Consider the following 72,089-nt stretch of genomic DNA (forward strand, 5'->3'; position numbering starts at 1 on the left):
AGAGATAGTTTTCAAAATCTATGGAGTCATGCTCTAGAGGCGAGTAGTAAATGTTTTATCGAAATTTCAAAAGTGGATTTTGTAGAGAAAAATATATAAGTCAAATGCCTGATAATTATGTTATCAGCTTCTTCAGATTTCGAAGTAGTAATCATAAGCTGGAAATAGAAACAGGGAGACACAAAGGCATACCACGAGAGTTACGGCTTTGTAAGCTTTGTAACATGTCTGTGATTGGTGATGAGTTTCATTTTATAATGGAATGTCCCAGTTATGATCAGTTACGAAATAGATATGTTCCAAAATCGGTTTTTAATTTTTGTAATATGCTCAAAGGAGGCAAAAAAGTCATTTTAGCTGTAAGATTATTAGATTTGCAAATGTTGGCTAGTTATACTTTTGGAGTTAAAAGACATTTGTGTTTTCTCAACTTTTAAGTGACATTGTTGTATATGTGGAAATGTTTGTTCTGGGCACAAAAAGATTATTTTGCAGTAATCCTCCATACTCCAATAGGAGTGAAAGGACAATTAGTAAAACTTGAAACGTGTGTGTGTGTGTGTGTGTGTGTGTGTGTGTGCTCGTATGTGTGTGTGTGTGTGTGTGTGTGTGTGTGTGTGTGTGAAGGTATATGAACAGATAGTTTTAATCAGTCTTCACGAACTGTGCCAAAGACTTGCATTCACTGAAAACAGCTTGCATTTGCTCAGTGAAACAGTATGAAGAAAAGGAAGAATAGTGGTGAAAACGACAGACTGAAAGAGAGTGAGGGTTGGAGAGACAAATCAGAGGAAGAAGAAGAAGAAAACGAGAAAGGAAGATGTGGAGAAGGATCGAAAGGAAAGAATGAGAGACACATCTCGACGGCAGTAGACTGGAACATCTGCTCCATTGAAGGCAAACAAAACCGTGCCGGGTAGTAGTAGGTTTCTTGAGGATTGAGGAACTTAATAGCTCAGACAACCACTGAGGAACCGGCATACAAGTCATCAAAAAATTTGTCCGTCCAGTACTGGAATTCTCACCCTCAGTCTGGAACCCATACCATATCACAATATAGCTGCCAGATGCTAATATTTAACCGTGCTGATCCCACCCCCTTTTTGGTTTTCATTTTTCTTCAGTAACACACCAGTTGCTGGAACTGACCATCTGAGAGGGGTTAAGTATATATAACATATAATTATTCAATAATGCCGTCTTCAGTACATTATGAGTAATAAATCAGTGCGTGATGGGCTGGAGCTACTGCGCAGATGGGGGTTTACCCACGGGAAACGTTTCATATCAGTCGTTATGATCCCGGCGGAATCGTCCAGTCTAGACAGCCGTGGCGGCGAAAAAAAGCCGGATTATGTGCGTGTATGCGTGCGCGAGTGTGTCACTAAGTGTACACATGTGTCCGGAGAGCTCCGACTGTGCACGTGCGTGTATATGTATCGGTGTGTGTGTGTGTGTGTGTGTGTGTGTGTGTGTGTGTAGACCGGGATGAGGTATGTGTGTGTATGCATGTCTGTACTGTGAGAGCAAGGGAATACTCGCATAATTTGCGTCCGAACTCTTTAGATATTTTGCAGACTTGTTGATGATATCCTAAGGTTACTCAGTGTGTGAAATTTTTTAATGAATTCGGTTTCTCTATCACTGAGAAAATTCTTATCAAAAAGCGGTTCACGTTTTTTGGACACCCGATACATGACTGGATATATATATTTGTATATGTGTCACAATGTGTGAGGGGGCCTGGGGGGTAGGGGGGGGGGGGGGTGTGTGGACGTATGTGTGTGTGCTTGTATTATAACTGAGTAAGTGTGCGTGCGTGCGTGCGTGTGTGTGTGTGTGTGTGTGTGTGTGTGTGTGTGACGTGTGTCCCGGTGTGTGCGGCGGCCGTGGAAGCTCACTGCAGTGCGACTACGCGCCATTAGCATACTGGAATGAGACTGTGGAGGAGTGACCGGGAGGGGGAGGAGGGGGGGGGGGGGTGCAGGGTAATGTGTGTGTGTGTGTGTGTGTGTGTGTGTGTGTGTGTGTGTCGGGGCTCGTGTACGTTTATGCCGGTGTATTTGCGCTTTCCGATCTGTGAAACTGCATGTTTGTTGCCCGGCGATATCCGTGTTATGCATGTGTGTATGTATGTATGTATATATGTGTGTGTCTGTATGTTTTACATTTATTTGCTTATTTGCATAGTTATCATCATTATTGTCTTTTTAGTATATTTTATTATTTTTTATTTTATTTTTTTATTACTATTATTGTTATTACTTCTTTCGGCTTCTTCACTGAGTCTTCTTCTCAACCGAGTTCTTCTTTTTCCCTCCCCTTCTTTTTTTCTCAAGACCTAACTTAGCGCGTTGGGTTATGCTGCTGGTCAGGCATCTCAGTGCCGGCTTGGCAGATGTGGTGTAGCGTATATGGATTTGGCCGAACACAGCCTGACGCCTCCTTGAGCTCAGTACCGGCTACATGATACTGTCCGGCCGACGGAGCGCAGTGACCGTTACGGTCGGCCTCCGTCCTTGAAAACTGAACTGATTAAAACTGAATCCCCCCCCCCCCCCCCCCCACACACACACACACACCGACGGCCACCAGTACACGCACGGCGCGCACCTGAGATCAAAACTAAGTCCGGGGACTAGTACTAGTTTGTGCCGCGCGGCCGGCCGGGTGCTTGCCTGTGTTTGATCCACCTTGCTGTTGGTCTCGCGCCAATTATTATTATTATTATTATTATTATTATTATTATTATTAATTATTATTATTATTATTATTATTATTATCTTCTTCTTCTTCTTCTTCTTCTTCTTCTCTTTTTTTCTTTTCTTTTAAGCTCTGTGCTTTCAATTGCCCAAGAGACGAACCCGGCCACACTGTCAAATAAAACCTCAATAGTAAATTTACAGATAGGCTACCGAGTCTCTCTCTCTCTCTCTAAATATATATGTATATATCTTTTTCTCTCTCCTTCTCTCTCTTAATTATACATCTATCTAATTTATTCATTTATTTGTCATCCTGAGAAGAGATTCGAGTAACTGCATATACTAAAAGCTTGCGCGTGTACTGAAGTATTAAGAGATAAAGGTCAGGGTCAACATACGACGAGCCCATTGGTTAGATTCGAAGTGGCGTCAAAAGCACAGGAGCATCCGATTTTCAAACTGTTCGTGTTTCACAGTCAAGTAAAGTTGTTTCCGAAGTGTCGGACGTTTCTTTGTCAGTTTGTCAAGATGTCAGGGGGACCACTGAAGGTACAGTTTACATTGCGTGATTACTCATCTCTTTGTTATTAACTGTACAGGTCTGTGCTGTTTTGCTAAAAAAAACCAGGAATGTGACTTGTGACCACAGGCTCCAATGAAGGACTCAGCTCTTGGAACGGGAGAAACTCAAAACCACCGTAACATGCAGACAGAAAGCCAGACAGATATAAAATCACACACACACACGCGCGCGCGCACACACACACACACACATACACGCACATGTACACGCACACATAGACTTGTCAAAGTTATATCACTCTCATTCAGTCAGATTTCGACTAAAAAAAATTATTAAAATCAAACACAGAATTGTCGATCAACAAATCTGCAAACGCCCATCCTGTGTGATGCGTGAGTTGTACTTTTCGTTAATGATATAGTGATAGTCATGCAAGTGGTTGAGGTATTAGTGTGTGGACCAGTATTGTATGAATTCAGTTTAAACTTTCATATGTATGAACTGAGTAAGGCCCAAAATTCAACATCATTCAGATGGGGAAAAATTATTCTACGATCAGTAGGATTCTAGGAAGGATTACTACTTCCAGTCATAAAAAAAGCAACTGATAAAAGTATTAAAACTATGCTCATGTAAGTAATTGAGGAATTCACTTGTTTACCAAATCAGGGTTTCATGATACAGCTGGTGGGAAACATGCATGTTAATTTTTTTAAATTCATAGTTCTTCTGGAATGATTACAACTTGTAACTCCAACCAGTCCATGAAATATTTTTCATTTGGAATCAGGACACAAGAAATGCACACAAAATAAGTTCTAAGCAACTTAACTTTCAAATTTATAATGAATTGTATTTATAACAAGAACAGTACAAGCTATTTCTTTGATATAAAAATTATATTACAGTACATATCCTATCGGTTTGACATGATTTGGAATTTTCCTTTTGTGATGATAATTTATGGGTAATAAATAATCATATTCCTTTTTAGTGAGGGCAGGATGAAATAAGCTTGTATATATATTTTTAAAGTTAATACTTTTCATTATTCTCTCAAATGAAATTCATGATTGATACTGATACTAGTAAAAAGATACACATGTAAATTGTAATGATTTTGATGTATCAATTCATACAACTTCACAGCAATTGGAAGTCAAGTGTTGTTGGGTGAAAAGATATTAGAAAACATACCAAAATGTGAAAAGCTTTGATTAGTTTGAACAGCATGGACATTTTGCATTGTGGTCAGAGCATCTGACTTGCAATCTGAGGGGCTTGGATTTGATCACACAATTCACAGTATGGAAGTCTAGTGGTTAGAGTGGAGTCTGTTTTTTCCACTCTTCCATGTCAAATTCATATCATATGTGCTGACATGCTACTGGTGGCAGTAGCATGTACTCTTGAATTTGAATGCTTTTGTCCACATTATATAATAACCATGCAGAAGTTGAAATGCACACATTTCTAGCTCCTAAAATCCATGTTAGTACATATTACAACACTATTACAAGTATCAGGTGGATTATGGAAACAAAAACATACCCAACTTGCACAAGTTTGAAACTTGCACAAGTGTGACAGTAAATGAGTAATGGAAGAAAATCTACACTGAAACAAGAAAATGAGGGCATGAGGTGTATGCTTTCTTTTGACAAATTTTAGTATTTCACTTTGACTGAATTTAAAATCAGTCCATGCCCTCCCTACTCTATCCATCATTACCCCTTTTTTTCTCTGTGTTTTTAGGTCACTGATGTGATTAATGCATTATAACATAAGGGTATTTTCCTCTAGACACAAAATTTATTATTTACTTAATATCCAAAATACCAGGACATAATTTTGTGTGTCCTTTTTGCACTGCAGGCATGTGAGAAATGACATTCTCATGTTGTGTGGAATCCACCCTTCACATTTGACAGACTTTGTTTTTTTCTTTAAATATCAAAATCACCCACATGACATTATGGAACACAAACCAGTGCTTTTTCAAGTCATTGGTGAAACCTGTCTCTTTTTTTGTTCTTTTTGTTTTTATATAAAATAAAGAAAATAATGTTAAAAATTTGCTTGGTATTCAACAGAACAAGAGGACTGCTTCACACAGCTTGAGCGTGCAGTCAGTTGAAACGAGATGTCTGCCACACATCTGGTCTGAATGTGATTCAGATATGTGAATTTTTGACCAAATCTTTAAGTATGAACTTGGAAGTCTAATCCTGAGTTTGGTTTTAAGTTGTAACTTTTTTTTTTAATCTGTTCTTACGCGAGTTTGTTTTTAAGTTGATGACAGCCTGATATGATCTCACCAGTCGGCTGGGTTATATACTTATAACTACATCTGTGTGACTAAGCATTATAATTTGACTTGATCTGACATCACAAAATAGCTGCACAAGAATGTCAACTAAATACTAAAACAGATAAAATAACCCAAAGAATTGTGTCAAAAATCACCAAAAGTGGGTCACAGCATCTAGCCATTATCTTCAGAATAAGATCATTTCAACAATGCACAAAATACACACACACACACACACACACACACACACACACACACACACACACACACACACACACAAAAAAAAACAACAACAAAAAACAAAAGAAAACAAGAATGTCAACTAAATACTAAAACAGATAAAATAACCCAAAGAATTGTCAAAAATGACCAAAAGTGGGTCACAGCATCTAGCCATTATCTTCAGAATAAGATCACTTCAACAATGCACAAAATACACACACACACACACACACACACACACACACACACACACACACACACACACACACACACAAACACAAACAAAAAACAACAAAAAAACAAAACAAAACATAAGAAAACATAAACACACAAACAAAAAAACAACCAAACAAACCTATTAAGATATGTCCAGAAATTTGGGAGAGCAAAATTATAGTAAACTTATGTCGCAAAAAGTTCAGTAACACTAATAGCCTGTCAGTTTATTTGTGTCTTGTGATCATTCAGTTTGAATCTGTCACCATTGTCATTGAAACCTATTTGTATTTGAGGGGTTAACTCCCCCATGTTCACTTGTTTCGTTTACAGGCTAACTTACTAGTATAAATGGGCTTTTTCATGTGCATCATCAGTTTTATTAACTAGATGTTTTACTACAATACTAGCCACATATAGGTTGTGCTCAATCAGAAAATGTTGCTCAGTTAAACACCCAGCTTCATGGTTCACCTTTGAACTGGGCTTAAAATTTCACTTAGAGTTACACCTTTAAAAAAAAAAAAAAAAAAAAAAAAAAAAAAATTTCACATGGTATTCAGTGATTCATTAATTCACATAGGCAGGTGTTGGGTGCATTACACATTAACTCTGCTGGATATGTTTGTGTTTCTGTAACAAATGCCAAGTGGTATGAATCATGGAATCTTTAACATCTATGCTACTGTTTAAACTATAAAAGTATAAAGTGTATTATATGTATCATTTATACACACGAAAAGATTTGAGACTTGTCAAGACATTAACAGTAGTAAAATGTTTTGCACATTGACCGTTGATCTCAGAGACTGGAAACTGACAAATTTACACCCTAACTCTTAACAGGTGCTGCTGAAAATGAGTCAAAACCACAGACTCACAGGACAGTGCAATACTGCTTTTAAATAAGATTAAAAAGTTAATTTTTGTGCATACTGCAAGATTAAAAAGTTTTTGAAAATCATATTGACAAGATTAGATGGGTGGAAAAGATGCTTGGTTGTCTGTTGGTATTGACATGGTGTGAGAGCATTCAGTTAAACTGAGTCCATCATCCACACAAATTCAAGATTACCATCATTCACATGATAAAGGCCTGTCATACAATGAATGGTATACGACTGTCACTACTAGTTTAAAAAAAATATGCTTTCGCTTTGCAGACGTTGTTTGAAAACAACCGACCTCAGGAAGATGGACCACTTCCAGCAAAGAAATCCAAAACTGCAGTTTCTGCAGCTCCATTGCAAGCTTTCCCGGGATTTGATATGGATGGTGGGGATGCCACGCAGAAGAAGCCTGCAAACAAGCGTCTCTCTGTGGAGCGAATTTACCAGAAGAAATCGCAGTTGGAACACATATTGCTCAGACCTGACACGTACATTGGGTCTGTTGAGAGTGTAACCCAGGTAAAAGAAGAAAGGAAGAAAAGTTTTCGAAGAAAAAAAAAAGTTCAGTCTGTTGTATTCTTAAAGAAAAACAGAATCTGACAAGTCACATGATATTTACATCATAAAAGATTCATATTTTGCATTGGTTAATGCTCATTTGTAGTCAAAACCAGGCTTTTTTGTGAACAGTTGAGCAAAACTGCTGCTGAGCATGCACTTCGATTTGATGAATTAATATATTTGACAAACATTTTCATTACACTGATGCTTAATGTTCTTGCTTTGGATTGAATTTTTTTGGGGGGAAACACAGTTACTTGACATCAGTCTCTAAATCAGCATGGAACGTGAAACATTGTTTTTGCTAATATGTGAAACTGTATGCATGTTTATTTACCTTTTCTATTTCTTTTGCAGCAAATGTGGTTGATGGATGAAGAAGCTGGCAAGATGGAGATGCGTGAAATCACCTTTGTTCCAGGACTGTACAAAATCTTTGATGAAATAATTGGTAATCTTTTTTTTTGTTTTAATTGCTGGTTTGGTTGTTTTTTTTACATTTGTATGGTAGCTGTGAAAAGGTTTATGTTTATCTTTGGTGCCACAACTATTTTGTTTACCATGGCTTGATTTAGGTGAAAAAGAATATCTTTGTGAAAGTTTGTGCAAACAGTAATCTTTCCAGCCATTTTTGTGTCAACATTGAATAAAACAATAACAGTTCAGCATGTGTACTTTGTATGCAGAAAATTGCCAGAACAATTACTGAATAAGAGAGCTGACAAGGAATGGGAGATGTCAGAAAATAAAGTGGAGTGATGACCTAGTGGTAACGTATCCGCCTTGGAAGTGAGAGAATCTGAGCACACTGGTTCGAATCCTTTAGTCACCAGTATTTTTTCCCCCTCCACTAGACCTTGAGTGGTGGTCTGGACTCTAATCATGTGGAGGAGATGATAAACTGAGGTCCTGTATGCAGCATGCTTTTTGCACACATAAAATAACCCATGGCAACAAAAGGGTTGTCCCTGGCAAAATACTGTAAAAATATCCACTTTGATAGGAAAATAGATAAAATTACAGCTACATGCCATTGGGAAGAAGACAGATTTAAAAATATGATAAAAAAGAATATAAAAAGAAAAAGAAAAGACAACAGAAAGGAGAAAAATGATGGAAGGAACAAAATAAAAAAAAATTAAATAAATAAAAGGGGAAAAAAATAGAAAGAAAGAAGAAAAAAGAGAGAAAGCACCTTCCAGGGATGCTAAAACTATCCTGTTCATTTGCAGAACTTTTACGCATCCACTGATTTCTCCTTAAGAAAAATTAAAATAGATAAAATTACAGGCAGGGGAAAAAAAGGTTGCACTCTTAGTGTATCAGTGTGCTTTCCCTGGGGAAAGCAGCCCGGATTTCACATAGAGACATCTGTTCTGACAACAACAAAAAAAAGAGTAATACAATGATACAATAAATTTCATATCATATTCTTGAGATTCAATCACAGAAAAATATTTTTGTATTCACAAGTAATTACCTGTTACCAGGTTTTAGTGTTTGAATATTGATTTTGAAAATTATTTTCTTTTCTTTAATTTAAAAGGACATCTTTGAAAGCTTTCAAAAATTTTTTTGTACCCTCCATACTAACTGAAAACATACTTTGTATAGTTTTGTTATTTTGAAAGGGATAGATATCAGAAATGAGTTAGCAATACCATTACTTTTCAGCCTTAAATTTGGTTAAAATCTTGGTTTTATTTATTGATATTGATTTACATTAGATTTAAACTACATAACTACTTAAGTTAGGTAACTTGTGATTTCTTACATCCATTTGTGGATTTTTATTTTAAAAGTTGTTTTTTTTTCATAGTGAATGCTGCTGACAATAAAGTCAGAGACCCAACCATGGACACCATGAAGATTGATATTGATCCGTAAGTGTGTTCTTTATTTTTGTACAACCTTTTTCAATTTGCTTTTGCTTTTGAAAGCATAGAAATTGGAATAGAAGACAGTGGCTTATGGTTTTTGTTTATCATCTGCTGTATGCACACCTGTGTTGGAGTAAGCACCAGTGCATTAGTTTACGAAAATGATTTGAAAGAAAGAAAAAAGAGAAATTCAGGCGAAAGAAGAAGAAGATTACTTGTTGAAATGATCAGGGGAGGTGATGGGATCTTGCTACACAAATTTTCATTTCATATATCATAGACCAGCAGTCACCCTTGTTCATGATGTGTGCACACCATCGTGTGTATAACGTGTATATGTATCTATTACAGACTTAAAACTTTTGCATTTTATGAGCCACTACAACAGTGCAGGTCCACGCTTGGCAGATGATATAACAAAATTTAAACATAAGCTTTCTTGGGACTCCAGTCAGCTGCCAAAATATAATTGCAATGTATTACATGAATAGAAATGAAAGGTATGTCTCTAGTTTTTACACTGAGAACGAAAATGAATGGTATGTCTCTTTAATGTTTACATTGAAAATGACAGTTGACTTCTGTTTGTTACAGAAAGTGTATTTTAACAGAACGTTTTCGTTAGGCAAATGTAAAACTGTTTAATATATATAGTCTTGTATGGGTTGTAGGGAGAATGGCAAGATCCGGGTTTGGAACAATGGCCGAGGCATTCCTGTGGTGGAGCACAAGACAGAGAAGATGTATGTGCCCACCATGATTTTTGGGCATCTCCTGACCTCCAGTAACTATGATGACAGCGAAAAGAAAGTCACAGGTCTGTGTACTGCTGCTGGCGTTTTGGCGTGATTTTCTGTTGATCGTGTTATACTTGAAGTGTGTTGTTCTGTAAATAATGGTCGTTGTAAAAATGCATTTCCTAAAAGGAAAACACTGGATGCAGAATTGTACAATTTTAATGATTCACATATTGAGTCCATGCGTGTGTGAATGCTAATCAGTAATATGTTTGCTGTGCTCTCATTGTTTTTATTTCAGCCATCAAAATTGCATTATATGTTGCTTATATAATCCTGTGAGTATTTTTTTTCCTTTATCTTTATGTGTATTTGTTTTTGCCCTTCCTTTCCTTTTTACCTTCTGTTTTGTGATATTCAATTTTTGTGTGTGATCTAAACTGTTGCAGGTGGTCGCAATGGCTTTGGAGCAAAGCTGTGTAATATTTTCAGCACAAAGTTCATTGTGGAGACTTCTTCAAACGAGTACAGTAAATCTTTTAAACAGGTATATCTTTTCATTGGTCCATTATAGATTGAACATTATACTTTTTCACTTATTTACTCTATGTAGGTGTGTGATTGCATATTTGTTAATAGTAAAATTATATCTGCACTTGCAAATGAATCATTTCATGAAAATTGTTCTTACCCTTTTTAAAATTTGTTACTCATGTTAACTACAGCCAACTGTGATGATTATATTCAGTGTGGCTAACTACATGAACAGTTATAGCTATCAGTAGTAAAGATTATATTTAGAACTGATGATTAAACTGAAAATTGATTTAGTTTTAACATCAACAACTGGCTCAGAACAATGCTCCAGTTCTGCTGGCAGGAAATGGTCAGCAATGTTAACCTCTACCAGCCAAAAAAGAAATAAAGAATATATGAGAGTTGGAGACGCCTAACAGAAACATGCATCTGATACAACCTGATAACCTTTGACGTGGAATACCCAAGGAAAGCAGAAAGATGGCCAGCTTTTCAGCTAAATAAACAATGGAGAAACAAAATATGGCCGACCAAAGAACACCTTGCATCATGACCCAGAGAATGACAACAGATGGACAAACCTGGGGACAGCTTGAGGACTATTGCTAATGTCCTGTACCCCAGGAAGGGTGACAACATTGGTGATGATAATGCTGATGCATGGTTTCAGAGAGAAGAAAAGGTCATGTTTACTGACTGCCAAACACAAGAAGAGAAATGAACTCATCTCGTACAGAATTCATTGGTGATAATTACAGGAACAGACTGTGTGTACCGGTACATTATTTAGGCTATTCTCTCATTTTCACTAGCACCGTACATATTTGTTATTACAGTCAAAGATAATTTTTTTTGTTTAACTTTCAGACCTGGACGGACAACATGACCAAGACCAAGGACCCAACAATTTCCCATGCTAAGGATAGAGATTTCACCTGTATCTCCTTCACCCCGGACCTGAGCAAGTTTGGCATGACTTCTCTGGACAAGGACATTGTGGCCTTGTTCACACGCCGTGCATATGATGTGGCTGCCTCTTCCCCGGGTGTCAAAGTTTTTCTGAATGGCAAGAAACTGCCTGTGAGTGACAGATGACATTGATATCTTTTGCTTTTGCAGTAAAAAAGAATTCTTATTTATATCTAAAAGACAAGTAAGAACTATAAAGGAAAAGGTTTTTACCTCGATATCTACTTAATAGAGTGATAAAAGGAGAAAAGTACTAGGGTCCTTCACTTTTTGCTATGCCCTCACCAAACAGTACAAAGGCATTTGCCATCAAATGAAGACAATTACAGTACTTCACAATGATGGTGGAGTATGTGAAAGCTTCTGGCAAGTGCTTGCTGTTGCATTTGTCGTAGGTGTGGTACCTAAAAGTTATCCCACTGCACAGAAAAATTACTTATCAGAACTGGGATTCTGCATTCCCATTCATATAGATATTAGTTGTAATTGTGTGGGGTTGATTCGGGACAAAATTAGGCAGTGAATTACATTTCCGTTATTTGAGGGAGTTGGTAGATGATTTGGAAGGGGCCAGTATTGACTGTTTTCATGAGCTAAGTTAAGCAACACATCAATCAGTGAACTGTTTTAAGTCACCCTTCTGTTGTCTGTCTTGGCGTATGTTACAGTAGAAATGCAGTGCCCTGAAGAATGGAATTTGGCTGAAGGAGGTTGTGATACATGGTGCTGGTAAACTACAGATGGTGTGGTGTTTGTTGTTTGCAGGTGAAGAACTTCCGTGACTACATGGACCTGTATCTGAAGGACAAGATGGATGAGGCTGGTCAGCCTGTCAAGGTGGTCTTTGAGAAGATCAACCCTCGCTGGGAGGTGGGCATCACTCTAAGTGACCGTGGCTTCCAGCAAGTCAGCTTTGTCAACAGTATCGCCACCACAAAGGTGAGATACATATCTATCCATCCTGTTAGTCCTTGTCAGCACTTGTTGATATTCCCTGTTGGATATTCATTTGCACATTAAAAAAAGGTTCATTCACTCATGCCCTTGGTAAAAACAAACAAAAAAACAACCAAAAAAACTCACTACCTCCATTAAGATATAAAGTGATATCTACTTTCATTATACCTTTACAGATTTGTGATACTGAAGCATTCATCATCTGGAGAGGATATTAATCGTGTTAATTTGAATGATTTAGAGGCTAACATGTTATTCACTACTCATTTTGCACGTTCGTGTTGCAGGGTGGTCGACATGTAGATTATGTGGCTGACCAGTGTATCACCAAACTCATTGAGATCATCAAAAGAAAAAACAAAGATGGCATCAAAATTATGCCCTTCCAAGTAAGTTAAGATTTCTGCTCAATCTGGTGTTGTTTTTTTACATTTCATATTTGTTTTAGTAAAGTCACACCATACTGTGTGTAGCCAGTGCAACTGTGGCATGGATATGCTGACTTTGACATATCCTGTGTGAAATAGATACTCGGCAGTGTAAGACATGTCCTGTGTGAAATAGATACTCAGCAGTGAAAAATGTCAGAGGCCAAGAAGGTGAAGTGATAGTATCTTACGTATCTACATAAGTTTTCTTTCAAGAAGCCACAGTCCCAGTTTGTCCTGTTTAGACATTTTCTTGAACCTTCAACCATGTTCACTGTCAGGCCAAGCCTTCACATCACATTGCTTTTAGTTCCAGTGCTGCAGAGTTCTTGTCTAATTCTTGGGTTTCAATGTCCAAGGTCAGTTTATATTTGTGTTGCAACCCCAGCATTAGAGGTAGTCATGAACACACATATACTCTGAAACATTGAGAAGTGAGTGGATGAGGGTGGGAAGGGATGGAGGTAGAAAATTGCTAAGAAATTAACATGTTCATAATTGCTTTAGTGTTAAGTGATTATCCTTATTTTGTTGCAGTACATGACCTGTCTCACTTTGGGGCAGTTTTGATGATTGAAAATGTGTTACTCAAATTGTTTGCCTGTGTGCAGGTGAAAAACCATTTGTGGGTGTTCGTCAACTGCCTGGTGGAGAACCCCACCTTTGATTCTCAGACCAAGGAGAACATGACTAAGCAGGCCAAGTCCTTTGGGTCCAAGTGTCAGCTTAGTGAAAACTTTGTCAAACAGGTTAGTTTCAGAGACTCAAGAGCATGACAAAATTTGTTGGTTTCTGAGTGTTATGCTTCTCAGAGCACTTTAAAAAAAAATGTTATACGCTTTAACGAGATGCTTTGTGACATTTTCCTGAATAGTGACTTTTCGATATATGTAGATACTATCATTTTGAACACAGATATGAGATCTTAGACATGCTTATTATGTTTTATGTATTTCTATGCATGTGAAGGGTGAATAGTCAATTTCATTCATATACTTCAGGTTTAACTGAATGAACTGAAAACCTGTATATGCTGGAATAGCAGTTGAAACATACACTGAGCACACATACATGCATAAATTAACTGACCATGAGTTAAAGGTTTTGAAAATAGTGTATTTACTCATTTTACTGTAGTCCTCAGTTTCTAATATCTTGACAGCAAAAGGGGAAAAAATCAAAATCTGATGCTAAAGATCTAGAGAACTCTTACTCACACTGTCAGTGTCAAACATGGTGAGAGAGGTTATGGGGGAGTTTTGCTGAGTCATCTGCTCACTTGGGTAAATAAATGTTGCACCATAGAAATGGCATAAATTCTTATGACCGACTATGTACTTTCAGGTGAACAAATGTGGCATCGTGGAGAGTGTGCTGAGCTGGATGAAGTTCAAGGCCCAGACCCAGCTGAACAAAAAGTGCCACTCCTCCAAGCACTCCAAGCTGAAAGGCATCCCCAAGCTGGATGATGCCAATGATGCTGGCACCAAGAACTCGGACAAGTGCACGCTGATCCTGACTGAGGGAGATTCAGCCAAGACCTTGGCTGTGGCAGGACTGGGCGTCATTGGGCGTGACAAGTATGGCGTCTTCCCACTGAGGGGCAAGCTGCTCAACGTTCGGGAGGCGACTCATAAACAGGTTGGTGGTAGGATCACAAGCATTGAGAATCTGGAAAGTTGCATGAGCCCAGGAAATAAAAGCAAAAGAAAAAAGAAAAAAAAGAGCAACAAAACAGTGAGTGTATGTTAGAAATAGAATAAATTTATCTGAGGTAGACAACTGGTAACTTTCACAGAAATTTCATAAATTCAGTTAGCTAATGTCACATGCATTTGTGAATTTATGATTCTGAACACTTAAAGTACATGAGAGTCATATGACCTACATGTTTCAACAAACATTTTCTTTTTCAATGAATAAACAGTGAAACTTAAGAAAGATATTAGTCATGCATTGAGACATTGATGAGTGCTGGCAGTAAGAATAGTATTTTGGATGATATATTGAGTGAAAAGTCAAACACAAGCATTTGTCATATTGTTACACTATATTTGATAGCAAATAAAAACTAACTTTTGCTTTATCGCTTGCTAAATTGCCAGGCAAATGAAGCGTAACAGTGCATTACATTTTCTGATGACAGATCATGGACAATGCAGAGATCAACAATGTGATCAAAATCATGGGCCTGCACTTCAAAGAGAAGTATGAGTCAGCAGAGCAGCTGCGCACTTTGCGCTATGGCAAGCTGATGATCATGACAGATCAGGACCAGGACGGGTCCCACATCAAGGGACTGCTGCTCAACTTCATCCACCACTTCTGGCCCAACTTGCTGCGCCACAACTTTGTGGAGGAGTTCATCACCCCTATTGTCAAGGTAAGATGAGGACTACTTCCCAACCAGTAGTCTGTTTCCCATCACTGGAAATTTGACCTGTACGTAAGTTGGCGTGCCACTCTAGGCTTTGACCATCACTCTAAAAAGGTGATCCAGTACTACCTTGTTTGCAAACCAGCTTGTGTATCAGTGCAGAAATACTAAATTAAATGTGTTTTTGTTGTTGTTGGGTTGTTGTTTTTTTAGTAGTTTTACCTATATTTTGTTTGATACATTGAAATTTTCTTTGAGCTTAAAAGCTTATCATTATTTTTTATATGACAGGCAATCAGTCAGAGATAATAAACATTAAATTCAAGTAATGAGAAAGGATACTGACATTTGAGAAATTACACAACTAATGTTGGCAGTCTGATGGTGACAACACTCACTAGTGTTAGACTTAGCATGAACTGTTCACTTTTCATTGGAGGTGCTGAAGTCCTTGTACATAAGTTTTAATGTGCAGTAACTGTGTACAGGTAACCAAAGGGAAGTCGGAGGAATCCTTCTTCAGTTTGCCAGAGTTTGAAGAGTGGAAGTGCAGCACTGACAACTGGCATACATGGAAAATCAAGTACTACAAAGGTGTCACTTTTGTGCATAATTACTTTATACTGTTTTCATTATGTTAGAATTTTTTTTTTAACTCTCTTTAATTGTTAGTAAATAGTGAAGACATATGTTCTTTAGTCATCTGTATTGTGACTAGCTAAAAAAAGAAACAGTGACTGTCAAGTTTTATCAGGCAGGTGTGTAGGGTATTGAACTGGTGGTTATAGTTTGTGTGATGAATACAGTAGCAAGATAGCTTCTACCAGCAGATCAACACCTTTTATGCTACTGAGCACACGTCTGTTTCCCCAACGTGTTTTGGCCAGCTGTTCAACATTTGATGCTGCCAAACCACCTCACTTCCATCCCTTTGTGCTTAATTATTGTTTTGCTGAAACCTTGATTGCTTTATTACCAGTGCTACACCTTTTCTGTGACCAAAAAGTAACACAAGTTAACCCCTAGGCTGCCTATATGACCAGATAACTCGTCATGGCATGCATGTATGCTTCGCCTCCACAATGACGAGATAACTCGTAATCGAAATATTCTGACTTTTCCCTGGTTTGCATTCACTTCGTTGACAAAAATAGTGGTAGCTTTAGCCTGGGGAATCTTTCTAGATTCTATTCATAGCTAGAAACCCCATCTACGTCATGAAGCAGTCCTTTATTTGAACGTTTTGGTTGGATCATTGTCCAGTGTTTGCCTGACTTCTCTCCTCGCTCGCTCAACAAAATGTCGGACTGATGCCATGCTCAAGACATGCGATCGTGACGAACTAAATCAACCAAGATTTCTTTCTTTAGCTGATGCTCAGAAAGAATTGAAGTGTAAATTCGAAGGAGAAGACAGTGATGAACATTTATGGGACAATTTGATAGAAAATAAAGGGAGCAATCAAGAGAGTGGCCAAGATGCGACTATCAGTGAGTGATGCTGGCTGTATAGATGTTAGCAGATGACAGAACATGACCAAATTATTAGCAGGACACAGCGTGAGCGATATTCTTGGCACTCAGCCAGTGCGGTCTGATGAGAACTGGATAAAGTGACAGTGTGAGAGGGGTGAAGAGGAGGGGGGTGGAGACTGAGGGGGCGTGTGGCCTCACATCCATATTATCACTTGGAGAAGTCACAATGCATTGTATCTATCTCTTTAAAAAAAAAAAACAAAAAAACCAAACATATATATATATATTGTGGTGGTTCTAGTATGATTTTGTGTTTGCAGATATCCATTTGTCCAGAAAATATGATATTTTTGTGCAAATTACCTGACTAATGTTTGTAATGAACAAGTTGAAAATGTGACAAAAAACAAAACACTGATTTCAAAACAACAGCATGTCACTAAAAATATATAAAACGGGAAAACAGCATGTGTTTTGTATTCTTTATTCATTTACCTTTCAGAAAACATATGCTTTTATGGGTCTTTCTCCAATAACAAAGAGCACAGAATTTTTTGAAAATTTATACCTGTTTTTTGTGAGAAAAAAAAACCCTGGCAAATAGATTTCACTTGAATTTTATTTTCCTGGCAGCGAAAGGGTTAAAGAATAGACAGAGTGAGATCATCCAGGCTACTCGGCCAGTTGGCTAACTGCAGGTTATGGGTGTAGTTCTACTTGTGTTTTAAATCTTTCAATTTTATATCTTCATATTTTTTGTCTCCAACTTTTTTTTTTTTTTTTTTTTCTTTTTTTTTCTTTTTTTTTTTAAAGTGCTAAAACATCAGCTGTATAGATATGGATTCATCTGCCCACCTCACCTCTCTCAGAAAGCATTTTTATTGTCAGAATCTTCTTCTCCTTCGTTCATTAGCTGCAACTCCCACGTTCACTTGTATGTGCATGAGTGGGCTTTTACATGTGTGACCGTTTTAACCCTGCCATGTAGGCAGCCATGCTCTGTTTTTGGGGGTGTGCATGCTGGGTATGTTCTTGTTTCCATGATATATAGGTAACAACTGGTTGCATGTTTTCAGTGTTTTAAACTAGATTAAAGGAATTGTGATTTAATTTATCTCCTGTAAAAATGCTGTCCTGACATTGTTTTAAATGGGGAAAAATACACTCTTTGTAGGTTTGGGTACCTCAACATCAAAAGAGGCCAAGGAATACTTCTCTGACATGCCCCGTCACCGTATTCCATTCCGCTATGGGGGCCCTGGAGATGATGCCTCCATCAACCTGGCCTTCAGCAAGAAGAAGATTGAGGAACGGAAGGAGTGGCTGTCCAACTACATGGAAGACCGCAAACGTCGCACTGAAATAGGCCTGCCTGAGGTTAGTGCAGTTTATTGTATATGTCTGGTGAGAAATAGCTTTCATGGAATCAGAAGCATGTGATCTCAATGATTAAAATTGAGGCAGGAAAAAATGTGGCATTTTTATACATATCATATGGGATGAAAAGGTTGACAGCTTGCTTTTTATGGATGTGGAGTATTTCCAAACTTCCCAAGCTAAAATGTGCAAATACATCAAATAATTCATCCTGATGGTTGTTGGAGCAGACATGCTGTCATAAGCTAAAGTAATGCATATTCTCAACCAGTTGCTGCAGTTCATAAACAAATCCTGGGTCATGAGTTGTATGATGTCAGATATTCTTTCTATTTGCATGATTCTATATATTTTACTTTAATTATAATGTACACTTGTAAGGTGCCTTGACCATTATTGTCTTGGTGATGGTGCAATATAAATAAACTATTACTGAACATGGTGGATATCTGGGGCTATTGCTGGAGGCACATGCTGATTGTGTCCATTCTGCAGGGGCAGTTCCATCTAGTTCTGTAACTTTGCCACAATATGGCAGGATGATTACATTAACAAGCAGTGATCTGGTTGAGTTTTAACAAAAGAGGAATAGTTGGAGATTACCGAGAGAGAAAATTGTGTAACAGTACAGCCAGTGTGAATTTTATTACTTTCCTTTCACTGTAGACAATTCATTCAAGTATCAGGGATATTTGGGAATGTATGTTGATTGTTATGTCAAGAAATGAGGCAGGTTTTTTTCTTTCTCCCAATTCTTCTGTCATCAGTCAGTGTTTTTCTTGTCTGTCCAATCCAGCTGTACCTGTACACAAAGGACACAAAGCACATCACATATGATGAGTTCATCAACCGAGAGCTGATCCTGTTCAGCAACGCAGATAACGTTCGGTCCATCCCCTCTCTGATGGATGGTCTGAAGCCCGGCCAGCGTAAGGTGCTCTTCACCTGCATTAAGCGCAACCTGACTCAGAAGGAACTCAAGGTGGCCCAGTTGGCTGGTTCTGTGGCTGAGCAGTCTGCGTACCACCACGGAGAGGTGTGTCACCATCAGTTAACTCTTTGCTCTGTTCACTGGAAAATGTAGGATGTGCTGAACTTTTTGAAGAAGAGCATAGTTTTAGATGGTGGGGTTTTGTTCTTTTAGGGGGTGGTAGGGCAGTTCTTTTTTTGTTTGCTTGCTTTTTTGTTCTGTTGTTTTCCATCGGAATTGGCTTGATAAATTTTGGTTGCTTTGACAGCTAAGTGGGATCATATTTCTAGGTGTATCATTTGCTTTGGCTTTTTGTGTGTGTGCCATATGCCTGAAGCTGCAATGCAGCATCCTTTGCACTGGGTGGGACCAGAGCTGAGAGAGGTGTGATTTGTGCAGGGTTCCCTGATGAGCACCATCATCAACCTGGCTCAGAACTTTGTGGGCTCCAACAACCTGAACCTGCTGCAGCCCATCGGCCAGTTTGGCACACGTCTGCATGGCGGCAAGGATGCTGCCAGCCCTCGATACATCTTCACCATGCTCAGGTTGGCCAACACACTGGGTCTGTATTGTCTCAACTGGAGGGAGGTTGGGGGAGAGGGTATGGGGGGTCTGCAATTAGGTGACTGTCACTGCCATATAGGGTCAGGTGACTGCCACAGTCATAATTTTAGGGTAGTTTTGTATTTGGTTTATTATTTATTGTCAGCATACATATGTCTGTTCATTTGAACACGGATTCCACCCTTTTCTGTTTTTTCTCTTTTTGTTCATTTTTTTTTCTCTTCTAAGGCTCAGTGACATTGTTTTCATTGTTTTACACTGTTTAAGGATTGTGACTGCTTCATATCCCCTTTCCCCAGCCTCTTTGTTTGGTTTCCCTTTCCCTTCACTTTTTCTCATTTCTCTTCTCCTTCCCCCGCCCCCCCTTTTTTTTTCTTCCACAGCCTCTCTCTTTTGCCCCCCTTTTACCTCTTATTCATTCTTCCTTTCTCTTTGTCTGTATCCCTTCCAGTTTTTTCGGACACATTGTTGATTCAGTCCTCTGTGTCTGGTGGTTCCAGTCCTCTGGCCCGACATGTGATCAACGTGAAGGACGACGCTTTGTTGAGGCACCTGTTTGATGACAACCAGCGCATAGAGCCAGAGTGGTACTGTCCCATTTTACCCATGGTACTGATCAACGGAGCGGACGGCATTGGCACAGGGTGGAGCACCAAGGTTCCCAACTACGACATCCGGGAGGTGGTGGCGAACCTGAAGCGACTGTTGGAGGGCCAGGAGCCCCTGCCCATGGTACCCTGGCTTTGTCATGTTCTGCTCCCCATTTCATCATAATAGTAATAAGTATTTATAATGCCCTCTACTTCCTTATCACAGGAGCCAAGAGCGCTGTCAATTAACATCAATATGAGGTGGGTGGTTAACAAATTAACAACAAAGATCACTATGATGAAGACTTACAGTCAACACAAATTTAGCAACAGCTTGTCTGGGGATTTTTTTGTGGAGTTGTCATTCTTGACAGTTGTATCATAGTTCTCATTGATTTAGAGTAGACTGTTTACTGATGAGTCAGCAAAGTCAAATTGCATTGCTGGTAGAACCATCCAGTGATAAACTGTTTTACCAATCAACAATGAAGGAAAACAGTGTAGCCGTGGGGGTTTCATATATAAGTTGGCAAAACACTCATTAAATCAGTATCTGTTCCTATGTGTGTCCCAGTTCTGAACTAATCCTTAATCATTAATGTACATACTTGTCAGTGTGGTGTTGACTGATTTGTTCCAGGTCCCTGCCTTCAAGAACTTCCGAGGCACCATTGAGGAGCTGGCTGAGAGCCGTTTCATCTGCAGCGGTGAGATCTCAGTGATCGATGACACCACGGTGGAGATCACTGAGCTGCCTGTGCGCACATGGACCCAGACCTACAAGGAGGAGGTGTTGGAGGCCATGCTTCAGGGCACCGATAAAGCACCAGCTGTGATCACGTCAGTACCTCTCCCTCCATCTCTGTTGGGGCTTGGAGGGGTCAACTACTTTTTGTTTTTCAAGGCCATGGTGCAAGGCATCAATGAAATCCCCCCTCCCACCCCCACCCCCCAAGCCCCCACCCCTTTTCTGTGTTTATGTCAGTTGCTTTGTGTCTTATTTCTGTTTTGCTGCAAGGCACTGATAAAACTCCTCCTGTGATCATGGAAAGTTTTTATTCTCACAAAATGTATGTAAAATAACATCTCAAAGATTACCATTTCAGTTCTTGATATGATGAATTTTTTTATAAAGCCAAAAGAAAATAAGCAAAAGAGAAGAAAAACAAAAACTCAACAACCTCCTGGACAGATACAAACATATAGATGTATAAAAGGTCAAAAGCCTCTGAAGGGATAGAACAGTAAACAGTTGATTGTACAACTTTTTCTCTTGGGTTTTTGTATAGGGTGGGATCAGTTGTGTTTATTTTGCTTGGAATCTTACACCAATATACTGATAGTGGAGTGTTGACCTAGAGGTAACACATCCACCTAGGAAGCGAGAGAATCTGAGCACACTGGTTCGAATCACACCGGCAGTCGCCAGTATTTTCTCCCCCTCCACTTGACCTGGAGTGGTGGTCTGGACGCAAGACATTCGGACAAGACAATAAACCAAGGTCCCGTGTGCAACATGCATTTAGTGTGTGTAGAACAACCCACTGCAACAAAAGGGTTGTCCCTGGCAAAAGTCTTTTGAAAAATCCATTTCGATAGGAAAACAAATAAAATTGCAGGCAGAAAACAAACACCAAAAATGGGTGGCGCTGTAATGTAGTGACGCGCTGTCCCTGGGGAGAGCAGCCCGAATTTCACAGAGAAATCTGTTGTGACAAAAAGATTAAAACAAATACAAATAACACTTCCTTGCAATCAAATTAGTGTCAGTTTGTTCTGGGAAACAAGGTTAACTATTTTATTTAGGCTGCTGTGCAGAGCATTGATGGAATGCATCCTTGATCACATTGCTCCTTGCCTCTCCCTTTTTCCTTACACTGAGGGGAACTAGTCTGAAAAAAAGTTCAAGGTCTCTTTCTTTCTTTCTTTCTTTTTATATTTTTATTTTTTTAATAATTTTCAGCTCAGTTTGCATCATATTAATCCCTTAGGGAAAGCAGAAATATAAAAATAAAAAAGGGAGAAAGAGAACTCAGTGGAAAGAGAAAAGTTGTAGAGAGGAATAGCTTATGAACAGTTCTGTAAGTTACAAGTTTAAGCTGATAGAACATCTCATTAGTAGGCCCTGCTGTCTGGACTTAAGTGAACAGTATTTTTGTCTGCAGTTTAACATCTGCCTTTATTCTCAGTATGGAAAGGAGTTGCCAGATATCGTTATTCTAAGATTTCTTGGTTATGGTTCATTTTGGGGTGGGTGTTCAAGATGAATATTTCTATGTGACACACTTGACAGAACAGAGCACCATAGAACTGCCAGCTTGGTGACCATATATATGCATTTGAAACCAGCTTCCTTTTTTCTGTTTATACTCTGTATTACTGTCAGTCTTTTAAAACAGTTTGTTATAGCTGTATTTTTTTCACTACCAGCTTCCTTTTTTCTGTTTATACTCTGTATTACTGTCAGTCTTTTAAAAATTTGTTACAGCTGTATTTTTTTCACTGACTCAACATATCTGTCATGAAGATTCTTTTTTTTTCTTCTTCTTTCAATGATTTGCATCCTTTCCAATTTTATCCCATCTCATTCGTGTGTATCCTTGTGGTTTGTTGTGAAACACTTAGGGCTTCAATAAGCCATGGCTCAAGTTGTGGTTTATTGAAAATACTTAGGGCTTGAATAGATTAACGTCAAGAAATAAACATAAATTGTTAAAAAAAAAAGTGTGTGTGTGACTGTGTTGTGTTCAGGGACTACAAGGAATACAACACAGATACGACAGTGAAGTTTGTGGTGAAGATATCCCCAGATAAACTGGCACAGGCGGAACAGACAGGACTGCACAAGTTCTTCAAACTGCAGAGCAACATGTCCGCTAACATGGTCAGTGGTCAGTCTGCGTTGTTTGTGCCACATTCAGAGTGTGCTGTGGTATGGTGTTCGTGTCCTCATGATTGCAGCACTAGAAATAAGTGTGATTGGACTGGAAGTGTTGCTATGAAAATCATACCATTTTTTTCTGTTCACATTATAAAGTCACAGCCTTTGTTTCCAGACACTGGTTGAAGTTTCATTTAAGAATATGAAGGAAACTTGGTTGAAAGATTTGACTTGAATCTTCCTTGTATGTTTCTGTCTGCAAGTTTACTGGAATTCTGACACTGTAACAGCTTTGACGACAGTGATAAAGTGGTAGTGTACAGCAAAGATTATGCATTAATAAAAATGACAAAAATGGTGAAAGTGGTGTGGTATGAATATATGTAACATTTGTATGCCTGCATGCATGTGTGTGTATGTGTATGTATGGTTTGTCAGGTGCATTTTGTTGAGTATTTGTTTGAAAATAATGTGCTATGTAGACTAATATGTTTTGTAAAGCAGCTAGAGCAGTTTTCTGGATGGAGTGTTATCTTAGTATTCTCTATTATTATGAAGTGACCCAATGTCTTTACAGGTGTTGTTTGACAGCAATGGATGTATCAAGAAGTACAACCGTGTGGAGGAGATCCTGCAGGAGTTTTTTGAGGTGCGGCTGGACTTCTACCAGCGTCGCAAACTGTACCTGGAAGGCATGCTGACTGCAGAGTCCCTCAAACTGGACAACATTGCTCGCTTCATCCTGGAGAAGATTGAGGGCACTATTGTCATTGGTAAGTCCTTGGCTCAACCGATGACTAAAACCTGAAATGATGTAGATTCAATAGCTACATTGATGCAGTTAGATATATTTTTGTACTCAGTATTGCTGATGAAAATTAGCTTTATCTCTTTCACTGCCACATTGAGAGGTCAACATTGAGAGGTCTTTTTAAGTGGACCATTTTTCACATTATAACAAAGCTTGACAGCTGCAGCAAACTTTCCCACCCAATAGGAAATTGATTAACATTCCCCCCTTGACCAAGTTTGAAGAGAACAAGTCCACTGTGTTGTTACGAAATAAACCAGATTGTGCGACTGAGAGCATCAAGTCAAAAATATTTGGCGCTGGGTAGTATTTTACACACAGAAACTTGGCAGTGAATGATTTTTGAGAAAAAAAATTTTTTTAATCATGAGGAGAAAACCATTCCTCCCATTTCGTACCTCCACCACCTTATTCCTTCTTGTTTCTTTAAAAAGAAAAGAACACTTTTTGTTTTTGATTTAAAGCACATTTCTAAATTTTGTTTTCTAATCATGTGTACTTTCATATATTTTATTTTGGCCACTTCATGAAGTTGAAAAGAATTCCTGGATTAACTCTCACTGCCACTTACACTTATTCAGATTTTGATGTGTCGCATCTTAGTCAAAACTTCTTTTTTTTCTTTAAGACGAATCAGAGATTTTTGTTTGTTTGTTTGTTTTTTTGTTTTACAGGGGTTGGGGAGTGGTGCATTTTCAAATGATTTTCAGATTTAACCCTCTAGCCACTTGAACAAACTTACAGACCTCATACAGTTTCTACCCCATGAGAGGACACAACCTCTTGCAGTCCGCTGGCAATTTGTTTTTCATGGGGACGAAGGATTGTTACAGTTATGATGCAGTGTTTACCTGTTGCACAGTGAAGAGTGAAGTTGCAGATAGTGTTTTGGAGGATATGTAGGTTGAACAACCGCCGTGTTTGCTTGCAGAGAACAAACCCAAGCGTGAAATCATTCAGATGCTGGTGAGGCGTGGCTATGACTCTGACCCCGTCAAGGCCTGGAAGGAAGCCCAGAAGAATGACAAGGTAGAACATGGCTGATGAAAAAATTATATGTGCATGTGATGTAATATTAAATGTTTGAAAAACAATGACATTCCGCTTTTGTGTGAGAATGATGAAGCTGTAGAGTGGAACTTTTTTTTTTCAATGCATTTTCAATCACAGAACAGTGAAAGTCTGTGATGTTTAGCTTGTGGTGGAAGCAGTTATTTGAGACAAACTTGGAATTGTCCTTAGCATTTTCTAAGCTGCCATAAAACTAAATAATATGCCATTAGATTTACCTGACATACAGTTTTTGCCATTTAAGAGTGCACAGCAGCAGTTGCCTGGGGTCAGTAGCTACACAGCAGTGCTAACAGCTGTGCTGACAGTCGAGTGTTGTGCAGGAGGGTTTCGTGGAGGAGGAGGAAGGCGGGGAGGAGAATGGTGAGAGCAACAAGACAGCGGAGGACAAAGGGGCGCCAGACTTCAACTACATCCTCAACCTACCCCTCTGGAGCCTCACCAAGGAGCGCAAGGATGAACTCCTCAAGCAGGGAGAGTCCAAGGTCTGTGCTCGTGAAGGGATCTGAGTGTGAGGAGGAGGTGTGAGTAGGGTGGGGTGGGATTGAGGAATTTGAAAAAAAGAAAAGTAAGAGCTTTCATTTCTGAGAGTGAGAAAGGTGTAGGTGGGTGTATCTCATTTGTTCAATTGGTGTATAAGCATATATTGATAATCATCATTGAAACAATAAATCAGTAACAGTTGAAAGAAGTTAAGGAGTGATTTCCAATATTTAAAAGATTTTTATTTAAGAAACAAAAGGCATGTAACATGCAGTTCAGCTTATTTTTCTGTAATTTATGTCATTTACAGTGTACAGTGAGGTTGTGTTTGTCATGTTTTCTTCTTTTCTTCTTTAAGTATAACAGCTTATGTTTAAATATAAAAATTAATAAAATGAAGATCAATTTTGAAGCTGATGATATGCAAAGAAAGGTGGCACATGTGCAAATGCATTGATGCAAAAAATGTTAAGTTGACAACTACATTGTAGGTGTGTGGGTTTGTTCCATGACAGAGAGAAGAACTGCTAGAGCTGAAGAAGAAATCCCCGAATGACATGTGGACTGACGACCTCGACCAGTTCCTGATCATGTTGGATGTAAGAATTAGAAGATAGATTAAGAATAGATAAAAGACATTGGTTATTTTCTGTTCGGGTACAAACAAAGGAAAGTAAAAACTGGAAATATTGTGTTCTGTTTTTGTATAAGCTTCACTTATGTCTGTATTTGGTAATGATTGATACTGTGAAAGAGTATTAGACTTGAAAGATGTGATTTCTTAGTCATTCTTCCAATAGCAAAAAAAAACACACCCTTATATTTGTGGATCTTTTTAACTGTTGCATTGTTTGAAACTAAAATTCAAGTATCTGTTCATTCAGGATGCACTTACATTCTTCTGGTGAATGGAAAATGCAGAACAAAATAATGAAATAGTAAATGTACAAAGTCAGTTAGAAATGTTTTCTAAATATTAATAGTAATATGAGCAATTTTTCCTTTCTTTAATGTTTGATGAATATTTACACATCTTTTTTATTACCATTTTTACTCTAGTGTGTGTGGCTTGTGAGCATTGTGTCTCTTTCACTCTGTACATATGTGTGTCGTTTGTATTTTCTTGGCCCCCTGTATTTTTTTTATAGCACCATCTGATTGCTAGACATATGTATACATTTGGATATCGATGATGTGCACTCCCTTGGTTATACTACCATGTTGTGGGGTGATGTTGAAGACAAGGGGTGACAAATGCACTGATCACGCCTTTGCTGACACTGGTGTGAACAGGAGGTGGAGCTACAGGAGCGTGAGGACATGAAGGTGGAGGGCAAGGCGGGCAAGCTGGGCAAGGCTGGAAAGCTCAAGTCCAAAAAGGCCATCATGGAGACACACCCCTCGCCTGTGGGGCGCAGGATCCAGCCACGCATTGACAGCGCCACCAAGCTGAAAGCAGAGAAGGCTGGTGCCCCGAAGACCAAAGGACCTAGGGTGAGTCCTCCTCGGCCTTTAGGATTTATATGTGTGTTTGTGTGACTCTTGTTGTTTGAAGTTCTTTCCTCTGGATGTTGTTTCATTCTTTTAAAAAAAGAGAGAGAGAGAGAGAAAGAAAGAAAGAAAACTTGTCTGACAATATTTGATTCAGTTATGTTGCTTTTTTTTCTTCCCACCTCGATCCTTTCATCTGCACCTTGACTTCACTGTTCTACCATCTCCCATGCTCAGTACAACTCCATTTCCTCTGAAGAAAAATAATGTACCGGTAGTTTTGCAAGTGGCATCAAATGCTTGTTCACAGTCCATCAAGGTGTTTACTGAATTTGGAAAGTGCCAGTTGTGTCACATTCACAGTGGCCAGGTCATTGTGTTGACAGGGCAGGAAACGAAAACTGCAGTTGGAGGAAGGTGGAGCTGAAAACACAAATGAAGAGGTGTCAGGCATCAAAGAGGAGGCAGCAAGTGTCACAGACAAAGACACGCCTGTTGGTGAACCTGAGCCTCTGTCTCTGGCGCAGCGCCTGAAGCTGGGGTCAAAAACCACAGCCAAGCCATCAAAACCCAGCAGCCTCAGCCTCACCACAGAGGCTGAAGCCAAGGTGAAGAAGCCCTGCAAACCTGCAGGCACTGGGAGAGGCCGAGGGCGGCCAAAAGGTGAGGCTGTGTGTGATGAGTTAGACAGGTAATATACATGAATTGTCAAGGTATTTCTCTCATATCTAGCTGAAGCAGTGATGACTTGCAAAATGCTACAAACTGAGGATAACCCTTTCTTTTACACTTCATTTGAAATGATTCCTGTAGTTTCCTTCTCCTGTGAGCCTACTTTTCATTTGACATGACGCTGGATAAAAAGAAAGAAAAACAAAATGGATTGTCAGTTTTTCTATAAATTTATGTCAGTCACTTTGTGTGTTAATGAAATGGATTTTATTTTTTTAAATCAAGAAGTAAGCCATATAACCCAAAACACCTTGCAGCCTGGAAAGCACAGTGATAAGGAAGCGTACCGGTTATAAACAGAAATAGTGGCTAAACTGCAATGGACTTTGGCTGTTATCCTCTCTTTTCAACAGCCATCCTTCTTGGAAGATGACTTTGAGACCCCGTGGTATTGTTTGTCAGACATGTCAATCAGCAGTTATATCAGCAGTGAATGCCAGTGTTTTTGAACTAAAATTTCTCAAATCTTCAGAATTCAGAAATGAGCCATGTGGGTCATTTACATCATACTGCTTTTTTCCCCACTAGGCAGAATGCTGGAGTGGTATCTTGCACCAGGGTCAGTTCATAGAAATGATGCGGTGATTGCAGGGGGGTCTTCTACCGCCAAGGGCAAGAAGGGCAAGAAGCACAGTCCCTGGTCTGATTCAGAGGACGACACAGGGTCCAGCGACCTGTCAGATGACGACATGGTAGTCACCAATGCTCCCCAGAACCGAGGGCCACGAAGAACAGCTGGTTAGTCCTGTCATGTTGAATATAACAGCTAGATCTTTTTTTTCCGGGATCCTTTTTCCTCTTTATGAACCTTTTTTCTTTTCTTTTCAAGGAAACTTAGCAAGGTAATGTTTCATAATTAAGTCTTTTTTCAAAGAATAAGATTAATGTGTATTACACTAAACAAATTTGACTATAAATTATTAATCAAGATGGCAAGATAAGCTGTAGACAAGACATATTTACTAACTGCGACATCTTGCTGACTACCAGTTGATTGGCACATTTGCTCTTCACTAAGATGTGCCTGTTGGATGCTGGTCTGCACTTTTTGGAGTTTTCACAATGATCTCGGTGAAATAAACACTATGTGCTTAGAAAGATGACACTTGCACATTGAAATATGTTACATCCTCTTGAAAGTTGGTATTAGTGTTTGTTGTCCATGAATATTATGAGTACATTTTTTCAAGTCATAGTTTATTACTATTTGCATGTTTTCTTTTCATCAACACAACATGTTGTTTATTACTGCTTACAGAACTATAATGAGTACTTTTTTTTATGAAAATGTCTTCATTCTTATTTTTTCTGATATAGCATGCAAGTCATAAAGATTGTGTCATTTTTTTCTCTTTGTATATTTAAGTATTTAATGTATGAATGTTGCAGCTTCCAAGGCCAAGTTCACCTTTGACGATTCAGAAGATGAAATTGATCAGAGTGATAGTGATGCAGAATTCGACCCAGAAAGTTGGAAACCATCTGTCAGCAAACCACTAGCAGCACTGGATGAGGAGGAAGAGGACAGTCCCATTAAGGCAGCTCCCAAGAAGAAGTTTGTAGGCTTCTTGGATGACGATGATGGTGACAGTCCTGTCCAACCAGTGAAGGCTGCAACGAAGAAACCACCAGCAATTTCAGACAGTGATGATTCTATCAGGATAGAGACTGAGAAAGTGCCAGCTCCTGCAAAAGCCAAAGCAAAACCTGCTGCCAAAAAGTAAGTTATTTGGATTTGTCTGTGAGCACTTTGGTCATGTAGTGTCTGTCTTCTTCAGTCTTGAGTAAGGAATATATTTGTTCTTTATGAAGTAAGTTATTAATGATACTTAACAGACCAAAGTAAGATTGATCAGCTCAAATGTACTGAAAATGCTGGAGCAAACAAAACTAGTTCAGGGGAATGAGTCCAGAGTGTAGTTCTTCCTGAGTAAGAATGGTGCACTCATAGACCTTGGCTGAGTTGCATGAGGCTATCTTTGCAGTAATAAGTTTGCTTAGAGTGAGAAATGTTTCCTGTTATATGGAATTTACCTTGGAGTTAGAAACATTCCTAGCAATAAGCAAACTTTGTGCTGCAAAGTTCGCTTTTGCAACCCACCCCTGTTCTGTTTTCTTACCTTTTTCTGCATGAAACAAGTAGAGACAAAATGATCAGGTATGTTAAACAGAAGAGTGTTTGCAAGAAGTGTTGGCTACTCTCAGGACCCTGCCAGAGAGTTGCAGGATGCCTCCAGAGATTTGAATAATGTTATTGACATGCTTTTCATAGCACTGTAATCGGCAGACAGCTACTTTTTGCTTTTCTTTAACAAAAATTATGTGAATAAACAGACCCAGATCATTCCATCTCTAGTACAGCAGGGATGTGGCAACTTCAGGAGACACTCCTGAGAGAACATGGTAAAGCTATCACACAATGTGTCTTGTGGAAACCTTATCTCTCCCATATCATTATTGTAGTTATTTGGAGTAGGTAAGCAAGGAATGGATTATTTATCATCACTGAAACCTGTGAGCAGCATTGCAATCTGAATCAACAATGCTTTGTTCCAGAACAACTGCGAAAGCAGCAGCCGCACCCAAACCAGCAGCTACAGGGAATCAGCCTGGCAATGATGATGCAGTGTCTATGGATGTAGACATCCCATCCAAAGGTGGGTTATGTGAATACTGACATTCCCCTAGCACTGTTGTTGAGTTATAGTACTTTTAGTTTAAAACACAAAATATTTTAAAACCAAACACAAAATGTCAGTCTGTTTCTCTGTTTTGTTGTCATTGAAGATCTGTGAAACATCATTTTTACAAGCGGGATCTTCTAAATGTTTGAATGAAATGGATAATTTGGTTTTCTCTTCAAACATTATTTTGATGACTAATGTTTAACTATTTAGGTGGTTTTGTTGTTTCTTTTATGGTACCAGATACATCATACACTCTTTTGGGGGGTTATTTAAAACTAATTTCCAGCAATGATGTAGTGGTGAAGAGGACCAGTGAATGACTTTCCACAGGTTTCATTATAGGTTGTCTTAAATGTCCAAGAATTGTGACGTGATGTAGATACAGACTAGAAAGGGGGGAGGATCTGACGCCTAATGAAGGAACAAAAACACCATGAGTTGTACCAGTTAAGAGATAGAGGGTAACTGGTCCTGTTGGTAAAAGTATTCAGCTGATGCCCTTTGTGTGAGCTGGAATTTTTGATCTGATGAGAAACACAAACCCTTTTCAGAAAAGGACAGCAGCAGCGATGCACCCGTTGCCAAACCTGCAGCCAAAAAAGCTGCCCCAAAGTCTGCAGGTGCAAAGAAGGTGAAGAAAGGTGAGTGTCAGACTGTCCTTTATCCTGGGAATGTAAAGTGTATGTTGCTGCTAACAGGTATGCTGGTATCTTGCCTTCCTTCTGCAAGTCTTTGTCTGCCAACTTTCTATTTTTCTATGGTCAAGTCTTAAATTGCATGGGACTTTGTTGTGTTTGGATGCAGATGTGCTTTTATTTTGTGAACTTTTTTCCTTTAATCTGCTTTGCTCTATATCATTGCATTGCATAGCATCCTGTTCCTTACACCAGTTGTATTGTCACAAAGTTGACACTCATTTTGTTGTCTGCTTTTCTTCTTCCTTCAGAGGGACACTTTCATTTTCAGTTACTTCACATAAGGGTGATGCATTGCATTAAAAAATAAAAAATAAAAAAAATAAAAAAGTTTTAAAATGGCACAGGTTGTTTGAAGGGTTTTGCAAAAGAAATAAGCCAACTCTGCTCTCAGAAAGGATGTTTGCAGTAGTTGGTTCCGCACTTTGCAGGATGTTTAGGGCAAGAATATAATTGCCTTCTGCATAGCACATACTGTGGCTGACAGTGACACACTCCACAGATGATACATGGAGACAAAATAAAACAACACTTCTCAGGAAAGTGGCAGTCTTTTCTTTTCTTTTTTCAGAACAGGTTTGATATGTGCCGTTCTCCAGTAGGAACTGCTGCTTTGGAGGGATGAGTTATTGATCGAAGTAAGAGCAGTTATCTATTTAGCAGCAGGCACCTGAAGTGTCCTGTGGCAATGATGTCTGGTCCACAAAACACAGAGCAGTTTTCCTCTCCCCCATTCATTCTCAGAGTGGGTGGTGTCTTGTCATGTAGCACCAGATATCTTGCCACAGACCATGCCAATCTTTACTGCATTTTCTGAATTTTGGAAGGTGAGCTGAAACTGTTCAGCCTGCTTCCTTGACTTCATTTGTAATCAACATGCAATAGTCCTGTGGTGAGCCAGCCACATTCCTGAAACAGGCTGAGCAATTCTTAGCAAGATGTTTTCCTCACCAGTCTGATCTGTAAGGATGTTGTGCATGTGCTGTCAGCATGAGGTTTTCTTGTGGAACCTCACCTGCTTGTGAACAGCATTCCTGAGGTCTGACATCTTTGTCACTACAGATGCTATCAGTGATGTTAGTTTTTGATTTTTTTGTTGTTGCAAGTGATCTCCTTTGATCTTATGCTGAGGCATGATTGTTGTCCCCCATCAACTTCACATAGTATCATTGTGCATTCTCTGTCACTGCAAATGTATTATGAAGAAAAATATGGTTCCAGTGTCCCCAAACTGAAAATCCAAGTACTGTGTTGTAATTGTAAAAATGATTTGATAATACAGATACTTTCATACATGGATCTGCAGATTTTCTAGAGGCTTCATAAAATGCATGTCTTATATAAATAAATATATTTAAATTAAAAGGAAGAGAAAAAAAGCTGAATCAGCCATGTTCATCTTGTTAACATATTCTATTTGACAATTTTCATGTATGGTCCACCACACCTCTCTTTTTAAATTGCACACACTATGGCGGTTTTTGGTGTGTTTTTTTTTGGGGGGGGGGGGGGGGGGGTTGGTTTGTTTTTTTTGTTAAATTTACTTTTACTTTACATGCAGCTGTATGTCTTCCTCTTTTCTTTTTCTTATTGTTATACTTTTATCTTTTGTGTGTGTGTGTTATTGCTTTGATTGTGGCAAATGATTTTTTTTTTTTTTTTTTTTTTTTTATAATAAATTAATCTTACTCATTACAAATAAATTGTTGCACCAGTCCATTTCCTTTTACTCAGTAACCACGGTTTTGTGTTACATTATTTAAGAGCTGTAAACAAAGATTAAATGCAGCAATTATTGTCTTGTTTTCTCAAGCTATCCTGACACCTTTTATTTATGTGTGTGTCCTCGCTGCTAGACCCCAAGCAGCCTTCCATAGCAGATGCTTTCAAAACAAAACCGGCAGAAGCCCTGAAGAAAAAAAAGCTGATGTCATTGAACTGGAGTGATGACAGTGGGTCCGACACTCAGGAGTCAGGGCCATCTGCTAATCCTCTGGCTAAAAAAGGTTGGAATTGTGATACTAATAAGCCCTTATATTTTTCCTATGAATACTTGGTCATTTCAGTCACAAACGCTTTCTTTCTCCCTTCACATTCTTTAATTTTTATTTACTTTATTTCATTGGAACTGTTTGCATCATGAGTGGAAACCACAAGGACTTGTGTCTGCGACTGTATTTTCTGCATAGAATGGCGCTAAACAGTTCTGATGATTATTGAAAATTGTAGATTTTGTTTCCTCTCAGGACACGGATCTTGTGATTAATCTGTAACTCTAACCGTTGTGATTAATGATGTGAAGCTTTTGTATGTTGAGTCACTATGTATGTGCTTTTAAATCTTTTCTGTCATGGCAAATTAAAAGTGGTCAGTTTCATTTGAGTAGTTGAAAACAACTTTATGTACTTTGGCTAACCCTTTTATCACAAATAAGTCACAGGATTTCTTTGTGTTACTAGAATATTTGTCAGAGGATCAGAGTACAACAAACCAAATAAAATTAAAATGGCTAGATCTCTTCTGAATTCACTTCATAATGTAGGGAACACAAACATGATTTTATTTTCTAATATATTAATTTTGTCAAGTATATTGAATCTGTAATATTCTGCTAATGGGGAATCAGGAGGTCCGTACACAGCAAAGTAGTTAAGATAAAAAGCATTTTTATGGTTATGATGTTCTAAAACAATTTTGCGGTTTGACTATTTATTTTGTAAAGTTAAATATTTAGTGATTCTCATGGTACTTAGTTTCTCAAATGTTTTTGTGCTATATATCGGTGCACAGTATGTTGGTGCACCAGTTCAGATCGTCACAACAATAGTAATTTTTGCTCATAAAAACAACTATGAACAGAATGAATGCCTTTAACCTTTTCATATGTTGTGTCGGACATCTTTAAAGCAAATATTGTTTCTAAATTCTATGCAGTGATTATTTACATCACTTTTTCCCTCAACTACATCAAACTACGGGAAAAACAAAGGGGAGTAATTAGCAGCTCCAGATGCATCGAAATGTATTCACATCATAATGAATGAGTGCAACAGCATGCACTCAGGTCAAAAGGATTTTATGCATTATCTGATTTGAATCTGTTGTATTTATCATTGCTGTACATTTCATCCAGTGTTGAATATTGCCTTACATTTCCTCCACCTTGCAGTGTGAACTGTTATGTCTGTGCAGGTGATGGGGACAGCAAGCCAAAGAAAGCAAAAGGCAAACAGAGCCACAACAGTGACTCAGATACTGAAGAGGAGTTTGTCCCAAAGAAAAAGAAAGGCCCAGCAAAGGTAGGGCAGCTCTTCTCCCTCCTGTATAGCTCTTTTTAACTTTTCTTTTCTTCTGGTTTTTCATATCCCAGCGGTCAACCGGGTTTTTTAGTTGGTTTTTTTAAAGGTTGGCGAGAGTTGCTTTCAGTGCTTCCCGTTTCTTGTTCCAATATTCATCTGAAAGTCTTTTCCACATCTCAGTCAAGCTATTCGATTTGTTCTTTTCTTTTGATAAGTTGCAACCCATTATATGTTTTCGGCTATACACAAACATTGAAGATCATTACAACCACGTACGTTTAAAGAGATGTAAGATGATATGGTTGTGTGTGTGCAGAAAAAGGCTGCAAAGGTAGACTCTGACGACAGTGACATGGATGTCTCGATGGACATGGATGTGGGGCCTCGTCGTGTTCCCACAGGACGTGCCAAGGCCCCTGTCAAGTACACGTTTGATGATTCTATGGAAGACTTTGATGACGACTTTTGAACCAGGGGCAGTCCCCATACTGTCCAATGACTATTACGAAGGCAGCTCTAAGTCAACTGGCACAGGATGTGTCAGAAATTTGACAAAAGATGCAAGTATGGCTGTTGCTTATCAACTGTTACTTCAGAAAAAAAAGCTGGTTTGTCAGCAGGTCTGTTAGTCACACAGCTGGTATTAATGTGAAGAAATGCATATGGTGTATCAGCTGACACCCAGTCAAAATTTTCTTCGTTTCCCCTCACTGGATTCCAATTTACAAGTTCACAATTTTGAAAGAACATGCTTGAAACATATAAGAACAAGACTACAACACAACATTGTTCAGTTGACTTTTGCGTTGAAAATGACAGTGTCCTGTGTTAATGAACATCTTGCAGTATTTTCTAAGTTTTTTTAGATTGTTCCAGTGTTCTTGGAGAGGAAGAAAAGTCACCTTGGTATATGAAATGGTGGAAGAGAAAGATTTAGCATTCTCAACAGTACTATTTGCGTCTGTTGAAAGGCGACTCCTACACCATTTGTGTGGCTCATGTTAGTGGGAACATGTCTTGTCCCTGTTTGCAAAAAACAGTTCATGTATTCATAGAATAGAGATGTCAGTGCTGTTCCTTGTTCCATCTGTCTCTATCTGTATAATTGTTTGTCTGTATTTCCTTCCCATCTCTGTTCCATGTTTTGTCACTGTTCAGTGTTCTCTTTGGGTACCTGTTTTTTTTAGTGTCATTATATATCCTTCTCCTCACATGTTTCCTGTTCTTTTTGTCTGTGGTTCTTTCTCAGTGTCGTTATTTGTCTCTGCACTCACTTCTCACAGCACTGTCCTCTGTTCCTTGTTCTGTGTCACTGTCATTGTATGTCCCAATCCTCACAACTGTCTCCTGTCCTCTTACTGTTTCTTGATCTGTCCACACCAGTGTCATTATTTGTTTGTCCCTTCCCTGTTCTGTCTGTTCCTTGTTCTGTATTTATGTGCTTCTGGTTGTTTTTGGGGGGGTTTTTTTGTGTATGTGTCATTGTCTGTTCATACCTTCCCTCACGAATCTGTTCCTTGTGTTTGTGTGTTTATAAGTCTATTTATGATTCAACCCCCCACCACCCCCCCACCCCCTGCCAACCCCCAACCCCATCACAACTCTGAATACAGAGGAATGTGATGACATTAACACTGGTGTACATGGTATCACCTGTCTCAAAAAGGTTAGAAGAAAAAACATTTTTATCTCAGTGGTGTTCAACATATTCCAACAATCCAAGAGTAATTTGTCTTCTCTTGGGTGGAAAACACACAGAGAAAATTATGCACTGTAATTAATTTTTAGATACTATTGGAAACCAAATCCTACAAAGTTTTAGTTCCTTGGTAACATATTCTTGTCATTCTTTTTGAATGTTGTTTACTGGGACCTGAAATAGACTGAGCTGCCCTGTTCTTGGAAAAGTTTTATTCCTGCAGGCTGTTTTTACCCACACATATTGTTTTTAAAACCCGTACCATTGAAAATCACGTCTTTTCAGAATCAAAATAAGTGTATTATCTCAATAAGAGAAAATAAATTTTATATTTAGCAGTATGGCCATCTTAATTTTAGCATTCCAGAAATAATAAATAACAGCGTCAGAAATAGTTGTAATATTCTAATTCATTCACTTTCAATTTATGTAACTCAACAAATCTCAGGCAATCAGTACTCGATGTGCCCTTATCAGTTGAAATACATAGAGGCAGTCAGCAGATTACTTGACCAGATTGTGCACAGTGACTCAGCAGCACACCCTCTTTCTCAAGCTTAAGATCCACTTCTCTGCGGTTTGATTTGAAACTGACAGTGTCCCTGCAGAATACAGGCAGCTTTCCCTGTGAAGTAGTCACCTCAGGGAGGCAGCCATTCAGTGATGACATCCTTTCTGGACTGGTTCCTGTTCTGGTGGTGCTGTGAAATTTTGTCCATCAGTATTTCTTTTATTTGTTGATCATTGCAGGTTTTTATGTTGTGTTGTATGACAGCTACATATCGTCTCTGTGCTTTTCTGTCTCCTGTCTTTCTTCCTTTTTGTGCTTGCTCATGGTCCTGCTGTTGTGTGTGCGTGGGTATCTCTTTCTGCTGGCACACTTTCTGATCACTCTGCTTTGTATTCATGTCTGGTGTTTTAGGAGTAATCTCTGTTGTCTTTATATTCTGTCTGTCTGCTCTAAGTTGTTTTTCTGAACTCTTCATGTTACTGTTGTTGTTTTTTGTGTTCACATATTATTTCATGCATTTTAGAACTGTCATTTGTGCTCCATAAATTGAACTTGTAATTATGCGGACACTGTTATGAATGTCCGTTTTGTCCGACCACAAACAGCATCATGATGGTGTATTGCACTCATGTTATTACTTCAGTTCCTTTTCAGGTTTCATAGTCAAAGTCCTTCAGTAAAACAAGTTTATAACCTATTCAGTTGTGGTTTGTGTGTGAGCATTTGATGAATGTTGTGAGCATTTGATGAATGTGAGTTTAATGTCAGATGATTGATCTATGCTGTATTTGATGGATGATGGATGCATAGGTTTTCCAGGACAAGCCTGACACCCATTGCAGTGAAATCTGCAACAGTTGCTCCATGTATACTGGGGGTGACTTTTTAGGAAGAAAACAAAGATCCCACCTGTGTACTGTTACACCTATCCCTACCCACCAAAGAAATAAAAATAGTGCACATCTGTGAAGTAGAGTATACACATACATGCACATGGTTTTAAATCCCATGCCATGGCTACACTGACTTCCACATGCAGAGCACTCTATCATTTTTCTTTCACCACCCCACACCCTCTCACATCAAATACAGTAGAAAGCCAATGAAAATGTGCACACTTGACAATGTACACTCTTTACCAAAACTGGTGAACAAGTCGTCATGAAAAAGGTTCCTTGATTTTACAACATATTTGATGACAGATAGTTTGCCATGAAAGATTTAGTGCTTGGTACAAGAAACTGTTCCCCCCTCTCATACATATGCAAATATGAACGCAGGATAGTGAAACCGCGTATATGTTTTGTCTACATTCAGTAACGCCATATAGCAGTAGCAGCCAAAGAAGATCCCAGTCATAACACTGGACTAGGACTTCCACAGCTGAAAATTTGGGTTAAAATGCAATAGTCTCTCCACTTTAAATATCTCCAATGTACAGCTTTGTTGTGCATACTCACTCATTTATTCCTTCTTTCTTGAAATTAGTTTACTTAAAAGACCTTTGAGGATCAAAGCAACATGTAGAGGTTGATTTTGGAAATTGTCATCCTGATTTTTAAACCATCTTGAAAACCAGTGAAAATTACCAAGAGCAGCAATGATGGACAATATCAAAGGCAAATGACCATCCTTTTAGGAAAGCACAGTACTGGTTATCCCAGCAAATAGATATAGTTATCTAAACATTGCTTTCCCAAAGAACTGACTGGCCATCAGCCCACAGCCGGCAATTAATCCCACTTTGTGGCTAGCACATTATACAGGTTAGCCACACAGGAACCCATAAATTCACTCTGCACATACCAGCCACTGTCAACAACAAAAGGCCACCATCACAGTGCTTGTTACCAAGTCAACAATGTAGACATTATCTTGATGTTGCCCACCAATTAAAAAGTGTAGAAATGATACTGTCACCACAGTGATAGTCACTAAGCCTCTCCAGTACCCAAGGACACATTGAGAAGCATATCAGAAATAATGCAAGTGAATCATAACCTCCACTCACAATTATGATTTTACTTTATATCTTTCCCTGTGTGCATGTTTTATATCTACTGTTCATCTATGAATATGAAAACACATTACCATTTAAAAGACTGCAACAATAAACCAAGATTGTCAAACGCAGTAATTTCCATGTTTAGGCAACACTGTACAGCCCTTACATTAATTGTTCAAGTCGGAAAAAAAACGATTTTTACCTTTAATCCACAAGACCAATATTGGTTTCAAACCCTGGATCTTTGGACTGAAAGTACTAACAGAATCACAAAAATATTCGGCAATAGGCAAGAAGCCTTTTGCCCTCATAATAATGTCCATTAATGTGTTTTTGGATCACTGTATAGTGAACTGTTCCAAGGTTTAATCAGGTATAGTGTATACTACACTTATTTCTGACTCGATAAAGAATTAAATTGATGGAAAATACATGGTCCTTAAAAGTTTTGACAAACTGGTTTTTGAAGGCGTTTACTGATGATGCATTGATGGTGTCAGAGGAAAGGTTATTCCACAGATTAATGATACGGTTAGTAAAAAATTTGTGGAACTGGTTAGTGACAAAATTTGTCTTGTTAAATTTGAAGTTGTGCCCTTGAGTCTTACCAAATTCAGCCAAGGTGAACAGGGAAGAGGTAGTGCAGGGATCATAAATATTGTGCATGATCTTGAATACTTCAATGAGATCACCTCTTAGTCACCTAAATTCTAGACTGGGCAGTTTAAATAGAGCTAGTCGCTCCTCATAACTAAGGTCTCCAGTACCAGTTATACACTTCGTAAATCTGGGTTGAAAGCCTTCAATCATATTTATGTGCTTTTTAAGTAGGGGCACCATACCTAGTGCCCGTATTCATTTATGGGCCTAACTAAAGCTTTGAATAAAGGAACCATAATTTCAGCAGACGTATTTGTAATATTTCTCAAAAGCATACCAGAAATTTGATTTTTTTTTTTTTTCACAATATTACTTATATGTGTATCAAAGCTTAATTCTGGGTCCATGGTGACACCCAGATCCTTTTCAGCAGTTGTACTATCCAGTACATGAGTTGATCCATTTTCTTGTATTATGTAATAATGTGGATTGTTCTTTCCGAGGTGGAGTACTTTGCATTTCTTGCTATTAAATTGCAATAGCCAAGTATTTGTCCATTCAACCAGTTCACGTTTACACGTTTGTAAATGGTCTCTGTCTTCAATATTCTGGATGGCTGAGTGAGCTTTGGTGTCATCTGCAAAAATTCTGACATCACAGTCAACCTCACCGGCATGTCATTTATAAAGTATATAAACAGCGTTGGGCCCAGAACACAACCTTGTGGTACAAACCACTTGTTACCTTTACCTTAGACAAACTACTGCCACTGACATTTACAAATTGGGATCTACCATTTAAAAAATCACCTATCCATGATAGAAGTTTGCCTTGTATACCATAGCCAGCTAGCTTATTAGTAAGTCTTCGATGGGGAACTGTATCAAAAGCTTTCCTCAGATCAAGGTATACTGCATCAACAGGTACTTTATCATCTAACTTGACTAACCAATCATGTAACGTAACACGTAACAAGTAGTTGTGTTACACACGAGCGACCCTTGGTAAATCCAAACTGTTCTCTTGATTACAAATCATAACTATTAACTGGTTAAATGCTGGCAAAGAGCGTCCCTCATAAAACCTCAAAAATTTTACAGACTACTGATGTTAAGCTGACTGGGCGATAGTTGCCTGCAGAGTTCATCAGTATTTTGTCTTACAAAAATAGCTACCCAGAGTATTTTTCCACGCATGCAAAAACGTTCGAAACGTATGTGTGTCGGGGTGTGAAAGTTTGCTGAGGACTTAAGAGCCAGTGCAGATTTTTCCCCCAGGGGCCATGGCCTCTGTTTATACACGCTGTTCATACGTTTAACCTTGTCGGTGGAAAGAAAGGTGGCCCCAAATCTGAAGATAGAAAGACACAAAACGTATTTTCGGTCATCTCAGTGACTAATGGTGTAGTGATTAGTCCTGCCGATATTAAAAACGGACAAGAAGTCGACAGGCAAAAGGCTGAAGAAACCTATAAGCTGACCTAAGAACAAAGAAAGCATACCTTGCCAAAACCTGTCACCCGAGGGCACGCAGATTGAATACGGTTTTGTTTCACTAATTTATAAATCATTTTCTTTAAGTAGTTTCATTTCACTTGAGCATGGATTAAGGAATTTGTTTTGGTCAATTTTTTTCACGGTATGTTGACAATCCGTTTTATCCCCGACACACACTGTTGTGCAGTTTTTTATGAGTTTACATGGTCGTTTGGAACTCTCCATTTCAAACATTCCAAACTGACAATGGCTTGGAATCTCTGAACCGTCTGTTGTTTTAATATTGTTTCTTAGGGAGGGGGTTGTTTTTGTTTTCTTGTTGTTGTTGTTGTTGTTTCCTTCGTCATCGATCTGGTAGCGAGCTTCCTCGTCTCGAGATCATAGGCCAACGATTTGGACATCTGCACTGGTACTTGTCTTTCAAGTCTGTTTTCCCCAATTTGAAACAGTCAGTCCAGCCGTAAACGGTCCTCCTGACACACATTTGTCTCCACACATAACTATCGAATCGGCATAAATTTCGATTGAACCTTCTCCGAATTTTAGCCTTGAGAAAACAGCTGGTAAAAAGTAGTATGCTGATTGATGCTTGAATCCATGTTTCGGACGCATCCTGAGGTTTCCTGAAAAGTCAGCTCCCAGACCGCCAGGCAAATGGCATACAAGTCTTTTGTCCACCCATTACTTGTATTTTCAGCATCAGTCTGGGATCCACATCAACAACAGGACATTGACCGTCTGGAATCAATACAACAACGTGCAACAAGATTCGCACTGAGGCGCTACAGAAACACGTCAAGCGTCTCCGACATGATTAACGAACTCAAGTGGCCCACTCTCCAACAGCGACGTCAAACAGCAAGACTGGCCGTCGCAGCATGACAAGGTAACCATGCCCTCCCTGAAGCAGAAACTCATCCCACCACTGCTGCGACAACGACGCACCCACCCGGAACAGCTGTCCCAGATCTTCTGTAGAACACAGTATAGACAGGCGGGATTCCTCCCAAGAACGGGACAGCTGTGGACCACTGGCACTTTTGGTGTTTTTTTTGTTTTTGTTTTCTTTTTTGTCACAACAGATTTCTCTGTGTGAAAGTGGAGAACTCCCCAGGGAGAGAGCGTCGCTACAATGAAAGCGCCACCCATTTTTTCGTTGTTTTTTTTTTTCCCCTGCGTGCAGTTTTATTTGTTTTTCCTATCGAAGTGGATTTTTCAACAGAATTTTGCCAGGAACAACCCTTTTGTTGCCATGGGTTCTCAAGTTTTACGTGCGCTAAGTGCATGCCACACACGGGACCTCGGTTTATCGTCTCATCCGAATGACTAGCGTCCAGACCACCACTCAAAGTCTAGTGGAGGGGGAGAAAATATCGGCAGCTGAGCCGTGATTCGAACCAACTGAATGTCCCCAGACACTGAGTAGTTTCAGTTTCAGTAGTAGTGTGAGGAAGAAGACAGCGTTGGATTTGGGCTGATTGGGGACGTGTGATGGGGGTGAAGAGTTGACTTTGTATGGGCAAGCAGGAGGTTTGATCATCTTTGTTTATTTACAAGTTCCTTGGGGGTAAAGGTAACACATGTTGCAAGAACAACAAGGATGAGCAGAGGCTGGTGCCTTGGAATAGGCCGGGAGGAGCAGTGGGTTTCTTCTGATGCGAAGACATACTATTACGTGCTGGAATCTAAGATAAACTTGTCTCTAAGATAGAGTCAGAAGCGAGTAGGAGGTTTCTTGGGGGGGGGGGGGGGGGGGGGGGGGGTGTGCACACACTGAGTCTGTCACTTTTCCTCTGGTTATTTAACAGGTGATGATGTTACTAGTACAACTACAAGTTCAGTCACGAAGTTCAATCGCATTCACAGAAACAATCTAGGTGTGAAGGACTAAGAGACTAAAGGGTTAAGAAACTAATGTTTGTACTAGGGAGGTTTCTTAGAGACACACAGTCACTTGACTTTTCAACTGCTTGACGGGTGTAGGAGAAGTTCAGTCCTGAGGTTTACAATGTAAACAAGGTATGATGAAGGCCAAGATGGCGGCAGGTGTTCACGGGGGAGTATCGGGCTGACCCCGTTCACAAGGTGGTATTTTGGGGTTGGTACGCGACACTAACCTTGGTGGAGTCAAAACATGATGGAATTTGCACAGACTGACTGAGCACTTACTACGATAATGAATCATTTGATATTATTGTAGAATTTTTTTTAGACTGAAAGCACAATATCACAAAAACAGGTAATTTTCACAGGGCTCCGGATGGAGTCAAAGTGTCATTCATTTTACAAATCTACGTTTTGTCTCAGTTTCATTGATCAGTTGTTTATCATTTGTTCTGTTGTGACTTGCACAATGTCGGAAATCAGTTATCGTTTGTCTGAAACATTTGCTCCATTTCCTGATATTAACCTTTGCTTCAAGACCATTGAGGCTTCTCACGGGTCAGTATCTGATCTCATTCATCGTTACATACCCTCACGCCAATTCCACTCTTCTTCTGACATCCGGTATGCTTGGGACCCGCCCACCCCCCTGCTCGAACCAAAACGTACGGCCAACGCATACCAAGCCCTCTTTCTTTGGAATCAACTTTCCCAGCCTCCCCGTCACTCATCTTCGCTGCAATCTGTCAAATCCACAATGAAGACCCACATTTTTCCCCTCCTGAATAATTCTCAATAGCTCATCCCTTTCCAGTATAAACTAAAATGACTGTTAGTGAGTGAGTGAGTTTTGATAGTTTCCGAATTTTTTGCTTGTATTTTTGTTCATGTACGATTGTGTGTTATGACCTGTGTCTGTTCGTGCGCGTGTGTATTGTGGGTGTGTGTGGGGTGAATGATATTTGATAATGTTTGGAATCTTGTATTCAGTTTCTTCTTTTTGATATTTACATATGTGTTCTATTTGTAAATACCCAGGGCTTATTTTCAAGATTAGGCGTAAATGCTAACAATAACCAGGATTTGCAGTATTTTAACGAAAGTCGCTGTCTGTAGCAACTGAAACTGAAACTGTAGTCATTCACCGTTACTGCGAATATATGAAGCATTGCCACTTCCGCCAAATGACTGTTTCCGCCTTGTTCACAGGGAAAGTGTGTTCAAACGGTTGAAACCTTCACAAGATTTTTCAGACAATTCAGGAGCAGGGTAAGTAAGGATTAAGTCGAGTTTCTTGTAATTCAGGGTTTCTGTAATCGTGAATGTAATGTGGGAGTTGTTTGACTGTACAGAGGTCCCCTTCAGGCTTCATTCAAAAACAAAGTAAAAGCGCTGTTGCGCGTGCGTTTCTGCCGAAACCGTTTTCACAGTGGTTTCTTAGCAGTTCTTCTTCCAGAGAAGCGACCGCAGTCAACCAGTTGATTATTCTGTCACTTTGGAGGAGGTCTGAAGCGCAACAACAACAACAACAAAAAACCCCAATCCAAAACAAACGAAAAAAAACAACAAACAACCCCAAACAAAAAAACCCCATCAAACCTATATAGTGAGTCTGGAAGCCCTTGACACGAAGGTGTCGATGGTTGTGGCCTCCATGACACTCTGGGGCAGGCTGTTCCAGTCTCGGATTGTTCTTGGTAGGAAGGACTGTTGCTGATATTGTGTGGGGCATCTTGTTTGGGTGTATTGATGGTTGTGGCCTCTCTCTGTCGGGCTACGGCAGGCGCCATCTTTTGTTTCATGTTGTTCATGCATAACATTTCATGCCGAATTTTGTACAGTATATTGAGGAGGGCAGTTCAATGTCTGTCCTGGAGCGAGAGCTATCATAGTTCATCAGTCATGTCTGCTATGCTGGAGTTGTTACAATAGTGCCTCAAGATGAAGCATGCTGCTCTGGGCTGGATAGCCTCCATTAGTCCATATTATCAATACTCTCCTGTGTGTGTGTGTGTTGGGGGGGGGGGGGGGGGGTCCCAAACTGTTGCAGCATATTCCATGATGGGTTGTACAAGGGTCTTGTATGCTGTCTCTTGGATTCCCTGGGAGCAGATTTTTAGATTTCGCCTCAAGAAGCTGAGGGTCTCATTGACTTTTGAGCAGACATTGTTGATCTGTTCATTCCAATTGAGATCTTTGGTAAACGTCAGTCCAAGATATTTAACGCTGCTGACAGTTTCTAGTGTGTGTCCATGTAGCTGGAACTGGGGTTGAGGTAAGCCTTTTCTGATACGGTTACTGGTAGTGCGGTGCATTTCCCTGGATGAAAGGCCATGTCCCATCTCTTCTCACACACAGCAGGCTGGTCGAGATTCCGTTGTAGATAGGCTTGGTCGTCCGGTGATGCGATCACATCATACACAGCTGAGAACATGGGGCCGGTATCACGACATGTTCGTCTTCATAACTTTATTCTCAGACTGTCAAAGTAGTCTTTCACCCACATCCCATGTAGCTATAATGTATAAATCAGTCCGTAGATCAGTTACTTAAATTTCACGAAACACGTATGAAATAGGATTTTTTTTTCTGCAACATGCGGTACTGCTTTGTGAGTATGGTGTCTTGTTTGTTTCTTACACGTGGGTGTGGGTGGGTGGGTGAGTGTGGACATGTGCTGTCCATGTGGTTACAATTGTACACAGTTGTATGGTAATGGTTGGTGTGGGGTCAGGGGGGTGGGGGGGGGGGCATCACTAAAGTAATGAACACATTTATATTATACAAAGTCCCTCTGTGCAGCTATCAGTATCATGAAACAAAATATTCATTGCTGTAGTATGGTGGGTTTTTTTCCCCCCTGTTCTGAACTGCAAAGACATTCATGAAATCGGCCCATGGTCTTACTCTTAGTGAAAACATGTTCATAGCAACAAAAATATTGCGTTTGATGACAGCCATGTAAAGCTGTTTTGTTTGTATTTATGTGTTTTGTAACTTTAGTGGGTGGTCCTCCCCTTCACCCCCCCCCCCACCCTAAAAGTATAAAATATTAAAATCCTGTGTTCATAGCTACATTGACATTTGTGTATATTTGTTTTTGTTTCTTTTCCTCTTTTTTCATTTTGTTGTTTCCTCTTCTTCTTTTCTTTCTTTATATTTGTATCCCTTGTTTTGATATTGAATTGAAGCCAGCTGAAAAGGAAAAGTCAACAGCTGAAGACAATTTGACAATTTTGAGACATTAAACCAGTCCCCCCCCCCCCCCCCCCCCCCCCCCCCGAAAAAAAAAAAGCCTAGAAAAAACAATAGGCTTTTAAAGATTTTTTTTGTTTGTTCTGGAGCTGCTTTTCTTATTGCTAATTTATTTTATTGTCAAGTTCCCGGTTATTTTATCACGAACGAGTTCACATGTTAATGATATTTTTTCTCAAAAGAAAGGTGTGGGTGGAAAAGGCAGCCTTAATTACAGAGAATAAAAAGAACTAATTAATAAATTTTTGTCTCTATGGAGGATTTTATACCACTTGTGTCAGTGTATATATATGTGTATGTGTGTGTGCAGCTTTATGTGTGTGTTAGTAGTACTAATAGTATGTGTGTACGCACATGCATGTCATTGTGTGTGTGTGTGGTGCCTTTTGTTTCCATTTTTTTGTCTGTTTAAAACAGACATTATTATTATTATCATTATTATTATTATTAGCATTTGCGCCTAATTGTGGTTAAGTTGATAAAAGGTGTTCATTGCATTATTTACCAATTTAGTTGCGCTGGTAGAAAAATTTACATATGGAACAAAATTTGTAAAATTCAGGAAAACCTTGTTTTTTTGTACTGTGTAGTTTTATGTGCCAATATGAATATGCAGCTTAATTCATTAATTGTTATTTAATGTTTGATATTATTTTTGTTATTTTAATTTTGTCAGTTATTTGTTTTCTTAGAGAGCAGGTAACAATATATTCATTTGTTAAACACAGCCAGTCACCTGAGGTGGCATGCATATTCCCATTAAACTTAGAAAACAAAATTTTAAGTATCACACTTATTAATTTTGAAATTAATTGATTGAATTTGATTTTGAATGTATAATTATCATCTAAATACATGGCAGTGATATAGCTGCTTAAACATAAAAAAAAAAAAAAAAATCAGTCAGTGCATGTACAATAATACAGCTTTCAGAAAATATTATACAATGTTATCACACTAAAAGTGAAATATATGTGGTTAAAAAAGGAATAGATATATATTAATTTTCATTTCTGTGTATTCTTTGCTTTTTAATTAAAATCAGCTATCTCAGGTTGCCCTGGAGTGCGACATTACTGATCTTGGGATGTTTAAACTGTTGCAGGTCCACAAGCATTTACATTCAAGCTGAAATCAAGCAGTAAAAAATGAAGGTCGCAGTTGAAGGATGCTGTCACGGAGAACTGGACAAGATCTATGAAACCTTGCAATATCTAGAAAATGTTAACAATATTAAAGTGGACCTCCTGCTCATCTGTGGGGACTTCCAGGCCGTACGCAACAGAGATGACTTCAAAGCCATGGCAGTGCCACCAAAATACCAAAAACTCAACTCATTCTACAAGTGGGTTTCTCTTTCTAGATGCTCATTTCCTTATATATTCTTCTGGGGAAAAAAGTATTTATTGATATATATAGTTTAATTTGTTTGAAACTGACACTTTTTCAGTTTTTGCATGGTACAAATTACTGTGGAGATGAATTCAAAAGTGTTTAGCAATAATTGGGTTTTCAGTTTTCTTTTCAAAGTTACAATCATTAGGAATGCACGCAGGAACACACTAGAGCAATAATACACCCAGACAACAGTATACAGTCACCATTCCTAGATCCATGCTGCAAGGCAATTGTGCCAGACAGTAGGTAAAACATGAACGGAAGCTATCAATCACAGTGTGTGTGAGTGAAGACTGTTTAATAGTTTGAGAGAAAAACAGAAAAGGAAAAAAGTGGGAAAAAAGAGGAGGAGGGAGCCCCCCCCCACCCCCCACCCCCCCTCACCTTCATCCTCCCTATGCCCCCCTCCCCCCCCTGACCCCCCTCCTCCCCCAAAACCCCCCCAAAACAATTAAAAACAAACAAAAACACAGAAGAACAAAACAAAGCAAAAAACAAACAAACAAAAAAACAACTCTGTTAAATCACACAATGCTTAACTATCAGATCAGTTTTTCTGTTACTGATATGAAAATAGCTGACGTCAAGTGATAACTGAATTTGATTATTTTGTTATTTATGTATATTGTGTTAATTAGTTAATTCTTTTATTGAAACAGGTATTACGCTGGGGAAAAAGTTGCACCTGTACTAACCATTTTCATTGGAGGGAATCATGAAGCTTCGAATTATATGCAAGAGCTTCCTTATGGTGGATGGGTAGCCAAGAATATTTATTATATGGGTAAGCCAACTTGCTTTTATTTACTATTATCATTGTTCATTGTTGTTAAATGATTATTTCTGCTTCACTAATGACAACCTGATTCGGATCAAGAACCTGAGGAGTTGATGTGATGTGTGCATTTGATGATTAGATTTAGAGATGTAAGAAACTTAGAAAGTCATGTTTGTAAATTGACAGTGATAGTGACTATCAAAAAGTATGATGTACTTGTATACAAGCACCCATGTACTATGAACAGATACACTGATTGGTGATACTTCCACACACCTCATCACACATTCTGGTCTGAGCATTCACGCACACACACTCACACAGTGACAGACGCATACTGAGTGACTGACACTGACACTCGTCTTATAGTCTTTGTTACTACTCACTAGGGCCAGGATTTTATCTTTCCAGTCACTATAGTCACTTATTTTTAGTGTGTATTGGAATCAGAACGGTGAATGTATGAAGGTAGTTTTTAACATATACTTTTTTAGTACTGCTTTTGTGAAAATTTCAGAATTGTGTTGTTTTTTTCCAGAGAATTTGATTTTTGCCACTATTATTATTCAGCTCAATAGTGAAGTGCGTGAAAGGCAAGAGAAGTAGATGGGATGCGCCATGCAAAACATAATAATGTACTGAGTTACACTAACCATATTTTATGTCTGTGTTTGTGGTTCTAAACTAACACCTCCCTGCCCCTTCCATCTTTCCTGAAGTTTATCTGTTTGAGAACATGATGTCGATATTATTTTACTCCAGAGGTTAGCAAAGATCCTTTTTTTCTTGTCTTGTTTTCATGTTTTGTTCACATTGTTGTTCTGGTCTATCATTTTGAAACAGAAGTTAAGTTTTGCATGAAAGAAAATCAATCCCCAGAACCTGCATGGTGGTTTACAGGCATTCTAAGCATTTTTTGTTGTTGAATTGTAGATTTTAGGTTGTTATATTGAATTGTAGAGTTTTGGTTTGCTGACAATTGTTTTGTTTGAGATTAGTATAATATTCATTTACATGTCACCTTTTAGCTTTAGATGCACAAGTAACATCCAGTTGTGTATTAAAGATGTTTTTTAAACATGAAGTATTCAAGCCATTGACATACTGCTATAGAAAGAACAGATCAATGTTTTTTACAATTACAATGACTCATTCATGGTTCAGGCACATCCGCTGTGACCATGAAACATTACCCATTGAATCTGAATTTTGATTTATATGTGATGCAGGTTATGCAAACGTTGTTCAAGTAGGTGGTCTGCGAATTGGAGGTTTATCTGGCATCTACAAAAGGCACGATTACTTTAAAGGGCACTTCGAATACCCGCCCTATACTGAAGACACGAAACGCTCAGTGTACCACATACGTAACATTGAGGTGTACCGCTTAAAGCAGCTATCCCGCCCGTTGGACATCTTCATGTCTCATGACTGGCCAACGGATATTGCCAGGTACGGCAACATGAGCCATCTCTTCAGTAAAAAGCCCTTTCTGAAGCAGGAGGTTATGGATGGGTCACTGGGCAGCCCACCTGCTGCTGAGCTCTTGCACAAGTTGCAGCCAGACTACTGGTTTGCTGCCCACCTTCATGTCAAGTACACTGCCCAAGTTCAACACACTGTAAGTGTTTTTCAGTTGGCACGTATATTTTCTTTAATATTGAGATAATATTTGGTGTGTTGATATTGATAGATGACATCTGTTTGGTATTATTTGTTTGAAAGAAATTGGATCCTTTTCTCAGTATGCTGTTCTCTCATTGTTAAGATCTGTTTTGGTATTTCTTTTATTCAGTGTTTGCTTATATTTATTGAGCTGTTTTAGAACAAACTGTGACATAGAAGTCATGTAAAAATTGTTGAGTTTTGATTAGCGTTATGTAACAGAGTCTGTTTTATTAATAATGTGTTTAAGTGTATCACTTAAAATATTGATCAATTTTATATTATACAAAGTAATCACTGAACTAGATAAGTGATATTTGATCAGTCAGAAGTAATTGGTCATGCCAGTCTGTCAGTGCATCGGTTCTATTGATGAAATCACAGTCACTTTGAGACATTTCACATTCTTACCAGAATGGTATTTGATTGGCCATTGACTTTAAATGAGAAAATACATTAGAAGTTAGTGTTCAGTTACATAAGGAATAAGTATAGCATGATAGTACTAAATCCTGAGACTCAGATGGTTACATGTATCATGTTTATTGAACGAGCTGAGTCTTATGTGCTCTAAAACAAACTTGTACGATTGTGACTTGTGTTAACAGATTTAGTTTGTTTCATTTGATTCCGATGTATTCATTGGGTAGGGGAAAAAAACCATGCCAATTATTTTCACCTGTGTTGTGTGTTACTGCACAGCGGGAAAAGTGCACAAAGTTTCTGTCACTGGACAAGTGCCTGCCCCGACGCCAGTTCCTGCAGGTGCTGGACTTCCCAGACAAGGAGAAGGGCCCGGTCAGCATCAGCCTGGACCCGGAGTGGCTGTGTTTACTCCAGAACACCAACCACCTCATGCACCTGGGCAGGTCCACCCGTTTCATGCCTGGGCCGCAGTCCACTGAAAGGTGACATCATGTGGGCTGAACTGTCTGCCATTGTTTGTGACTGACTGTCTGCATCTTTCTGTGTGTGGGACTTGGGTGTACTATAAATGATTTGCTGTATTTCTGTGGCAGTTTATGTCATTTGTGTAGTAACAGCTTGACTAGCGTGTGTGTATGTAATATTTGTATGTGTTTGTGACGGTATGGGTATGTGTCTGTGTTTGTCAGTGATTGAAAGTGTATGCATTTGATGTGGGAATGTGTGTGAGATGATTTGTGCCAGTAAGTAGATATGTGCGTGTGTGTGTGCGTGCGCGCGTGCGTGTGTGCGTGTGTGCACTATTGACATGCGAGAGCTCTTAAGACAGCACATTTGTTCTTGGATTAATGATTATTTCGTGAAAAAGATGTGACAGTTCTGTTACTTTACAAAGTAGAAAGTGGCTTTTCTGTTTTTAATATTTCATAAATAGATGTTCACAAATAGTCCTGTACACTAGCAGATTATCCCCCCTCTCCAACCCAAATACTGGATAATAATTCTTTGGTAAACAGGTAATATTTCTTGAAGCAGTTATTTGATTTTATTTTGGTTTCAAAATTTTTTATTTTAGTTCTCAGCAGACACAAGCATGACCATACATGTATGCTTATGCAGTCAGATTAAGACAATCAAGCATGCAAGCACGCAGATGTGTGCACACATAACCACATAATTATAACGCACACTACACACGCATCATGCATGCACGGACGCTTGCACAAGAGGAAAAGGAAATTTTGGCATGATGAAAGAAAAAGGATGCATTAGTTTTTTTGACAAGCAGTAGAGGATTTAGCTCCCAACCTCTCCTTGATCTGTTTTGTAGAATGTTAGAAGAATCACTAAAGGCCTGCTAACATTTCTGAAAGTTATTTTGGGCCAGATAGAGGATTGTTGATGTTTCCAGGTCGTCCAGCACAGTTGTATGTCTTTGTTCGTTGTTATCCATCTGCTCTTGTCTCCTCCATTGAACTTTGAAGGCACAAATGTCTTGAATCACAATTTGATTCTCTCTTTTTAAGAATACATTTTAATTAATCCATAACCGAAGAGACCTAAAGTGGTAAACCATCTGACAGAGAAGTCTAACATCTATTTTTAAAGATAAGACCTGAGTGCAGGGTGTAATTTTGTCCCTTTTTTTTGTTAATTCTGTCTTTTTTTTTGTTTTTTGAATGCTTTGATTTCTTGTGATTTTTCATGGAGTGGATCAGTCTTCGTTTGCAAGTAGAATGTAACTCTTAGTGGAGGCTCTTGCTTTGGTGTGCAGGAATAACTTTGAGGTGACAGATGAAGAAATGGCACGGGTGAAAGAGCTGTTTGGTGGAAATTTGAAGCTGCCTGAGAATTTCATTCCTACTGCTCCTACACTGGCAGAACGAAACAACAAGCCAGCTGCACCTCCAGTTAGTTTCCTCTGTGGTTTCTTTCTTTCTTCACCTACTTGCCTGTGGTCTGATATTTGTTTGTCTTTTGTATTGGAGGGAGCCAGTAAATGTAATCATCACTCAATAAAGCTGAAGAGGGTTGACTAAATTGGAATTGCAGACACAAGAAACATTCATGGAAGGTTTGTCCTTGTGCATATTAATTGTCTATTAATTGTTTATGAACACTGCATGAAATTGCTTGTTGTTTCGATGATTATGTGGAGGATGATAGTTGCTTTTATGATTAAGATTATGAAAAGCTTCTAGTCACAAATGTGAATGTGAACAGACACTCAGTGCATGTAAGTAACCCAATCAAAATGATATGGCTCCTGAGCCAAAATTTGCAAATAATTGGTATTAAACCCTTTGAGCCCTGACCACCGCTTTACCGGTGGCAGAGAAAAATGACATAATGCCCAGCCACCGGTTGAGCGGTGCGTAAACACTTGAAGCGTGCAGAGTCTCAACCTGGCCCGTCAGGGAAGAAATCAGGGACAAAACATGCGAGAAAACAACTGTACACAATGCAGCTAGTAATTGATATGCTTGATGATTTATCGGAAGTAGAGTATGACAATGTTATGATTACTCTGATAGTGAGGTGGAATTTGAATCGGATGATTTTGCTTCAAATAGTGATGTTGAAAATTAATCTGAGCATGCAGAATCAGTTGATCAAAGGAGGTGTGTCAGGTTGAGACTCTGCACGCTTCATGGTAGAAATCGATCTTTTTTATCCAAAGCACATGCACGAAACACAGTGAAAAGGCGCGGCAATGTTGGCACTATGTTCGCTGACATCAGAATATTACGGTTTTTCTGATTGGCTCTTCAATATAAGTCAACCAATAGCAAAACACGACACACGTGTTTACGCACCGCTCAACCGGTGGCCAGGCATTATGCCACCCCTCCCCACCACCGGTAAAGCGGTGGTCAGGGCTCAAAAGGTTAAGGGGTGTAAACAAAAATAAATAAGATATTATATCTCATGTTACAAAGGAAAGAAAAGTCAAGACTGGATAGATTATTATGTTTTTTAGGTGATGGTGAACCCACAGACAGCCTTGAACAAGGCCTTATACCTTACTGTTATACATAGAGTTCACACAAAGGAAAGAAAAGCTGAGGCTGAATGGATAATTATGTGTTCAGGTGATGGTGAACCTGCAGACAGCTTTGAACAAGGCATTATGCCTTACTGTTATGCATACAGTTCACACATTACAAAGGAAAGAAAAGTGGAGACTGAATGGATGATTATGTGTTCAGGTGATGGTGAACCCGCAGACAGCCTTGCTGTGCACGATGCTGGATTTGACGGACCCCAACGCTGTGCACCTGGGCATCAGCAACCACCAGTCCCTGGCCCCGCACCTGGACCCTGAACACCTGGAGACCCTGGAAGGGGACAGCGAGGGCAGCGAGGATGACGTGCCCACTGACATCAGCAGCAGCGCCAACACCTCCTATGCCAACAGCAGTCTGGACATGTCAGACTCCTTTTCCAGTCCTCTCCGTGCCAAGCTTTCATCCGGACTGCTGGCTGGGGCTGCTATATCCCCCACTGCCCAGGTGTGTTAGAAATTGCTTTGTCAGTCGAGTGTGTGTGTGTGTGTGTTTGTGTGCTTTTGTTTTTGAAGGAGGGTATGTGAAAGCAAACATTTCATCATAAGAAAATCAGCCAAGCAGCTAAATAAGTGAGCAGCCCATCTGGTGGGAGCAGATGAAACCTGACTGACCTGCTGACAGATAGTTTTGTAACTTTCCTGTGTCGGGTAATAAACCAGAAATTAAAACACAAAAATTACAGTTTGGTTAAGGCAAACTTTTATGAAGAACAGAGTGAAATGGTGTATTTCAACCAGGGTTTGTATAAATGAAGACTTTTTTTCATTGTCCTGTCAAAATTCATGATTGCACTTGTATTGTGACTTGTTTGAAAATAAAATACTGTAGAACAAAAGGGTGGGGCCTAGAATATGATTGTTCATGAAAAAGCAATGAGAGATTATTATTCAGTATTGTTGAACTTTCCTGTTCATATTTTGAGATATAATTAGCATAGAATACTCTTGATTTATTGCAGAAACAAAACAAGCAAAGTTTGTGCAATAAAGAGAATCCCGTGTGCAGGTTGATGACGATGATGAAGAGTTCAAGGCCATCCTAGCTGCACAACAACGAACTAGCCAACAGATGAGAGCAGCTTCTGAATCCAACAACAAATCTTCAGAACAGAAGAATGGCTCTAGTTCAGATGACCAACCCAAAGTTGCCTCTTCTCCACAGGCAGAGAGCATAGAGGATGAACTGGCACCCATAATGGCAGCCAAACATCAAAACAAGGAAAAGCCAGCTTCCAGCTCGGAAAACACCCAGAAACTTGAAGATGACCTGGCCGCGTATGCAGACAAAAGCTCAAGTGACATTGACTCTTCTAGCCAGGATTCACAGGATGGCCTGGATCGGACAGGGTACCAGGAGGACAGTTCACAGGCCAGCACCACAGACTGCATGGAGGTGAGCGCCGGCAGTGACTCCCCCACAGAGGGCAAGGGGGCCTGCCCTCCAGGAAAACACCCCAGTCCAAACAACATCTCTGCCCAGTCGCCCTCCGTCAAAAAGCTGAAGCGAAGAAATGTGTCCATGTACTCCTCCAGTGGCACAGAAGAGGAGCCCTGTTAGGTCTCTTCTCTGTGTCTATTCTTACATTGTTACAGTGTGTGTGTGTGTGTGCATGGTGACAATGTGTGTGCATGGTGACAGTGTGTGAGTGTAGTCAAAGTGTGTGTTTACATGGTGAGACTGTATGTTGCGACAGTACATATTGATGGTGTGTGTGTACTCCTCAAGTGGCACAGAAGAGGAGCCCTGTTAGGTTTCTTCGCAGTGTTTGTACTGACATGATGTGTGTGTGTGTGTGTGTGTGTGTACTCCTCCTGTGCCATGTTGCCATGTGTGTGTTACTGCTTTTCTGTACTTATTTTGTGACAGTGCACTGGAGAACCAGTACTGTTGCTGATCTTGTTGGTTGTTGACTGGCTTAGTCCTCTGGACTTCTGCTACCAGGGGATACTGAGACCAGATGGATTTCAGCAATGATACTTGAGGGCTATAGACGAAAGCTGGCCTTTCTCGTAGAATGTTTAGAAGAAAAACACCCGTCTTTATTCTTTTGTTTGAGTGACTGTGAACCAGCATATTCATTTTTGTCTCCTGTAACAAATGGACAAGAAGACACATTATTTTAAGTAGTTGTGATTTCTCTTAGCAGTGCAAATTCTCTGACAGAAAATCAGGATGTGGGCCATTTCTAGTTTGCCAGAACAAATAATTGAATGGGGCCACCAAATTTTATTTTCATCACTCATCACTCAGTTAATGCATAATATTCATGAACTACCATTAAAATGAATAGATCTACTTGCTTAATGATGATGATGATGGTGATAATAATAATAGTGATGATAATAATAAAACTTAGTTATCCAGTTAAATTGCACTTTTCCATGCAAAACATGCTCAGTTGTGCTGTACAGTGTAAAATCCCATTGATTAAAACAACTTTTTCAACCAAATGAAAACACCCATAAACCTACACAGACATCCAGCCAAACACCAAAGTATGTCCAGACACACACAAATCTTTATACACAACATCACTTGCATTATACACACCATACATCATAAAACCCAAATTAATGCACAATTCACATATCACAATGGCTAATACTGACAGTAATACCACAATACTTAAAACAGTATTACAGTACTTTAAAACCAATGCCAGTATTTTAAACTGATCACATACATCACAATGCCAAATTAATAAACATATGAAATCAAGTGTATGGAGTTTTTGTCATGAGATTTTGAAGAAAGAAAAAGTATGTTAAAATCAGGAAAAGCTGAAAACCTCAATAAGATTTTTTCCTGCCATTGACATGCACATTGAAAGTGAAATGTTGATCAAGTTTGATAGTTGACTAAGATCCAGCACACAAATTTTGATAAAACAAAAACACTATTTCTGATGTCAAAGAAACTGATTCAAAACTGTTTTTTTTATGGATTTGAGGCATTAATTATATTGGTATTTAACATGAAATATACATGATTTTCATGCTTGGAAAAAAGCTCTCTTGAACCCTTCAGTTGTTCCCCTCAGAGGCCTACCCCACCCAGGAACATGGGCAAAATCATTTTCTGGATTGTGGCTACTTTGTCTCTTGCACCCCTGCATTCATTGGTCAGTCAGGTGGTCACCGACATGGGAAGACTACTTGACTATCTCACCTCCACTGTTATACTTAAAACTTTGTTTCTTATTAAGTTAGAGTAAATATTATGTCAAGCAAATCCAAACTATGTTCTTTTCAAGGAAAAAACAAGAAAGAGGATGATGGAAGAAAATGGTTCAGGTTTATCATGGATTTAGGGAGGCATACAGCACAGATTTATGTTTTTGATTTTTTTGTTGTTGTGAAAAATGTGAGCATCATAAACACATTACAGGTTCTCCTGTGTACAGTCACATTTTCTTGGTCACAGATGTCTGTTCCCTTTCTGTTATTGTTTATTTCTTGGGTTTTTTTTGTCTGTTCCCATTCAGCTGCTGTTCATTTCTTGTCTCTTTTGTCTGTTCCTATTCGACTATTGTTCATTTCTTGGTCCCTGATGTCTGTTCCCTTTCTTGTTGTTGTTCATAGATGGCAAAGAGCATGAGAGCAGCTGGTACTGATTAATTTTACAGGCAGCGAATTTAATGTGGTAGCTGAAATGCTGTTGCATGGAAATATCTTCATGAAAATGATCAAGGTATATTTAAGTATGTATGTGTATGTGTGTGTGTGTATGTGTGAAAAGAGAGAGAGATTGAGAGAGAATGTATTCATGAATACACAGAATTTTTATGAGTTTTTTAAACTCTGTTGAGGCATGTTGATGAATCTGAAATTTTGCAGAGGTTATTCTGTTTGGTTTTGCTGTTCATGACTGTGTTTGCTTTGTGAAGGAAAAAGTTGGGGATATTTTACATCAGCAGCCTTCTTCTCATTTCCTTATTCCATTCATTCTTTCTTCATTTTTTCATTCATGTTCTCTTGGTCTCTCTGTCTTGCTTGCTTGCTTTTGTCTCCTCAGTGGAACTGTAAAGATCAGGCAGCATGGCTCAAAGTGCAGCATCAGTTCACATCAGTAAAGACATCTGTTTGGGTGGACATTTTGTGTCATGTGGAAGTATAATCAACATGAAGCCTCTGTACCTTCAAGGAGGTACTGCTGTGTTATGCAACCCTTGAACTTGAAGAAGATTATCACCATCATGAAAGTGTTTATGTGTTTTTTGACTCACTTGTGTAAACAAAGTATGTTATAATTTGTTGTTGTTTTTTTCCCCATTATTTGATGAAGACAAAATAAGTAAGAGCTGATACCATTTGTTGTGATAGCTGTTATGAAATGTGAAAGCATTGAGCTTTGTCTTGAAAAGGTAGAATGTTCATACTTTGCTCTGATGAAATGCCTCTGGGAGGCGGTGAATTGATTAGTGCGATACGTACTTGTGGAGCTGCATATTAATTTGTTGAGCATCCTACCTGACATGTTGTGGATTGTAATTAATGTAAATAAATATTTTTCTTATACGAAAACTACTGGTTGGGGAATACCCTTGTGTCTGTGAGTTGTTTTTGAGTGACTTACAATTCCTCTTTGAAAAGAGAAGAATCTGTGTTTACTGCACTTCATCCATGCATTAAACAAACCTGTTAATAGTCATGATGGAATTTTATAATGGCTGATAAGGATAAACCATGCACGTTATTGACTGAAAGAGAGGATTCCAGTATTCAGTGTTTTTCACACAAAATCAATTGGTCAGGAAAAATGAACACCAGCCCCACAGGGACACCTACCAAATTGAAAATTAAATTTGTACTGCGTTCTTTGGTATGTGAAATGGTGTGTGTGTGTGTGTGTGAGAGAGAGAGAGAAGAGGTATGTAAATAAATGTAATGTAGAGGCTGTGCTCATGTTCGCTGTGTCATGAACACAGAACATACAACATAGTCACGACATAACTTTATTTTGCAACCCCGAAACACTGATTTTGTGATGATTGTTGTGGATAGTAAATGTTCACATTATAGTCCAAATAATAAAAAGGAAAAAGAAGAAACAGAACCATTGCAGTACAGCTGAAATATGCTAGATCTACAGTGTCACTGTCACGTGTGTTGGTCTCAAAGTAAAATACTATTGTTTTAGGCAAGCACTTGCCTCTGGTTTGTGGAAATCAAAATCTTCAGAGTAATAATATGTCTCTGAAATTTCCTAAAGTACTATGTCAGCGTAACATACAGGGCTCTTTAATTCCCTTTGTGTGTAACACACACAAGAAGAGGATTTAAAAAATCCATTTTAAATATGATATCCATGTTAATATGTGTAACTCGGTTACAAATACAAAAACACGAACACACACACAGTCACACTTGTCTACACTTTGGTTCAGACCGCATTGCATATCTTCCCGTGCCACACACACATGACATGCTTTCAAACACACACACACACACACACACACACATATATATGTACACACACGGTTTGCAAAAACTAATACATAGTTCACTTTAAAATTCGCAAATTAAAATAACAGGCCAGCAATATTAAATCACAAGGCAGCACTTCCATTGATTATTTGGAAGCAACACAGTAAAACTTTTATTCATGATAACTGAACAGACCCCTAACGCTCCTTCCCTCACCCCACTCCCAGCAGACGAACAACAGAAGCCACCCCCCATCACCCCTTTCTTCCCTTTGATCTTTTCTTTCTGAGTTTTAAACAGCAGCTGTGATGGTTTGCAGAAGAATAAGTGAAATCTGCAAAAGCCCTTTTTCTTTTTAGCATGACCAATTTAAAAAAAAAAAAAAATGTCAAGTAACTATCTGGCTGCCACATCGATGGGTCATTTAAAATGTATTTGAGTCAATGACTGACACGAAACCTGCAATTTACAAAGTAAGTATTTTTGTTTAGAAATACATGTTTCATATTAAGTGATAATGTGATCTTTTACAATGCATTTACATCAGGAGAAAGAACTTGAAGTCCAATTTAACAGTTTTTTTTTCTTTGACGGTGAGATGCATTGTCCTTGCAGTTCCCTGTTGCTGTGTATGGTATCCATACACACAGCTGAAGCACATTTTCATATTTTGTGTCTGACGATTTTGCCAAGAATGAGCTATTCTGACAACAATAAAAAAAAAAATTAAAAAAGAAAAAAAAGAAAAAGCAAGGAAAAACGCAGGGTCAGTGAATGGAAAAGGGGTGTGCATGTTCCATTTTCCGCAAAGTTTACAAAATGATATGGTTTGAATTGTGAAACAGAAAGGTGGTCTTGCAGATGCATAAGCACACCGTAATAGTATAGTTATTTAAAAAAAACCTCCAGCAGCAGAGTCTGAAATTTGTGTGTTATGTCAGATTACTGAAATGATCTTACCTGTGTGCAGTCATACTTATTCACACACATGTACACATAAACAGGAGCACAGAAACAACCACACACTCACACATGTATGCGCATAAATGTACTTTCGCACTAAGAACCATAATGAACGTTTCCTCGTGTACACAACACAACTGAACATATTTCCTCAAATGCATACATACACATATGATGAGACAGGCACACGAGCACATACATGCATGTACACATGTGTGTACGTAACGGGCATTCGCACATTAAACACATGCGCACACACAAACGCTATCACAAATGTATGCGTGAACACACATAGGAATAAAAGTGCGCACAAGCACATGTGTGCTCACACACGCGTTTGCACACACATATACCTTAATTGCAAACAGGCTCATATACAGATTGTGTGCAAGTGTAAACTTGAAGAGAAGAAATGATGCGAACTTCATTTGTTGTGTTAAAGTATCCTATGTGGTAACATAAAACAATTGTAATGCTGTTGAAACATCGAATGTCATAAAGGTGTGACTCCTGGGTTGAAGACAAGCTACTTGCAATGCAAGATTGGCATTGTATACTGAGGAATGATATCCTATTGGAGATTAGGGGTTTTTTTTTGTTTTTGTTTTTTTTAAGTATTGGAGATTAGTTGTTTTTTTTTGTTTTTTTTTTATAGATTGCATTATGTCTAAAGATGTCAGAGTATACTCTTGTTGGGTCGCCTCACATCGTGGACTATCTTAGAATCGTGGACTATCTTAGAATCGTGGACTATCTAAGTCTGTGCAGCAAATCCACTCCAGACACTTAAACGGGATGGAGGTCAGGGCGATGGTCCTTGAGGGTGGTGGGAGGGTTTCTTGGGGACGGGGGTGTTAGCAGAGGATTTCCACATGGAGGGGATGTGCTCGGAGTCCAGGGACTGCTGGATCTGAACACGGCAGTCAAGAAGTCGTGGCAGTGCTTCAGCACCACACCAGGCAGGCTCCTGTAGACTGCGGGGATGTTGCTGTGGCACAGGTCCAGGGTTACCTAACCTGTCATGCAGCTGACGTACTGCCAGCACTGCCAGCACTTAGAGCTTGATTATGCTTGTATTATAGCGCTATATAAAAAGAAATTATTATTATTATTATTACTGAGCCGGCTGTGGCTGAAATCATCCAGCACAAGATGGATAGACTTACGGCAATGGATTCCCCTTTCTGCATAGTCTGCCAAATGACACCTGCAGTGCACTTAGCGTCCGCCCGGGGATGGATGGACATCGCAGTCAGAAAGACCTGACGAAACACCCTGGGCAGGTAGAAGAATCTGAGAACCACTGTCAGCAGTTCAGTGTCGGGGTGGCAGTGCCGCTCCATGACGGTGATATTGCGGCAACAGCGGTCGTTAATAAACACGCAGATACTTCTACCCCTCACCTTTCCTGTTGCTTCCCATGTCCCTGTCCATTCACTCAAGTGTAATGCAGTGCAGGTGAGGATCCGTGTATGAACCACGTCTCACTGAAACACAGGAAGCTGGCCTCCCAGAACTCGTGAATTTGACCCGGGTAGCATCCAGTTCATCAGACTTGTTACACAGAGTCTGGGCATTGCCGAACATAACAGTCGGAAGGCAGGCTTCTGACGTCATCGCCCAGAAGAAAGAAGCGACTGATAATCTGAATTAAAAAATGTATCATAGATTAAAAGAATTCAGTTCGAGGCGTAAAAATAGAATATAAAAACATCAGATTCACATCAGTAGAATTTTCAAAAAGTTCTGAAGTTGTCGTCAGCGCGCGCAAAAGCCTTTATATGCGTTCTAAACATGCGCTCATAATTCGTTAAAAATTAGTAAAGCTGAGTGCGATTTCTTTTCCATTTGTACGTCGAACAAAATAATCTGTTCACTTACCACTGTAGTTGTTTCTTAAAACTATGTCATGTTTTCCACACAAACACATCAAATTACACTTTTTTTCCAGGGCTGTTGAACAATCATCCAGTTGAACAGACAATCCAGAGATTGTACAGTGTCAATTTTGAAAGTTTCAAGGATCTCAAAACAGCAACGCTTCCAGTTGGAACAAAAATTCTCTTTGACCAATTTTTGAATTATATTAGCACTTCTTGAAGTTTCATATAGTAAAACTAATGCTGCAGTATCGTATGTTTATTTAGTTTTGTTTACGTTTTTCTCGTGTACATGTTTGTGCTTAGTTGCCTCAGTATATTCGGTTTTGAAATGGTTTTGCGTCTTGTGAATTCCAATAGTAGTATAGTATAGTATTTTTCAGCTTAAAACTTAGGCCACAAGGCCTTTTGCTGATCTCATGATCAGAGCTAAGTTACCTTACTGCGGAGCTAATTCTAAACGATCTTTTAATCGTATCTAAGCTTCAGCCGAGTCTGTGACTGAGTGGTGGGTGGCAACGGGCACGACTTGGGTTGTTCGGAGCGGATAGCGAAGGTCACTGCAGAACATGTGGTCTTTGAAGACATGGTCAATCATATTTTGGAAGCTGTTGAGTGTTTTTGCGTTTACCACATTGTCGTCCAAGTTGTTCCAGGTGTCCACTGCTGTGATCGTGAAAAAGTTTTGTCGGAGACTCATGCTGCAGGACTGTTTCTAAAGTTTGTAACTGTGACCCCTGGTGGGTCTATTCGGATTTAGTACGAAAGGAGAGGCGCACTTGTACAGTCCATGGGTATACTTGTATATCTCAATTAAATCGCCTCTTATTCTTCTATAGCTCATGCTGGGGATACCAGTGATTTTCAGCCTCTTCTCATAGTCCACGTTGTGTAATCCAGGAATACACTTTGTAGCCCTACGTAGTACATTTTCAATTTGGTTCTTGTCTTTTTCAGAATATGGCCCCCAAACACAGTTCGCGAACTCAAGGTGCGGTCTTACTAATGCGATGAATAAGGATCTCATTGAGTCCTTGTCCATATGAACATATGATCTGCGTGTGAGGCCAAGTATTCTGTTGGCTTTGTCGACTTGCGTTTCCGTGTGTTTCGTGAATTTTAGTTGGCTGTCGATTTAGAAACAGTGCTTTTGATATGTTTTATTTCCTTGGTTATTCTGTGCGAATTTAGTTTACTTCGATTTTTTGTATGATCGTATTAGCTTCTAAGGTATTTGATGTTTTTTACTGATGAGACTCATTGATGATCAAGCGGTATGTTGGCCGAAAGAAATTCTATCAATTGTAGAAACCTTTGCGACACGAAAAAGATTTCCCGTTTAAAATGTCACTGATGTCACAGCATTCATCATACGTTCAGTGGGATGTGGCAGTTGACAGTTATGGCCCTTTTTCAAATTGATTTTACAAACATGAGAAAGACACACTCGTAATTGTTCAGAGTCTGTGCACACTTCCATTGTAATCATCGTCAAAGAAATTTCAGTGGGATGGTTCGAGTATATAAATGTAACAAAAACGTGACAGATATCAAGGTTAGCAAGGAATTTTTGTATACGCCATGTTCAGAAGACTCAGTATGGCAGATGGGTAGTCAGATGTCAGTTTGAAGTTCCTCTGGAGTTAGGTTGTGAAAATAAAACAGTCAAAAATCTATGCTTTTCAGCTTAATACATCTTGTGCATATTTTTTTTCTTTAACATTACTTCTTTCCCTTTTTTTGAGTAAATAGTTATAGCATGGACGTATCAATAAAGCAGTCAGCTAGACAAACTCTAGACTGTTTGCGGCTTTGATATACAGATATTTGCAGTGATGGTCAGAAAATACGAGCAATAATCCCAAAGACGTATCTGTGAACTGGATGATTCTTGATTGTGTGGTACCAGTGTTCCTATTTCAGCCCACAGCACACTCATCTCTGGTCGGAGCCCAATTTGCAAGGGCTCGAACCCGAAATCCCCAACTTGTTGTTCCGCGACGCTGAGTCACATCGCAAATGTGGATGGTACGCCTATTGTTTTTTTTCACGTTTATCTGATAACACAGCTTACAGAATGTTGTTTTTGATCTTCAGTTTCAGTTAGAATATGGTGTTGTTCGTAATCTCCTTATCACATCTGACACGGCCTTTGTTTATGGATTATTTATGGATAGTTTATGGATTGTTTATGACAGACATGATTTTCTGCATGCACGCTCACACACACACACACAGAGACACAGACACACATACACACACACACTCACACATACACACGCACACGTTCACACACACACACACACACACACACACACTGACACACACAGAGACAGACATAGACTCACACACACATACACTCACACAGACATCACACACACACACACACATGCAAGCACGCACACACACGCACGCACACACACACACTCACACACACATACACACACACACACACACACACACACACACACACACACACTTGCAATGTACCAGTGAAATATTTTTGGAAAACGTGCTCAAAACAATATGTGAAGTAAACAGACAACATTTATAATGTTCATGACGAATAACAATATTTGAAGTAAACAGACAACATTTACAATGTTTATGACGAATAACAATGTGTGAAGTAAACAGACAACATTTTCAATGTTCATGACGAATAACAATGTTTGAAGTAAACAGACAACATTTACAATGTTATAAACAATGGGTGAAGTAAACAGACAACATTTACAATGTTCATGACGAATAACAATTTGTGAAGTAAACAGACAACATTTACAGTGTTCAAGACGAATAACAATGGGTGAAGTAAACAGACAACATTTACAGTGTTCAAGACGTATAACAATGTGTGAAGTAAACAGACAACATTTAGCCTACAATGTTTATGACGAATAACAATGTGTGAAGTAAACAGACAACATTTACAATGTTCATGACGAATAACAATGTGTGAAGTAAACAGACAACATTTACAATGTTCATGACGAATAACAATGTGTGAAGTAAACAGACAACATTTACAACCTTTATGACGAATAACAATGTGTGAAGTAAACAGACAACATTTACAACCTTTATGACGAATAACAATGTGTGAAGTAAACAGACAACAGTAAACAGACAACATTTAGCCTACAATGTTTATGACGAATAACAATGTGTGAAGTAAACAGACAACATTTACAATGTTCATGACGAATAACAATGTGTGAAGTAAACAGACAACATTTACAATGTTTATGACGAATAACAATGTGTGAAGTAAACAGACAACATTTACAATGTTCATGACGAATAACAATGTGTGAAGTAAACAGACAACATTTACAGTGTTCAAGACGTATAACAATGTGTGAAGTAAACAAACAACATTTACAATGTTCATGACGAATAACAATTTGTGAAGTAAACAGACAACACTTAAATGTTCATGACGAATAAAAGATAAAACGTGCGACTGCAGGTGAAAACGAGTGGATAATACGCTAGTTTCCACAATGAACAAAGAAAAGGATCACAGCTAGGTGAGTTTCAAAGTTCGTTTCATCATTCCTACAATACACAAGTTCAGAGAACTGGCACATATACCTCCTAAATTCCTGCCTCAGTGGCAGACCGTCATTTATCTGGATCAAGAATCAGGACATGATCTTATGTTGCGGCCACAGGAAGCAATGAACCGTGTGACACCTGAAGGACATATGTGTATACACAGTCGTTCATTTTCTTGTCACAACAAACGGAACAACTGACTCATCAACAAAAACTAACGCAGTATAAAATGTATCTTAAACGTGAGAGGACATCCTTAGACAGTCACAGGAAATTCTCTGTTCTGTTTCCACTGTAAAAGTAGCATGTGTTTTACCATGCTGTGCGATGAAGAGGGTTGGTATAGAAATGAAGAATGTAAAGAAAAGTTGGTTTGACCAACAGTTTGAAGGCAAACCCGGACAACAACAACACAAAGGAAGGTTTTAGCACTGCAAAATACTTCAGAAACAAACTGAAGTCAGCACCATTCAGGACAAAGACGACGACTGTCTCACACAGGAAAAAGACATCACATTAGGGTGAACTGAGTACTGCTCTAAACTCAACAGGAAACAGAGCAAAGGAGATCGTAGATTCATCAAAGGAGGATGGCTTTCCAATACTTCGTGAAGATGTTAAACAGCAGTGAAGTCGCTGAAAAGTGGCAAGCCTGTAGTCAATAAGACAGTTAAGAAAACAAAACCATGTTGGTATGTCCACGTAACAAGATTCAGTGGCCTTGTAAAAACAATCCTCCAGAGAACTGTTCAGGGAGGAACAGGGGAAACATACACACACACACACGCACACACACACAAATGGACTGACACTGTAGCAGAACGGACATGGAAACCAACTACAGAAACCCAGGATTTGACACACAACTGATGAACAATTCTTCGGTGTGGCACACGGCGCTAGTGGCTCTTCACACAGCTAAGGGAGAAGACGAAAAAGAACCCAGCATCGTCAACAACAGGTCTAACAGCTCTCTCTCTCTCTCTATATATATATATATGATAGTCAGTCGTGTCCGACTATGACCATCAGAACAGCAGAGGAGGCAACTGCTGTTCCGACTATTTGGGCTAGAATTTGATTATAGTGGAGAGTGTCTTGCCCAAGTACATCCCCACTCTCTCGGCCAAGAGGGTTTTAGGACAGTCGGCGTTGGGATGGTTCCCAAAGGCCAACTAGCCCACAAGGCTGCAGCACCAAGAGCCAGTGCAATTTTGCCTCCTAGTTTGAGTGTCATAGCTCAAACACATCACAGAACTGACAGCTATATGAACAGTGTGTCTGCAGCTTGTGATTTCCCATGACCGCGTTATATCAGGTGAAAAACAAAATATATATAGCCTGGCACGAGTGTGTACTTTTGATTTTGATTGAAAACATAAACCATTTCCGTACATTTTAGTTCATTCATTATTTCCTGAAGGCAAAAATCTTTGGCTCTGAAATTACTTACATCGAGTGTCTGAAGAAAGCTTTGTTGGTCCTCCAGTTACGTTCAGTCTAACGGACATTGATGGAAATGTGATCATTGGCTCGGAGACTGTTGTTGTATGGGAGAACTGGATGGCCATTTCAGCTGGTACACACGTAAGTACATGCCATACACCTGACCTCGAACACTATCTCGAAAGATTTGAGTCACGTTTGAACGCAGAAAATCAAATAAAGGTCTGGTAATTTTCCCTTAAATTGCCTCGATGCAACATACTTCAAACACAGACAGTACACGAAGCCGGAAACATAAAAGAAGACAAGGAACACGGAGAATTAACAAGTTCATGAACATTTCATTCAAAGATCTCTGATAAATCTGTTTGCAGTTGTTCTCACTATCATTTTATCAAAAGTAAAAAAAACACAAAAAAACAAAACAAAACAACAACAACAACAAAAAACAAAAAAACAACAACAAAAAACAAAACAAAAAAAACAACAACAAACAAAACAAAAAAACAACAACAAACAAACCTGAAATAATTGAAATAGTACGTGAAAAATCAATATTGCCTGAAAGAACATTATCTGTCTCCGCTGCAAAATGTGAGGTTACAAACAATAAAGAGTGGTAACTCTCCACACACAAGGTACACAGCTTAGAGTCAATGCTGCTTATGCTGTCGATTCAGCTAGCACACAGGTAAATAAGAGGTACATTGGAACAAACCCAGACACTTCCTCAGAAAAGGAAGGCTTAATGTAGGACAACCAAGTTACTAAATAGGTGACTCCAGAAAGCTGAACAGAATAAGAAGAGGAAAACATTAGAAACAACACCGCCAACACCGATACTTACTATACAATCACAATACCGTTCTTGACACTTGCACAAAATGAGCCTTCAAAATAATGGATTTCCCATCGTACTATAATAGACTGGTAAGCTCTCTGGTGTCTCGTATAAGATTGAACGCTTTCAAGACAAAGTTTAGCAATATCGTTTATTGTGTATGTGGTAAACAAATCACACGAAATCATATTTTGTTTCGGTGTCAAATTATTAACAGGTCACTTCCAAAGTCATATAAAGTTAGTAAATTCTAAGAACAAAGCAAAAAAGAAATAATTTCAAATCAGTTACTTTTGATTGAACTTGCTGAATCCCTGTTACATAGTCCAATAGGAGTGTTTCTATGATGCGATCTTACCGATTCACGGTTTTAATTTCTAATGTAGTTTATGATAATAATTGCGGTTACACAGATATTTCCGATTTGTTGATTCCATTGTTCTAGTTTATCCTTTTCCTGTATATCCCCCTTCAATCCCCATCCCCTTACCCCCATCTCACACACACAAGCACACATGACACGTTTAATATCACTCAAAGTGAAAAGACGTTCAGTTAAAGAAAGAAGCCTGCAAACGGCTTAGTCAGTATCTCAATATGCTTCACTTCTGACAGTAGATCTGTTCCACCTCACTAAAACGTACGCACGCGCAAGCGCGCACGTGTGTGTGTGAGTGTGCGCGCGTGTGTGTGGAAAGAGAGAGTGTGTGTTATCACAACGAAAAAATGAATGGAAAAAAGACTTCAAACTAAATCCAGAACAGTCAGAAAGAAAGCGGCAATGGCGCTCAGAATGAGGAAAAAGAACAAGCGCAAAGAGAAGGCGTCATAGACTCGAGCGACGAACTGCCACGTCATTTCCTCTTCCGTGTCTGCTGACGTCACAGTCATTGGGGCGTTGGGGGTACTGCGGATGCCGTCTTCCTTGATGCAAGGATTCTTCTGGCCTTTTTCCTCCTTCGCCTCCGCGACCTGATTAGGAGCGAAGCCATGGTAATTATAACCATTATAGATAATGTCGCATTACAGTGTCATAAATTCAGGAACGTCTTTTAACGAAAATTAATGTGTTGTGCGTTTTGCAGTGCAGGCGCGCGTGTGAGAAATGATTTGTGGCGTGCATTCCGATAAAACGACGTGAAATGACCCATGATCAGGAACACAAACCCACACTTGTCAACTCAAGCTTCCTCGTTTCTGTTCAACTTTGTATGGTTGGGTCTATAAGCGAAAAGATCGGCCTTTGACTGGCACAGACTGAATCATCGCGTCATTGTGGCAAGATGGCTACACAGTAGTTGTTGCGACTGAATTTTTCTCAAAACTGAGAGTAATAATCCTCAAAACAGAGTCGAAAACCTCAGACAACGGGCCGCAATATCTACTACCGGTTACGTTGCGTCAACTATACACGACGAAACGTGCAGTAGAAATACCGCTTCAACAATGTAGGAAAATGCAGTGAAATGGATCCCAGAAAACAGGATCTTATGTATCAATCAATCAATTTATATTTAAAATATTTTAAAGTGAAGACAGTCATTTCATCATTAAATTAAAACACTCACACGAACAAATCGGGAAATAGTGGGGGTGAGGGATGGAACGGAGATGCACTTGCAATACCACAGTAGATCTGTCAACAATATAAATACAAACGATCGACACACAAGTACATTAGCTGATAAGTCTTAATCTTAAAATTAAACTGGATTAGATATATACATATACATATTCTTAAATGATTGACAGCAGGTGAAGGTGGGGGATACGAAGTAAATTAGAAGGTGAGAGGAGGGGGCGATAAATATAATATGGTATCCTTTACACACACACACACACACACACACACACACACACACACACACACACACGCACAAACAAACAAACACCCACACACGCACACACATCCATGGCCACAATGCAAGTTTAGAAATAGTCGCATAATAAGACTACTTATATTAGATATAGAATACTAAAGGAATAAATCATTTCGTCTATTAGATCAAGGCACATAACATATAGATATGGATCACAGGAATGCAGATAAAAGCTGAATTATGTAATAACAAGATACTGAATTATAAGTCACATGTACGATAGTTGAGTTTATTTCAGTGCAAGGAAGCATATCAGACAGACACAACTGTAGGAACGAAAAATCTTTTAGATAATTATGAATGTGTGTATGTATGTATGTACAACACCTTTTTCTAGTTTATTCACACACGATTTTTTGTGGTTCTTGTTTTGTCAGGAAAAAAACCCCAACCTTTCATCCCTTTTCCTGTACAAGTCTGTCCCCTTTCCCTTTTTTCGACAATAGGTTAAGTTGGTTTAAAAAAAAAAATATTTAAAAATATTTTTTTTTAGCAACATTAACAAATAAATGACTAATAGAATTCCGTCAGAGATGCCACGGGTTTCTTTCATTTTTGATTAGTGTATCGCCACCTGGAAACCCAGAGCTAGAAATTTCCTCTGGTAGTATGATTGTTTTAAAAAGATTTTTCTCTTTCACGTTTTTCTTCTGGTTCGCCTTCCCATGCATTCTGTTCATTAAATTCACAACTGATGCATTAATAGCGTCATGTGGTGCTTTAAGCCTGGATATGGTCTGTGGTCGCTTGCACGGAGCTTCAGAAGACAACTCTTTTATGATAACACGGTTCAGACACACGAGGCTTTAACTCTCCATACGAACGGCGAAAGAGAAGACGTTAACAGCGTTTCACCCCAATTACCATCATCAAAATATTGCAAGCGGAAGGCTCTTATACTAAAGACGTGAATGTTGACCAAGAATACCACAATTCTGACGACGGAAGCTAAAGGTTGGGTCATTCAGACACCCACTGGACATCCGAGGGGCCTGTGTAGAGGAGAAGAGAGGACTGGCCGTACTGAGTGAGTTAACAATCTGGCGGTGTTTAACTAACACGAGAATTTCCATGGGTTTACTGTTCGGTGAGCTCACCGCTGGCAAAACAGTCTCAATAAACCATCTCACCTGTTCCTGACAGATGTCACACTGGGATCTAAGTCAGTCGTACATGAATATCTACATCCAAATTATTAAATATTTAACAAAGACCGCTTTACAAAACGAACGGTTGTTCACGAAATGGTGAAGAACTGCTTTTAAAAAAAAATTTAATTTTTTTTATCAGGATCGGTGGACTGACAGATTTCACAAATAGCATACGACAGGCCCCAGACCAGAAACTTCCTGGTGAGGAAGAGGGCAACACTGGCCTTTAAACTCGTTCACATATTGAAACTATGACAAATGAAACTGAAAAAAACATACTGACAAAGTCAGTCATGGACACAGATTCAGAGACGTTGGCGATTCTCCCTTACACTGTTAGGCAAGTATCGACAGACAAGGCCTGACTAAGCGCGTTGGGTTACGCTGCTGGTCAGGCATCTGCTTGGCAGATGTGGTGTAGCGTATATGGATTTGTCCGAACGCAGTGACGCCTCCTTGAGCTACTGAAACTGAAACTGACAGACAGACAAACAGACCGTGGCAGACACACACACACACACACACGCGCGCGCGCGCGCGCGAGCACACACATCCCCACGTGACCCCCCACCCACCCCCAAATTACACAGATATAGAGAAAGACATACTGTACACACAAAACACACACACACACACACACACACACACACACACACACACAATAACAAGAAACGCAAGGCCTTTAAGACTCACATGTGATCCACACTAAATCAAACGTGAAAAAAAGAACACAGATCAGATAATCAGACAAACAGACACATACCAGTCTGACCTTGACCTTTGACGTCTAAAGATACAAACCATCGATGTTCTGGCCAAAACTAGTCACAATATGGTATACCATATTTTGTGAAAATCGGATGAAAAAGACAACTAAAAGTGCTATCATGCTTTTCCACTTTTTCAATACGGCATGGTTGTGTACTTTACCTTTGACATCTGATCTTCGTTCTTTTCATGACTTTTGTTATCACCATGACCAGTTTTTGTAGACACTTCGATGAAGATTATATACAAGACCTCTCTCTTTCATGCAGAAACGTTTTCTATCAATATCACGTCATGTTGTGATTCTGTAGGGATCATGCTGTACCCTTGACCAGTCAAAATAACCAAGTTAGATTAAAATTGGATTTTGCCAGATAATGACCTTGACCTATGACCTCTCACTTAACATAATTATCTTTAAAGGTCTAATGCGTACCCACGATCCTGCCAAGTTTGGCTCCTATGCCACTCATTGTGTCCGAGAAAATGTCAACTTTAAGGTATACCATAAAGAGAGAGAGAGAGAGAGAGACTTACACACACACACACACACACACACACACACCGTGTCACTCAGTCCAAAACCCACCATGATAGGGGAGACAACGCGAGGTGTACGCCTCTTCGGGAGCTTTGGCTTGGCGATGCTGAGGATGCAACGAGACAGCCTGGCCTGCCACGGGGGTATGGGGTAGTGGCTGGGGCGGTGAAAGATGCTGAGGGAGTGGATGGCCATCACCACGGACAGGCCCGACATGGTCATCACCATGGCGGTGAACAGACCTGTGCCAACGACTGGAGGTTAGCGTGCGTCAAGCTGCCGAACGTTTGTACTGTGAACATGTGTTTCAGTTTCAGTTTCACTTTCTCAAGGAGGCGTCACTGCGTTCGGACAAATCCATACACGCTACACCACATCTGTTGAGCAGATGCCTGACCAGCAGCA

At 39.3% G+C, this 72,089-nt stretch overlaps 3 protein-coding genes across 10 annotated transcripts in view; 2 read left to right on the forward strand and 1 right to left on the reverse strand.

Moving 5' to 3' along the window:
- Positions 1-3,146: 3,146 nt before the first annotated feature.
- LOC143292633 (DNA topoisomerase 2-alpha-like) lies at positions 3,147-37,349 on the forward strand. Of its 2 annotated transcripts, XM_076603097.1 has the most exons (32): positions 3,147-3,254; positions 7,141-7,386; positions 7,786-7,879; positions 9,248-9,311; positions 9,980-10,125; positions 10,495-10,592; positions 11,450-11,662; positions 12,317-12,490; positions 12,796-12,897; positions 13,548-13,685; positions 14,281-14,577; positions 15,083-15,319; positions 15,802-15,907; positions 17,963-18,165; positions 18,962-19,201; positions 19,535-19,683; positions 20,203-20,434; positions 20,933-21,132; positions 23,044-23,176; positions 23,751-23,946; positions 24,916-25,013; positions 25,379-25,540; positions 26,054-26,137; positions 26,832-27,032; positions 27,416-27,692; positions 28,353-28,499; positions 29,151-29,481; positions 30,318-30,418; positions 31,000-31,089; positions 33,000-33,149; positions 34,336-34,442; positions 34,759-37,349. In XM_076603097.1, exons 1-32 carry the CDS (start codon positions 3,234-3,236, stop codon positions 34,909-34,911), a joined length of 5,190 nt encoding a protein of 1,729 aa, XP_076459212.1. In that variant the 5' UTR covers positions 3,147-3,233; the 3' UTR covers positions 34,912-37,349. The 2 variants fall into 2 exon arrangements, with proteins under 2 accessions (XP_076459212.1, XP_076459215.1); XM_076603100.1 differs by lacking the exon at positions 33,000-33,149.
- A 4,359-nt stretch (positions 37,350-41,708) lies between these two features.
- Positions 41,709-57,750, forward strand: LOC143292634 (uncharacterized). 7 transcript variants are annotated; one of them, XM_076603107.1, is made up of 8 exons: positions 41,709-41,796; positions 46,998-47,237; positions 47,950-48,074; positions 49,298-49,689; positions 50,436-50,641; positions 51,934-52,069; positions 53,369-53,671; positions 54,233-57,750. In XM_076603107.1, exons 2-8 carry the CDS (start codon positions 47,041-47,043, stop codon positions 54,782-54,784), a joined length of 1,911 nt encoding a protein of 636 aa, XP_076459222.1. In that variant the 5' UTR covers positions 41,709-41,796; positions 46,998-47,040; the 3' UTR covers positions 54,785-57,750. The 7 variants fall into 7 exon arrangements, with proteins under 7 accessions (XP_076459222.1, XP_076459217.1, XP_076459218.1 ...); XM_076603102.1 differs by lacking the exon at positions 41,709-41,796 and adding an exon at positions 42,211-42,283; XM_076603103.1 differs by lacking the exon at positions 41,709-41,796 and adding an exon at positions 42,753-42,851.
- A 10,338-nt stretch (positions 57,751-68,088) lies between these two features.
- LOC143292218 (neuronal acetylcholine receptor subunit beta-3-like) overlaps positions 68,089-72,089 on the reverse strand; it is a 13,791-nt gene continuing 9,790 nt past the window's right edge. Inside the window, exons 7-9 of the mRNA XM_076602404.1 lie at positions 71,733-71,926; positions 70,355-70,360; positions 68,089-68,316 (exon numbers count right to left, since the gene is read on the reverse strand). Of these exons, the coding sequence (XP_076458519.1) occupies positions 68,089-68,316; positions 70,355-70,360; positions 71,733-71,926 (428 nt within the window). The remainder of the gene's footprint in view (positions 68,317-70,354; positions 70,361-71,732; positions 71,927-72,089) is intronic.

The sequence above is a fragment of the Babylonia areolata genome, chromosome 18 (genome assembly GCF_041734735.1).
Source record: "Babylonia areolata isolate BAREFJ2019XMU chromosome 18, ASM4173473v1, whole genome shotgun sequence".
Classification (NCBI taxonomy): domain Eukaryota; kingdom Metazoa; phylum Mollusca; class Gastropoda; order Neogastropoda; family Buccinidae; genus Babylonia; species Babylonia areolata.

Coding starts and splice junctions, on each gene's coding strand:
- LOC143292633 (XM_076603097.1), top strand. CDS start 3,234: ATGTCAGGGGGACCACTGAAG. Junction 29,482..30,317: donor GCAAAACCTGCTGCCAAAAA/GTAAGTTATTTG, acceptor GCTTTGTTCCAG/AACAACTGCGAAAGCAGCAG. Junction 33,150..34,335: donor TAATCCTCTGGCTAAAAAAG/GTTGGAATTGTG, acceptor ATGTCTGTGCAG/GTGATGGGGACAGCAAGCCA.
- LOC143292634 (XM_076603107.1), top strand. CDS start 47,041: ATGAAGGTCGCAGTTGAAGGATGCTGTCACGGAGAACTGGACAAGATC. Junction 49,690..50,435: donor CTGCCCAAGTTCAACACACT/GTAAGTGTTTTT, acceptor GTTACTGCACAG/CGGGAAAAGTGCACAAAGTT. Junction 53,672..54,232: donor CTATATCCCCCACTGCCCAG/GTGTGTTAGAAA, acceptor TCCCGTGTGCAG/GTTGATGACGATGATGAAGA.